The sequence below is a fragment of the Benincasa hispida genome, chromosome 3 (genome assembly GCF_009727055.1).
Source record: "Benincasa hispida cultivar B227 chromosome 3, ASM972705v1, whole genome shotgun sequence".
Lineage (NCBI taxonomy): Eukaryota > Viridiplantae > Streptophyta > Magnoliopsida > Cucurbitales > Cucurbitaceae > Benincasa > Benincasa hispida.
In genome coordinates, this window is record NC_052351.1 from 37440071 (window position 1) to 37512159 (window position 72089).

General features: G+C 36.0%; 2 protein-coding genes and 1 non-coding gene across 3 annotated transcripts in view; 2 read left to right on the forward strand and 1 right to left on the reverse strand.

Moving 5' to 3' along the window:
• Positions 1 to 3725, forward strand: part of LOC120072799 (exocyst complex component EXO70A1) — a 7779-nt gene extending 4054 nt beyond the window's left edge. Inside the window, exons 5-11 of the mRNA XM_039025306.1 lie at positions 39 to 177; positions 272 to 484; positions 1102 to 1307; positions 1805 to 2002; positions 2088 to 2187; positions 2993 to 3231; positions 3323 to 3725. Of these exons, the coding sequence (XP_038881234.1) occupies positions 39 to 177; positions 272 to 484; positions 1102 to 1307; positions 1805 to 2002; positions 2088 to 2187; positions 2993 to 3231; positions 3323 to 3440 (1213 nt within the window). The 3' untranslated portion in view covers positions 3441 to 3725. The remainder of the gene's footprint in view (positions 1 to 38; positions 178 to 271; positions 485 to 1101; positions 1308 to 1804; positions 2003 to 2087; positions 2188 to 2992; positions 3232 to 3322) is intronic.
• Positions 3726 to 15644: 11919 nt separating this feature from the next.
• On the forward strand, positions 15645 to 16713 carry LOC120072670 (NDR1/HIN1-like protein 1). Its single transcript, XM_039025106.1, has one exon. The coding sequence runs from the start codon at positions 15778 to 15780 to the stop codon at positions 16402 to 16404; it is 627 nt and encodes a 208-aa protein (XP_038881034.1). The 5' UTR covers positions 15645 to 15777; the 3' UTR covers positions 16405 to 16713.
• An 8196-nt stretch (positions 16714 to 24909) lies between these two features.
• LOC120074785 lies at positions 24910 to 25013 on the reverse strand. The gene has a single exon (XR_005481067.1). It is a non-coding gene; the product is annotated as a small nucleolar RNA R71 (small nucleolar RNA).
• Positions 25014 to 72089: the final 47076 nt, after the last annotated feature.

Here is a 72089-nt window from a genome sequence, read left to right on the forward strand (position 1 = left end):
TATGGATCGATGGAATAAATTATTTCTTTTTATATCAGGGATACTCGCTCTTCAGTTTTAGAACAGAGTCTTAGGAAATTAGGTGTTGAGAGGCTTACCAAGGATGATGTCCAGAAAATGCAGTGGGAGGCTCTTGAAGCTAAGATTGGTAACTGGATACATTACATGCGCATTGCTGTAAGGATGTGTCATATTTGGTTGTGGTTATTTAATCATTCTATTCTCAGTCCTATTTTGATTGTTTTCCCAACTTTTTACCCTGTTGAAAAAGGTCAAATTGCTGTTTGCTGGGGAAAGGAAAATCTGTGATCAAATTTTTGACGGTGCAGACTCTCTCCAGGACCAATGCTTCGCTGATGTGACTTCAAACAGTGTGTCAGTGCTACTAAGTTTTGGAGAGGCAATTGCCAGAAGCAAGAGATCTCCAGAAAAATTGTTTGTTCTTTTAGACATGTATGAAATAATGCGAGAACTGCAGTCTGAGGTTCTTCTTCTTCTTTGGTAGTTTATCTTAGGTGTTCAAATAACAAGACTGCAAAGCAACAAGTCCCCATCTATTTATTCAAGTCCTCTTTCCCTCTTTATATTTACATTTTACATTTTCCCTCTCATTTGGTTTGTTTACTTCAGATTTTATATATATGTATAAAATAGTTAGGAGTAAAACTGTAGAATGCTAGGAATACTAGGGTCCAATCTTTATCTTTATTTGTGGGAAACTTTAAAGTGATCCAAGCATCTTCTGTTAGTTAATGATGTGCATGATGATTTATTTTACTCCTTTTTTTGTATGTCTACTACACTTTTACCCGAGTGTAAAACTGCCGATTCACTTTTGAGCATATAATCCGTCTTTTTTGATGGTTGAGATTGCTGTATTACATATTTTTATGGGTTTGTAACATTAAGTTAAAATGAACTATTGGAATCTGAATGTACCCGACTTATTAAATACTGTATTTGCTACAGTAAATTGATGTCAGATTCTTATGCTTTTGTTTGTGAGAAGACCAAAAAAATATTTCCAACAGTGCAACTTGCAAACACTAATATGTGCCCTTTTACCTTTCATTTTTCTTTTTGATGGGGTGCTAAGAGCAGATTGAAACACTTTTTGGAAGTAAAGCATGCGTTGAAATGCGGGATTCTGCATTGAGCTTAACAACACGCCTTGCCGAGACAGCTCAAGAGACCTTTGTTGATTTTGAAGAAGCCGTAGAAAAAGATGCCACAAAAACTGCTGTTCTTGATGGGACTGTTCATCCCTTGACTAGTTATGTGATAAATTACGTCAAGTTTTTGTTTGAGTAAGTTATACTTTCTGTGGCTTCCACATCAACATTTCTTGTCATATTCCTTCCCCCCCCCCCCCCAAAAAAAAAAAAAAAAAAACTACGGCCCACATCCCTGACATACCATGTAACAACACCTGCATTATACGTCCTCCAATTTTCTTGAAGTGCATGCCCTTTCTCAATCATCTTTACAATTGATGTTATTACCTCAAACTATTGCCTATTTTTCTGCTCTGAAACATTTTGTTTTAGTTCGTAGATGATCTCCAAAAGAACTTCTCTGGCTCTCTTTTTCTCTTTTTTTTTCACCCTCCTTGTTGTTGGGTCCTTTGAACATAAGAAATGAGTTTTGATACATGTTATAATTTATAAATCCTTCATTATGGCTGATTGGCCCTTTTCATATGATCTCCTGGCAATTACGTGTCTGTTGTTTTACTTGTTTTTATATCCTATTCATACCCTATAGCTACAAACTACGTTTCTCATAAACAACATAAAATGTACAGCTACCAATCTACTCTGAAGCAGCTATTCCAAGATTTTGACGCTAGTGATCCAGATGCTCAGATAGCAGTGGTAACCACAAGAATCATGCAGGCCCTTCAGACTAATCTTGATGGGAAATCTAAGCAATATAGGGATCCTGCACTAACTCAATTATTTCTGATGAACAATATTCACTATATAGTGAGATCCGTCCGGAGGTTCGTGGTATATTTGGCTTGTACATCAAAAGATTAAGATTTATCTTATTATTATTGGTAATGGTTTGTTCTATTAAGTTCTCAGATCGGAGGCAAAGGATTTGTTGGGTGATGACTGGGTGCAGATACATCGAAGGATTGTGCAGCAGCATGCAAATCAATACAAGCGGATTTCTTGGGCCAAGGTTTGGTTCACTCAATTCTTTCAAAGGGAACTCAAACTCAATCTCTTGATTATTGAATCTATTTCCGCACTTAAATTGCTGCCCCAAAGTTCCAATAGTCAAACAGAAATTTATGTTCTATGGTGTATTGAACATAACCGTTATACTCTGTTGCCTAAATATGTTAAACTTGTTCTTTTAGTTATTGTACTGTAAATCTGTTTGTGAAATTAATTTTAGTTTCAATCTTTTACTTTTGGTTTTCTCTTCTAATGCTGACAATAGATCAGTCTAAGGGCTAAAGTTAGAGAAAGTCCTATCCATATTGGAACTGTCTGTGAAGTGTATGATATGATCTTTTTTATGTCAAGGATGACATCAAGAACTTGCAACCAAGTTGGTGATAAAGTTGGTTTATTTTCCTTGTTCAAGGACTTAATGGCTATTCTGTCATACCTTTTTAGTGATCCATGCATCAGGCTCTTGATGTCTCTTTGTAATCGAAACAAATTTGCTTCACTCGGCCAATGTTTCTCTATATTCTTCATTTTTCTTTGGAATGCCATCTGGAGAGCCAGCACATTAATATGATGTCTCTTATTTACATTAGGATGGGCCAAATAACGTTCATGACTCACATTTGTCATTGTACAATATCTCATTTAATAAGGTCCAGAGGGAACCTTAAAATGCCAATTATGAAACTTTTTCTAGGGACTGTGAAGATCATGGATAACATATTAGCTTTTTCTCGGTATTTTCTATATAAGTTCCAAGAAAACCAAGAACTGGTTAGCATACTAAGATTTTTGTTTCTTGTTTGCAGATTTTGCAGTGCCTTACAGTTCAGGCCTCAGGTAGTGGTGGTGCTTCGGGAGATGGTAGCAGTGGACTTTCAAGAGCTATGGTGAAAGATAGGTTTAAGACTTTTAACATCCAATTTGAAGAACTTCATCAACGGCAATCTCAGTGGACAGTTCCTGACAGTGAGTTGCGGGAGTCGTTGAGGTTGGCAGTTGCTGAAGTTTTATTGCCTGCCTACCGATCCTTCATCAAGCGTTTCGGGCATGTTTCTCATTACTTCACTTTAAAATAATCAAACTTTAATGTATAAAATTGTGTATATTTATGTGTAAACTACATACATGTGCAACAGGCCTATGATTGAGAATGGGAAAAATCCTCAAAAATATATCAGATATTCACCCGAGGATCTCGAGCGCATGCTAAATGAATTTTTCGAGGGCAAGACATTCAGTGAGCAAAAGCGCTAGTAGCTTCTCAAAATGCTCTGTAAATGGACAAAGTTAGAGCAGGTACTCCCCCCTCCCCGTTCTTTTCTTCTCTACAAATTGTATCATTTGATTCTGTCTTCCATTTGCGGATATTTTCCACATTTACATGCTCTTAGCGCAGTTGCTAGCAGTATGATAAGTCCTTCCTATTGCAGGCAGCCAGATTTTTTCTTAATGGTCTTGTTGTGTATATGTCAATTTACTCTCTCGATCCTGCCTCTTAACTTATAGTAGTACATAGGAAACTATTCAAAGTTGTGTTTATTAATTGTATCTCTAGATTTTTTCAGAACCGTAATAATTCATGTCAATGTAGAAGAAAAATTCTAATCGCTTGAGCTTAGCCACACTTTCTTCATATGTCTTAAGGTTGCTTGGACTACAGGGCAAAAAAGTTAACCAAAATTTATAATATGGCTGAAGGAAATGAAAGACTTGTATCATCAAACTAAATAGGATGTAATGCATCTCCCTCTCTATACTTTCAATGGTTCCTAGCCAATATACTTGGTGATTCCGAATCCTTAATTGCAGTGGTTAGTATATGATGCTCTCCTTTACACCTCTGTAAAAACAAACTTTTGAAATTTCCACCAAAGCCTTTCTTCACCGTACTCTTCCTTCATTAAGGACTTCTGAGTTCTGAGCAAACTTTTAACATCTATTAGGTGAAAAAGAACTTCCCTCTTTAGTTCCTAAGAGTAAGGATTAGGAGAAGCCTATGCGTGATTTAGATCTTTTTTCCCCCAGTTCATCTTCATTTTCTTCATCAAAGATTAAAATATGATAGCCAAAAACCATTAAAATCACATGATCTGGAGGCCAAGGCTTGCCTACCGTGGTCAATCCGTTGAGGAATGTTCCTCATTTAGTATAATTTAGCACAATTTATCCCAGAAGTTCCTAAGGTTGGAGAAATTTGACGGTTTGGAAAATTAAAGAAGACGCCATGGATTAAGTAAAGTAGAACACCATTTCCTTAGAAACCTCTTATGTTATTGAAGTTGCCTCTTAGTTTTAATGGAAAATCTTCATTAGTATCAATATTTTAAAAAGTGAATAGGGGTAAGGGGTGGGATTGTGAACTCGTGGGCTACAGTGTAAGGAGTTAATAAAACATAAAATTGACGTTTTTCTAGTTGGGGAGCCACGAACTCTTTTAGCCAAATAAGGAGTGGTGTTCACAACTCTAAACTCCACTCTCCCAATTCTTTAGTCCTTAGGCCGAAAATTTCTCCATGTGGGCCTAGACATATTCAAGCCCCCAGGTGCAGCCTTTATGCCTCGCTTGAAGCGCACTCAAGACACGCACCTGAATGAATGCTTGTGGTGTGCATACCCAAGTTTTTGCTTTCTTTTTCCAATTTTTCTAATTTTCAAGGGAGAAGTGCATGAACTTTCTTATCGTCTGAAATAAAACCTCTATTTTGTTAAACTTGTTATCACATCATACTATTTCTTTTTCATAAATTTAGAATATACTCATAAATAAAAGTTTACATTCTTTTTAGTCGTGGAGGGCTACTGAGCTTTAAAAAGCACTGGTCAATATCTTTGTCTTTGTGGGTACATCTACATGATCTGAATTTGTAAACACTTGTAAGGTGGAACAAGCAAAAGCAAATTTAACCTTTTGGCCTTGAAGCTTTTTGGTAAATATAGTGATGACTAATGTCATCTTCTTCGATCCAAAATATTACGATAATTACAAAAGGGAAGAGGAAGACTACTGAATATAAGCCAAATTATGATATTTGATGGTCAAAGTTTTTCCCATAATAGTACACATGTTTTTTTTTTCTATTAGAGCTGAATTTTTCTAGTTTTATATCTTTTGAGGATTAATTTAGGCATAACTTTAATATCCTTTCTAGGTTTTAAATGCAAATTTCATTATCCTTATTTGCAACATAATAAGAAAAAAGGAAAAATAAAAACAAATGTTAAGAAAATGAAGATGGAGCCCATAATTGTTCATCATGTACGATTATTATATATAATTAAGAGAATTTTATTATATAATTTTTTATGAGATTAAGATATTAAGCAGTATTCAATAATTACTAAAAGTTGTGATTTTCGTTTGAGATACGGTGAAGAGAATAGCTTTTCAATATATATTATATATATATATTTTTAAATAACTTTTTATCAAATACAACTTTTGAATGTTTTCATAAACCAAATTATTGTTTTATGCAACAACATGATGACTCTTTAAAAAAAAACTACCTTTTTAGTCATCGAATTTTGAAGCATGAATGTACTTGATTTTTGAGTCTTGAAAGTACAACTAAATCATCTGGTTTTTTTATTTTCAAAATATTGGAATCTTTTAAGTCCATTTACAAATTTAGGACTAAAAAAAGTATACATTAAAAATTGAGGGACAAAATGTACATATTCATAAAAATTTTAAAACTTAAAAAATATGTTTTAAAATGTTAGGGACCAAACTTCATCATCGTATTCTTTAAAAGTCAAGATTAAAAGGGTGGTTTTTGCTATCTTTTAATTTCTTTTTGCCATTTTCTTTCTTGGAATTATCCTATTTGATAATTTCCAAACCTTTTTTCTCCTGTGTTGGCCTACCTTCCCTAAGCGCGTGACATACAAGGCAAATGTTTTTCAATGGTCCGTGCTTTACACGCATCCTATACCACCTCAAAAGAACACAACGGCTTTGTCACTTCACAACTCAATTGGACAATTTGTATGAAATTTGTGGTTAATTTAAAAGCATAAGGAAAATATTATTATTTAAAATATTTTGATTAGGTATGTTCGAGAATTGAAAATCATGCCAACCATTTTAATAGTACTTCTATTATTATTAATTATCTATAATATCTCTTTGGATTTTTACTTAATTTTAATTTTGAACTTCTAAGATAATTCTATTTTAGTGCGTAAATTTTTACTGAGTTTATTTTAATATTAGAAAATTATATTTATTCTATTCTGACTCATATTTTTGTATCTCTACTTTTGTTCTTGAAATTTATTTTTTTTAGTAATTGAATTTTAAATGCTTGATATTTTAATTCTGGCCGCTATTTTGCTTTTAACAAATGGATAATATGGATTTGAGATGCGTTCTATTATGACTTGCGTCAGTGTCCCATAGGTTACTCAAAAGGTATATGTAGAAATTTTTTCCACTTTTTAATTTTTTTTAGATTTCTTGTTTTCCCTTCTCTCCTTAAATTCAAGAGTCTGTATATATCTATTGCTTATTTTCTGTGAAGTTTATACACAAATAAAAATATTTTTCTATTTTTTTTTTAAAATATTACATTTTTGTGTGTGTATATACATATATAGTGCACTAATATTTATGTATTAAGAAAACTTTCCTTGATAAAGGGGAGGAAAGAGGGAAAGTATATGAGGAATATTGTGTAAATCAAGGAAGATAGTGTGTAGGGTTATTTAGGGAAAAGGGAAAATGAATTAAACCACAAATTCAAAACTCCCTAAGCCCTACAAATTCCTATCTTCAATCCCACTATATATATATATATATATATATATATATATTTGAGATAAATCCCAATAATTCTACTGGTCCATTTCCACATGCTACCTTTTCCCACTTATCAAAACATATCTTTTTTCCACCTCAATTCTTGCTTTTTCAAACCATACAATATTTTAATGAATTACATCTCCAATTGTCCTATTAAATCTCATGGAATCACAAGTACTTCCTAGAATGTGCTTTGGGAAAATAATATCTTTTTCGAGAAACACAAAAAGATAAATTAAGATTAAAAAAAAATTACCAGTGTACTCATATTCATGCATCCAAATAAATTTTTTTTATTAATGTACTTATTACTTTCTAATTTTAATTTGATACATCATTAAATAATATATTGATTTATTTCATTGGTCTCACATTATTCTTAAATATTTCTATCATGACGAATGATGAATAGATATAGTATGCAAAAATTCTCTATACTATGATAATACTAGAATCTTTCCGGTGCATCATATATAAAAAATGTTAAAAGAAGTAAGAAAATTTTGGTATGTGGTCGATTATGATTGAAAAATTCGGTGGGATGCACAAATATGGCTATAGCCTAAGATGCACTGAAGTGTATATACGTATGTATATATATAATATTCAATATTAAAATTCAAGTTAAATTATAGTTGTAGTCCCTAAATTTTGAGATTTGTGTTTATTTGATCCCTCAATTTTTTATTTTACAATAGGTTTCTCAAAAGAGTTTTTAAAAATTGATTGCTCTATGAAATATAAATTTTAATTTTATGTCAAATGGAACTTTAAATTTTTTATTTTGTTTCTAGTAATATGCCAATTTTTTTTTTAAAAAAAACTAAATTTGTAAATTTGCAAGTTCAAAAATAAAATAGATGCAAACCAAATTTGTAATTTTGAAAAGTTCAAAGTACATACCTAAATTTGTAATTTCAACCTTAAAATTCTATATATATAAGATTTTGATCTATCAATTTGTGTTGTTATTTGTTGGTTTCTTTTTCATTTTCTCTTTGGTGGGTCTGTTTTTGACTTTTTGTTGAGTGATAGTTAAGTGATGTTTAAGAGCGTTTAAGGCATAAATTTGTTTTTGTCTAATGTATTATATATCTCATCTTCTTTTCAATATTTTCTTCACATTTTATGAGTAGTTTAGTTTTTCTTCTTGAAAATGTATTAAGCTTTTTGAACAAGTTTTTTTTTGGGTCATGTTAAAAGATAATAATGTGAAATTTCAAAAGAGAATACTCAGAGAGTTTAGGGTCTAGGAGAGTAATTTTATATAATCATAAAGATGAGTTAAAAGAAAAAGACTTTTGAAATTTCTTTTTAAGTTAAATTACAAAGTTAATTGAGAAAATTAGAATTTAATATCTATAATGAGTAATTTTCAAAAATAGAAAAATAAGGAAAAATATTTACACAAATAATGAAATTTAATTATAGTTGTGATAGTTATTATTATCAATGTCTATCACAAATAAATGCTGATAAATTTCTGTTAGCATCTTTCAATGATAGAAATTGTTACGAGTCTATCACTTATACACATTAATAGAAGTCTATAAGTGTTTATCAGTAATAGAAACGGATAGAAGTCAATCATTGATACTATCCGTGATAAAAACTGATACAAGTCTATCATTGATAGAGGTTGATAGAAGTCTATTTGTGTCTACCAGTGTTTTTTTTTTTTTTTGTTATTTTTGTAAATAATTTGGCATTTTTCCTATATGTGAAAATTTCTCCAAAAAATTGTAAAAGTTAGAACTTTGTTTGTGATTTGATATAATCTCATAAATAGTTATTGCGGTTTGATATTTTTACATAGATTTTATCAAAACATAAAAACTAAATTCTACCTTCCTTCAAATCATGCGAACTAAATTTATAATTTAACATTTTTTTTATTTTAAGTTTTTAAGCTTGGTATGTTTTAGTGAATATTTTTGTTTGATTTGATTTTCTCCTTCTTTTTTTTTGCCCCACATACCCCAATAGCAAAGGAAGCAAAGTTTTTGGTCAACATCTAACATCTTCCCCAACAAAAAATCCAAAACGACACCTATATATATATGTAATATTCCAAAACTATTTTTTGTAAAAAAATAATCAATCAATCATAAAGCATCTTTGCCAAATAAAAATCATCAATAAATTGTGAATAGAAAACCCTAGAAGAAAACAATATAGTATATTACAAATGAGTACATTTATTACATATTGTTATTTAAACAATTAACAATTAACAATTATACCTACATGAAAATGATGCAATAAGAGAGCCCATATATATGTCTTATACCTTTCTTCTTATCTAACAAAACTTGGATGTATTCCATTAAACCAATATTCTATTGATAATATTAGTAGATCCACTAGTCCCTTGTTGCTACCCTAATTTACTTAGGCGTTTGTATCATATTATTATTATTTGTCATATACTAACTATTCGAAAAGTGTGTAAAAGATTGAGACGCCCTCACTTTTGAAAAATAAAAAAATATGTACAAAAACAACCTTTTTTCTTTATTATATAAAATTAAATATGAAAATTGAGATGGCCTAAAATTTCTCTCAAAGGTAATATTTTCAAAGATATATATAGATATAAATATATACAATGTATTTATTTTAAATTACGTTCAAAAAACAGGACCTATTTTAAAGAAAAATGTAGCCTTTCAAATTTCAATGGATTTCTATATAAGAAAAGGAAATATGGTCATTTAGGTTAAACTAATATTTGTATTTGGTCGCATTAAGCTACAACATGACAATGACGAGTTAATTATGATAGTTATAAAAAAAATAGTTCAAAATGATATAATTATATCCATAAAGAAAGTGATATGATCGAAAAGAATTTATTTTATGATGACTTGTTATATCATCAAAATTGACAAATAAATTCTAGATGATTCACTTTTTCTTATTAAATATCAATGTATTGAGTTTCAAAATCGTTATCAAAAAGTTTTTAAATAATTTTTATATATAATCAGAATTCAATTCTAATAATCTTTTCTATTAGACTAACTCTTTACATGTGCGTAAATATAAAGTATAGTTTAATTGATTAAGACATCAACGATATTTTATTTTAAGTTGTATATATGAATCTCCGTTGTTACTTATTTCTTTTTATAAAAATATAAATACATACGAAAGTTAACCAATTATATTTTATATTATCTTTTAGGACATAAGAAAGGAGTTGATTAAAAATTAAAGGCGTACATGGGTTGAGTTGGGTTGGATTGGGTTGAAGGTGCTTTTCTGGACTAATTTGAAAATTCGGGTTAGTTGGATTAGCAATACAAAAATTCAAATAAAGTCTCTAACCCAACCCTTAAAATTCGGGTTTGATTAGGTTGTGTTGTCGGATTATAACTTGTTTTTTCTTTTTAATTAAAAATATGTAAATTTATGTACAACACATGACTAATAATTAAAATCTTATAAAATTCAAATGCTAAAGACCAAATGTCTAAGATATTTAATGCAAACTTCAAATAAAGATAAATATCATAATAATTTTAAAAGAAAAATATTTAAAATTCATAAATTAATCAATACAAAGTAGTCAAATTTTAAACAAAGAAAAATATATATATAGTATATTATATTTATATAAGTAAAATTCGTGTTGGATTAGGTCAACCCAAATTTTTTTTAACCCAATCCAACCTAAAATAAAACTAACACAACTCAACCTTTATATTTTGATTTAATAATTCATATTGTTTAGATTGTCGAACTATTTGAACACCCTATTTAAAACATTTTACGAGTCCATTATATATATATATATATATATATATATGCAAAGAGGAAAAGTAGAATTGAACGGCCATAAAAGTGGATGGAGTGAATGTCTTTTTATGTGTGGAAAGCATAAAAGCTTTTCATTGAAAGAAGAAAATGAAAGCGCAATGGTTTAGTAATATGTAACACAACAAAGAAAAAAAAAGGAGTTTTCATGACACAATTAAAAATATTCAAAATTACTAAATTACCCTTTTTTGGGCTTAGTTTTGATTTCATCCTTTTTAATTTAAAATTTAACTGAATTTTATCACTTAGGCTTAGTTTCATTTTGGTTCCTATTGTAATTTACTTCTTATGATTTGGTTGAATATAAAATTTATATTATTCTTATAGTCATTGTATGAATAACCTAAATTTTTGGTCTGAAACGAGATTTAATCCACTTTTTGTATTTAAAGATCTTTTTATCTTTTACTTACGTTATATTTAAGTGAAATTACCGTCACGGTCCGTCGGTACGTAGATTCCTTTTGCTCTATCACTCTCAATCTCCTCTCTCTCTCACTATCTGCAAACAAACTCATCTCTCACTCTTGATCTCCTCTCTTTCTCTTGAGTGAAAACCCACATATTCACGAACCCATTTCTAAAACCCCTCTTGCAACTGAAAAAAAAAAAAAAACAGTGAAAAAAATCTCAGAAAAAATCAAGAAAAGGAAGTAGACAAAAAAGAACAGAAAAGAAAAGAGAAGAGTATTTTGGTACTTTTGGCTAATGATAACCTAAGGGGAAAAAAAATCTTAAGTTTAAAAAAGAGATAAAAAAAAAAAAAAAGAAAAAAAGAAAGAAGAAAGGCATAATCCATCTTGAGTTTTTTTTTTCCTTTAACAATTACCTCATAGTCGTCAAAGTCGGGGACTATAGATTTATTATTAGATTAGATAATGATATCAACACTATGTCAATTCTATATATATAAAGAGAGAGTTTCTCTATATCTATATTAAATTCGCTAATGGTAAAAATGAAATAGTTTCAAATTATTAGAGGTAACATTAAATTTTAAAAATCATGAAATTAGAAGTATGATGAAAATATGAAAAATTAAAGGCTAAAAGAAAAAAGAGAGATTAAAACTAGAAGTTACCTCACAAGTCTTCCTATATTTATGTGGTTGGCTTTTGGCAGCTTGTGGCGGTTTGAATATTCTCTAATAATTACTCTATTGGAAAAGGAAATGCCATTTTGGAATTAGTTTGGAACCTTCCTTTGCACGTTAACCCCACAACCACTTTTTTCCCTTCTAAAAAAAAAAATAAAAAATAAAAAATAAATCTATGGTTGACCTTAACCCTAATTTTTTATACAAATTTACCATGAGTTAGAAGTTCTCTAAATTTACCGATGTAAAAAATATCCTATAGTTTTCTATCAATTAATACATGTTTTTTCTTTCTCTACTTCATTATAATCTCTTTTTCGTGAAATATTTATGAATTTTTAAAATTATATAAATCTTGATATCAATCATCATAAAAATATTAGTATTTGTGTACTATTGATATATTGATATATTTTTAAGCCTCACCGATTGAATAGATAAACAATTGGTTTGTCGATACTCAATCATAAATCGAGATCTTAATATGAAAATGATATTTAGTTATGTTTTGATTCAATTCAATATAGAGACTATCTAATTAATTGTTGTCTACTATACATTAAAGTATAAAGACGTCTATTTAAACTCAAGTGTTTTTATTGTAAGATTTTTAATATTATTATTAGCTAAATGACTTTTACACGTGCATTCTTCTCCATTTAATATTATTAAGTTTTTTTTTTATCCAAACATAAATAGATTTTTTTTAGTACAACAAATATAGGATATATTAGAATTTAAATCTTCGACCTTAAAGGATGAAAATATATAAAAAATATTGTTAAATTTTGTTTATATTTGCCCATTTTAATGTTTTTATTGTATAAAGTATTCCTCCACTAATTAATATATTTTCTTAAAATCATGATCGAACTCTCATCTCAACTTAAGAAATCTCCTAAATACAAATCCTCTCTCATTAGACAACCAAATAACTCACTATTTTATTTGTTTATTTGTTTTTTTTTTTTTTTTGGGAAAAATCTTTAATCCAACTTTATGTAGGGCTCATTTATTTCTTAACACAAACAACGCTCCAAAATAAAAATGTATGATAATGGATGAGTAAAACTTTTAGGATTAATAATTAAGTATATAATAATATTTTCAAAAAATTGTAAATATAACATCTTGGTATACTCCTGTTGGAGATAGACTCTATCGTTGATGGACTCCTACCAATGATATAGTTTACCATTGATAGACTCTGATAGCTTGATCTAAATTTTGTTATATCTACAAATTTATTTATATTGTGTTATATCAATTAATATTTGGAATCTGATTACTATATCTGCCATAATTATATTACCCCTAAGGATTATTCTTTAAAATAATAATAAATGATTAACAACCAAATATACATGATTGGAAATAATTATTTTTGTAATAATTATTTGCATTGTAAACCAAAAAATAGAGGTAGCTCATGAATCTAATAGGATTTTTTTTTTTCTAATTGATGATACATATCCTCTAAAGAGGCAACAAATCATGAAAGACTTTTGGAATTGGAATAGGAATAACAAAGGCTTCCCCTTTCCTTATCTGTTTTTTAGTTGTTAACACTATTTTCTATTTATGATTAGTTTCTTTTTTATGTTATACATCTATATTTGTTATCAATATTCAAGATTACTTAAGTTGAAAATAAAAAAGAGAATTTTTAAAATTAGAAAAATAAAGGAAATTATTTATACAAAATAGTAAAATTTTAATTTTTTTTATAGAGGTCGTCTATCAATGATAAACTAATAAAAGTCTATCACTATAAATGTTGAAAGAAGTCTATCAATGCTATAAGTGTTTTTCTTTTTACTATTTCTGTAAATAGTTCGACATTTTTTATGTCTAAAAATTTTACTAGAAAAACTTATCTTTCAAAAATTGTTTATTTATTTTTCTAGAATTTAACTATAAATTTAGATATTTAAAAATGGTGCAAAAATAAGCCTAATTTTCAAGTCGGACTAAAAAGATACACAAAAAGTAGCTAAAATAAAAGACCAAAAAGTAAGAATTTTAGTGTGAAAAAGGAAAAAAAAAAAAGTGAGTCATCGCACACCCACAAAATTAAAGCACCAAAAACTTCAATAATTAAAAAGGTTGGAGAAGGCTTTTGTTGACACTTCTCCCCTTCCCATCTCAACTTTCCTCTTGCTTTCTTGTTTTCCCAATTTAATTATTACTAAGTGATCGTAAATAAATTATCTAACTTTATTTTCTAACTACTACTACCACCACCTTCTTATTCCTTTTCAATTATTATTTATTTGGTTGCCTTTCGCTTTTAATTTTATGTACTTTTACCATTATTGTCTTATTCTTTATATATATATATATATATACACACACATACATATACATATATACATTTATATTCACAATATCTATGAGACATAAAATAAGCAATAAATTAAAATTTTAATAAATACGAATTTCGTAAAATTTTGAGACCTGAAAATTTCTATCAATATAGATACTACACTTTACTGGATGTTTTTTTTTTTAATTATTAAATTAGATTAATAAAAATTGAACGTGATAGAGTTAACGAAATGAACTCTTCGAGTTTGATTGTTCTAAAATATTTTTTCTTAATTTATAGAAAATAAATGTTTATATTCTACTTTGGTTTATCTGTTTTTTTAGTTAACTTTTTATTTTCTCGTTTTTTTGGTACTTTCAAAACATCATTTTAGATATCGTAAATTCAATTTCTATTGTTTCAATATGTACTTTAATTTTAAAAATGATAATTTTACTCTAAACTAATACAAAACAAAATAATATGCTTTTTTTTAACAAAGGGAAAATTAATATGCTTTCTTATTAGTTAACATCATTATAATAATTACCAGAAGACATGAAAATGAAATATGGATAAAAAACAATAATAAATACTCTAACTATTCGAGGGCCATGTTTAGGTTGGGAATATCATGCATAATTTTCTATATATATGAAAATTGGAAAATGTTAAGATTTTTTTTAGACGTGACAATTTTGAATATCTAATCTTTATAGGTTAAGATATAAAGTATCATTCTAGTTTCTGTACTTAGAATGATTTAATTTTAGTTTTTATACATTCAAATTATCGAATTATAGTCTCTATAGTTACAATAAATCTTAAATTTAGTTTATACTATTAGTTTATTGTTTATTTTTTTATTTTTTTTTATTATCTATGGTGTTTACTATTAATTTTGAAAATATATTCACATATATTGTATTTTCTAATAAAAAAAATATTATTGGTCACGAGACAACCTGAGTTTTAATTTGGATTAAAAATTAATTTTAGTGATTGAATTTAAGATCTATCAAAAAGTATTGAGATAAAAATAGTATTTTAACTTAAATAATATAACTAATAACTAGTCGATCGACATACAACATCGACAATAACTATAAGTTAAAAAAGTATTTTTTAAAAATTAAAAAATATGGACTAAAAAAACATGTTGAATGATAAAGAAAACGAGTGATGTATAGTGCATATATATTCATTTTTATTAAAAAAATAATGTGAAAGTAAAAAAAAATGTATTTTAAATAATATTAAATGTGTTTTTAAAAAAATATTAAATAAGACTATTTTCAAACATAGTAAAATGAGGTAAACAAACATTTTATTATATTTTAAAATATTTCGAATAGTTTTGTAATTTAAAATAATTATTCTTGTTACATATTTATATATAAAATTTATTATGAACCATAGAAATTAGAGTTCATGATCCATAAATAACACTCCAAATCATCAATCTCTACTACTGATCCTGAGAGAGATAGTGGAAAGAACATCAACGGCTTCAAAACCCACCTTCTTCTCTCTCATCTGATCCACCGGCACCGTCGACGACATGTCAAAGGAATGCGTTCACCATAGCAAGAAACGGCCAAAGCTAATCCGGCGAATCTACGCCGGAATCCTTATTTTCCTCTTCCTCGTCCTCCTCACAATCCTCCTAATTTGGGCCATTCTTCAGCCTACAAAGCCCAAATTCATCATCCAAGACGCCACCGTCTTCCTCTTCAATGTCACCGCCGCTAACTTCATCTCCTCCAGTATCCAAGTCACCGTATCCTCCCGGAACCCTAACGACAAGATCGGAGTCTATTACGACCGCCTCGACGTCTACGCCGTTTACCGGAACCAACAGATCACTCTTCGTACAGTCATTCAACCTACCTACCAAGGCCACAACGATCTCAATATCTGGTCTCCATTCCTCGTCGGTAACGACGTTCCGATCTCTCCGTACAACGGCGCCGCTCTGAATCAGGATCAGGCCGTTGGTACCGTCCAGTTGTCGATCAAACTTGACGGTCGCGTCCGATTCAAGGTCGGTACCTTCATCTCCGGCCGCTACCATCTCAATGTAGACTGTCCGGCGGCAATCATGTTCGGAAATCCTACCGCCGGTATTATCGTCGGTAATAACGCCGTTAAATATCAGTTGGTGCGGCCGTGCAGCGTCAGTGTATAAGCTCCGTTATTGCCGTCAGAATTCTTGCTCTCCGTTCTCTCTCTTAACGCCGTTAGTTTCGATTTTTCTCCGTCTTTTTTTTTTTATTTTTTTTTTTTAAAATTTAGACGATACGTTGGGATAAAGAGTCTATGAATTGTAAATTTTTCCAAAGAATAAAAAGTGAAAATAATATAGTAATTAAAATTATTAATGTGAATTTGTATAAAAGAGAGCAAAAATTTAAAGGTCGGTGGCAAATTGTGTAATTTTGTGTTAAAAGTTGTATTTAATATTTATAATGGAAAAATTTTAATATAATGTTTTAAAGATTGTGTATATCTTCTGCTCATTTCCATTTTGCGTGACCTTCGGACGTTGCCGTGTCATTTTCGTTGCCTTACTCAACTTGTTTCGCTTCATTTTTTAGCCCCCCCTTTCCAATTTTACCCCTCTTTTTTTAATTATTATTATTATTAGAAGATTTTTTTTTTTTAAAAAAAACTATTTGCACAATATAATAAAAGTTTAATCTTCTTTGATAGATGTTGATAGAGACTGATAAAAGTCTATCTATGATAAAAAGTCTATTATTGATACTATGTGATAATGCTGAAAGAAGTTTATTAGCATTTTTTTTTTGCTATTTTTATAAACAGTAATATTTTTTCTATATGTATAAATTTTCCTTATTATTATTATTACCATGTTTTATTTTTTTAATTAAATATTTATTTAAAAACTTACGAAATGACTAAAATGGTTTTCTTTTTAACATGGAAGTTTATTATTCAAATTATCGTGTAGAATATAGTTTAAAGTATGCTATTATTATGCTTTGATGATTTAAGTTGGTACCAAGTGGTTATTATTAAACAAACTAAAAAATTATTGCTCAAATAAAATGATATTGCTTACTACAGATTGAAATAATGCTTATAAGAGTGTGTTTACCTAAGGACTTAGGAAGTAGGAATATTAAAAAGAGTTTGTGAACTTCACTTCTTGTTTAGCCTAAGGAGTTGATGAGTCTCACTGTTGAAAAATATCAATTTTATATCTTATCAACTCCTTCCACTATAGGTCTCGATTGTTTACAACTTCCTAAATTTTGTAACGACTTATTCCTTACTATTCCACTATCTGTCTCAAACACTTCCTTTGATTTTACAATCAACATTAAAAGAAAATTAAAATTTGATCCTATTATAAATTTTATCCGATAAACTTTTGGTTATCCTCCCCTTATAATATATAATCATAAAAAAAATATATATTTGAGTTGATTATGTGACATCTGCAAATTAAGATTTATTTAACTTTTGTTTCGATAGATAAGTAGTTCGGATATTTTTATTCGTTTTTTCTTCTTTAATCTATTTGAATAAAAAATTGGAGTGAGTGATATAGGACATTACTTTTTATATATTTACACCAACTTAAAAACAATTATATAATATTTTAAAAATTATATATATATATTAGGTACAAGTTTTTTTTTTACCTCTTCTTGTTCTTTTTTTTTTTTTTTTAAAAAAATAAAATGTGAATGAATGATATAATTTCAATAAAACATTATCCAAAGAAAATGAAAATTATTTATGAGAAGCCATTAAAAATTCCATAAGAAAGATGAAAAAATCCTTTTGGAAGTTTGTGCAAAACCCCATCCAAATCCAACCCAAATACAAAGTACCACACTTCTTTTCTTCTTCTTTGTTTTTCCTTTTATTTTTCTGAAAGAAAAAAGAAAAAAGAAAAAAGAAAAAAGAAAAAAAGAAAAAAAGAAAAAAAGAAAAAAAGAAAGAAAAAAAAGACCAAAAAAAGTTTTTGGTGGGGGTGGGTTGATATTGGATGCACATGGTAATAGGGCAAATATTGCAAATTGGAAAATGGTGGTCCTTTTCCAATCTCACAATCAATAACAACTCTCTTACCTAACAATAATTGCATAAACAAAAACACTTTTTTTTCCCTTTATATTTGTCTCCACTTAATCATCTCCATCTTTATTTTTCAAGAAAAATTATATGTATGAATGAACTAATTGAGTCCACCCAAAACTTCCACATGCCCTCCTCACCTACCTTACCTTCCATTTGAGTTTTTGGAATTTTCCACCTTCTCAAACTTATAAATATTATTATTATTCCTTTATTTTGCTACCATTTTTGTTTTATATTATGCCCACTAACCTAAGCTAACATGTGGTTTCTTTCCAAGTTCTAAGTCTAACCAACTAAAATTATCTTTTAATCAATTAATTAATATTGAAATAATGATGCGATATGTTTATACACTATATAAGTCTCGATTGAGTTGGCATGACATGATAAATAATTAACAAGTATGCATTGCACTTCTTTTTAAGTAGATATATGTCTTATGTTAATGTAATTTTTTTTAAAGATCCATCATTGCCTGATAGATTGTAACATTTTGTTATATTTGAAAATATTTTCAATCATCTTAAATTTAAAACAACTTCCTTATATATATATATAAAAGTTGAAATGTGAAAATTTTGTCCTTTAATCTTTATTAAGTTTTTAGTAACTTGTTATTTTATGTTTAATAGACTCTTATGTATATTAATTTTATTGGTTTTAACTCAATTTACTCTTGTATTATGACACGTACATTAAATCGACTAAGCCAACGACACTAACCTACTTGACATAAAATTAAAGTCCAACGATAATCTATTATTTTTTATGAATATAAAAATTAAATAGACGCAATTTTTAAAATTCAATAACTTGTATGTTATATAGATAACTAGTTTAGAGAAGCAACTTATAAACTAACATAATATTTAAATTATAAGATTAATTTTTTTTTTTCAAAAAATTGAACCTAAGAATATGGTAGAAGATTAGTTTGGCTAAGAATGTGAGAAATAGGAATTTTGTAAAATAAAAGTATAAAAATTTGATTTCTAACAGATGAGAGATGGATTATTTTATTTTATTGTAATTATTTTTGGCAATGATTGGAAAGCAACAAAGGCTGGGGCTTTCTGTATTCAGTCAGAGGAATGTACCACACAAAGCCACTCTTTTCCATTTATAATTTTTTTGTTCTCTTTTTCCTCTTTATCCCAACAAAATTAGGAGTGCCCAATTTTTTATGTTGTTTTTCTTTATCTAGACATTAAATTAAATTACTTTTAAGTGTTCAAGATTAAATTATTCTCATGCTTTAACCCTGATTTTATTTTACTCTCTCTTGATAGAGTTTCAGCATGGTTATAAAAATTAATATTTTCCTTGCATATTTGAACTTTAGGAACTAAAACAAGGGATTAGATTATTTGGTAGTAGTAAAAAACAAGGCATGATAGTTCTCTACAACAGTATTTATCAATTTCAGAATGATAATTAAACACAATCAATCAGTCGTTATTTTCAAAATTTTTCTATACTAACATAATTTTTTCACCAGATTTTTCGTAGTACAATATATTTTTTTAAGTACAACAATTACAGAGTGGAGGATTGAACTTCCAACCTGTAGGAATGGAGGTTATTGCCAATACCACTAAATCGACCTTGTTGGGATTTATGTCTTATACTTGAAGTTTGTAAATTTATAAACAAATTTTCTATATAAATAAAATGTTATTTATCTTTAATAAATAATTATTATTTATTTAATCGCATAACTCAAATCCAATAAACTAAAATCCTAGTTTATTTTCATGTAACTTGAACAATATGTGACTGACATATAAGTGAATCGTGTTCAAGTAATAACTTAAAAGGTCTATAGTATATGGATATGTAATTGTTAACAAGCGATTTGATTCAAATTGTTCATGTGGAGACATGTGAACGAGGGTGTTCTATATAATGAGATTGTATTAGACCAGACTACAAAATATATTGTCTCTCGTTATAACACCATTAACTACAGAGATTGATATTTCAAATGATTACCATGAAACTTAATTTGAATCCTGAATGAGTTATGAACTCCTGGTCACGAGTGTTATCCTTTGATTTGTATGAGTGAGAGTGACCCTAGTTGCCGACTCGATAAGCCTACCATCTTGGGATGATACCAAGTTAGGAGCTGGGAACAAAGCATCGCAAGATAAAATTCACTCATTCTCTCCTCTAGGGTAAGTAGACAGGTTATTCCCTTAAATGCTGACTATGAGACTTGAACAATGAGGTCTCACCCTCTCATTAATCCGAGAGGAATTTTGTCTATGGTTGGACTATAAACAAATTGTTCATTAGAGAATCAGTGGTACTTAAAAAGCAAGAAGTAACTATAAGGGTATAACGGTAATTTGATCCAATTGTAGTTATGAATAACCTGTGAAGGATTAACTTACAGGAAATGGATAAAAATCAATGGATACATAAATATTCTACAGTTCATAAGAGGGTAGCTATGCTTCTATAGTGGAGCGCCCCATAGTTAATAAATATTGATTAATTTAATTAAAGAGTTTAGGTCCATAAGGTCCATAAGGTCCATTTGCTAGCTCATAATGGGATAAACAAGGATTAAGGTGTTGTAAATTTGAAGTGTTCAAATTATTATTTAAGGAAATTTATTATATATGGTACAATTTAATATAATATATTTATTAGATACATTATAATATATAGTTTATTTAAATTAGATTCAAATTTAAGACTATATAATATGATAGATAATATTTGAGGTTCAAATATTAAATAATATGAATTGGTTCATATTAAACCTATATATAAGTAAATTTAATGTGAATGAGAATCATATTAGACTATAGGTTATGAGAGAGAAGAATATTTAAATATGATTCAAATATTAAATTAATTAAATATTTGATAGTTAATTAAAGATTAAATAAATGTTAATTTGGTTAATTATTTAAATTAAGTTAGATTTAATTTAAACTCTAAATTAGGGGAGTGGTTAGTGGGGACGGGGGGATTTAACTCCCCTCACGTTTATTCAGAACCCTAAAAGACTAAGAGATACAAAATAACTCTACTTGACTCTCACATAAAAAAAAAAAAAAAAAAAAACAGAGAAGAGTTCTCTGGTTTTGGCCTTCCTCTTCTCCAAGAACACTAAAACTCCAACAAGCTTCCTTGTTCCAAAGAGAATAGCAGAGAAGTTCAATAGTCGTGTCTTGCTCGTGGTTTGATCGTGCAATAGATCTAAAAGATTGGGAAAAGGTCTTTGAGAATTGGTTCTACAAAGTTTGTAATTCATCTTCCCTAATTAATTATTGTATAAAACATGTTTTAGCCTAATTCTTTATGATTCTGTTATGTAATTTTTCTGTAATAAAATTGGGGCATAAATTGCTTCCGCATTGGGATTCAATCCCTTCAAACCTCACTTTGACTCAATACTTATTTACTCTTTGGATAGTAAAACACACACACACACACACACACACCTATTACATATTAGTGAAAATAATATATTGGAAGTACCTACTGCAAGATAAATAATGTTATGAGCAATGTCACAACTGTTGGGTTTTATGTTCTAAAACTCGCAGTTTGTAAAATGATAAACATTTTCTATAATCAATATACTTATTATCAATTTCATAAATTGTATGAAAGTCTAAATCCAATAAACTAAGACCCATGACTATTGTATGAGTATTTGAACTTTATGTGGAGACATAAAAGTGGATCAGTTTCGAGTAAATAGTCAAAATGATCTATGGTACATGAATGAGGTTGGGTACCTTATTCTAGTAACATCGTTGGATGTGGCCTACTCTGTAGTTGTTACAAAGAGTTGTAAAGTGCTACATATGATGTGATCCTAATTCGTACATGTTATGACATAAGAAGTCGGACATCCTATGCAATGAGTTTGCATAAGACCAAAACCAAGAAATAAGTCACTCTTACTTTATAACGCTGTTTATTGTTTAAGACTGACTATTTCACCTAGATGACCTAGGTAACTTGATCTTAATCCTGAGCTAATTATGAACTCCTGTTTATTCACGATTGCCCTTAGATTTGCATAGGTGAGGGTTGGCTCAACAACGCCGGCTCAATAAGACTCCCATTTCAGGGGTAAGACCGGATAGATAGCTGGGGACATAGGGTGCAAGACAAAGTTCACGCCTACCCGATTTAGGGATAAGAGAAAGGTTGTTCTCTCAAGTACTGAATCCAGGTCTTGAACAAGGGGTCCCACCTTCTCACTGGGCTGAGAGAGTTTGGTTTAGTGATTGGATCACAAACCAGTTGTTCATTAGAGGATCAGTAGGGACTTGAGGTATAAGACGTAATCTCGGGAGTAAAACAAATATTTGACCTAGCCACTATTCCGAACAACCTGTAAAGGGTCGGCTCGCTGATTGTGGTTAAATCACGTGGACATAATATATCTACAGTAAGGGGAGTGCAATTATGGGCTTTAGTGGAGTGACCCATTAGTTAACGAATGAGAATTAATCCGATCTAATGAGTTTAGCCAATTAATCTCGAATCATTGGAGCCTATGATCTGTAGGTCTGCGAGGTCCCCCTACTAGCTCGTAACGGACTAGATCTAGAATAGCGTGATAAGTTAATTTGAAACGTTCAAATTAGAATTAAGGGAATTAGTAATTATATGAGATATAATTCTACGTGTTTAATTTGAGAATTAAACGAAATAGGAGAATTTATATATTTAAATATGATTTAAATATATAAAGATAGATTTGTATAAAAATTAATTTAATATTTGATATTAAATTAATTAAGTTTTATTTAAAATTAATTTATGAAATTAATTTTATTTTTCAGTTTTAAAATCAAAATGAATTTTAAAATAAAATTTTGATTTTGAAGATAAAATTGAAAAAGAGAAAAAACACAAAAATGGAAAAAGTTTGTTTTCCATTATCCACCTTCTAAGTAGCTCAAACAAATAGCATCTTCTTTGCCTTGTCTTCTCCAAGCATGAGCTGCAACTCATGCAACTCTCTCCTTTGCATGTTGATCTGCAATATAATGAAGAGATTGGAGTGAAATTTGGGCATGCAATCTATAGAAAATTTTAGAGAAAATTCGGTTTGATATTCGCATTGAGAAGTGCCAAATATAAGTCTAACGCATAAATGAAGATAAAAAAATCATCTCATTCACATCATATTCTTGTTACATCTAACTTAGATCAACGCATATCACTTGCATTAAACTCCATTTTTCACACGACCCCTTATCCTCTACTTAACCCTTTTGTATCTTCTTGCACACACACACAGCAGCTTAGTGTAAATAACTCATTTCTACATTTACTTAGGATATTTCTACAATAGTTATAACGTAAGATCCGTGTTAGCTTTAATCTGAATCCCTGAGTTCGACCCTGGACTTACCAAGAACCTAAGTTGGATTTATACTTGGATCTGAGTCAGGAAAACTTGAACGTCTATAGAGGAGTGTCATGCGTCATGTTGTACATCATTAATGCATTAACGCGTCACTAACGCATCATAAACGCATCAACGCATCATTCACATTTACACTTATTTTTCCAATTACTTTATACAATACACTCCTAAGCTCAAATCATGAAATCAATGAAAAAGTTTTTGACGTCGTTGCCGGGGATTCAGCAACAAAACTAACCAGAAATTTTGCTTGTATCTTTTGTAGGAAAACTACAGCTGAGGGAGTATTACGAGCTAAGCCGAAGCTTGTAAATGTTTATGAGCAGGGAAAGCACCCCTGAACTTGTATACAGCCCCGAAGTTGAAAGGACCTTCCGATGAAGAAATCAATCTAATCGTCGCTGTAGGTTAAGGCAGCAACTACCTAGACAACAGACCAGGCAACAACAAATGGCGAACGAACAAGTTTTTGGCGCCGTTGCCGGGGATTCAGCAACAAAACAAACCAGAAATTTTGCTTGTATCTTTTGTAGGAAAACTACAACTGAGGGAGTATTACGAGCTAAGCTGAAGCTTTAAACGTTTATGAGCAGGGAAAGCACTCCTGAACTTGTATACGACCCCAAAGTTGAAAGGACCTTCCGACGAAGAAATCGATCTAATCATCGTTGTAGGTTAAGGCAACAACTACTCAGACAACAAACCAGGCAACAAAAAATGGCGGACGAACAAGTGAATCATAACTTGACTCAACAGCTAGCCCACGCTGCGTAAAATCCTATCATAATGGAAAACAGTAGTACGCGTCCTATGAGGGAGTATGCGTCTCCTGTGTTGTATAATTTCTCACCGGGGATCATATATCCAACGCTAGATGGGACAAGATTTGAGATGAAATTTGTGATGTTACAAATGCTCCAAACAGCTGGACAATTTGGGGGTGCTCGGGGAGAAGACCCTCACGCCTACATGAAACGTTTCCCGGAGACGTGCAACTCATTTGTGATTCCTGGAATCACTCCAGAAGCTATCAGGCTATCTTTATTCCCATATTCTCTGCGTGACGACACGAAGCAATGGGTAAGTTCTTTGGAGCCTGGAGAGATCACGACCTGGGAAAAGTTGGTGGAGAAATTCATGCAGAAATACTTCCCACCCACCATAAATGCAAGAAGGCAGAGAGAGATCATGAACTTCGAGCAGGAAGAATTTGAAACCTTGAGTGCCGCATGGGAGCACTTTAAAGGATTAGTCAAGAATTGCCCCAATCACGGATTACCGTTAACCATTCAGATGGAGACCTTCTATGGCGGATTAAACAGAGCGTCTCAAATGGCAGTCAACGCAGCTGCAGCTGGCGGCATTATGGATAAATCTTATAATGAAGCTAAGGAAATACTAGACCGCATAGCCAAGCATAATATGGAATAGGTGGATGACACTTACGATGCAAAAACAGAAAGGAAGAGGCGATCTCAGAATGTGAATTCTATTGACTTTAACGCAATAGCCACACTCTCTATATAAGTGGCTACTATGACAAACCTTTTGCAGAATATGTCACTGGGGAACACATCAAACTCACAAAAGGTAAATGAGGTAGAAACATTCATACTGCCCATGGTTAGCTGTGTGGGCTGTGGAGATCCCTATTCCTACTCTGATTACCCACAAAACCCGCAATCGGTATGCTTTATTAAAAATAACTCATTGTCAAACACCTATAATCCTGGATGGAGAAACCATCCAAATTTCTCTTGGGCAGGTAATCAACAGGAGCCACACCACCTAGAGGTAAACCAGCAGCAAAGGCAAGGACCGCCGCCTGGATTCCAGCCAACGCAGCAGCCACACCAACAATCCTTTAATAGAGGAGGTCATGTGTCGAGTTCAACATCTCCGCTTGAAAACCTCTTAAAGGAGTATATTTCCTAGAACGACGCATTGCTAAAAAGCTAGGCGTCTTCCATCAGAAATCTGAAGATACAGGTGGGGCAGATTGCTAGTGAGTTGAAGAATCGGCAACTAGGAGTCTTGCCCAGTAACATGGAAACCCCAGGGAATAACAATGGAAAAGAGTAATGTCATGCGGTGACATTGCGAAGTGGCAAAGCTTTTGAAGAAAGAACTATGAACCCAAGAACCAACAATCCTTCAAAAGAACTCAACACACGCTCAACGACATTAGAAGATCGAGAAGAAAGGATGCCTAAATCCACAAGCCATTCGAAGCCAAGCAAGTCTAACGCGAGAGAACCCGCAGTTCAGTTGAAAGCACCATTTCCTAGACACTTGATGAAGAAGAATGATGAACAGCAATTTAAGCGTTTTCTTGAACTCTTGAGACAATTGCACATCAATATTCCACTTGTAGAAGCCTTGGAACAAATGCCAAAATACGTCAAATTTTTTAAGGATATTTTGACAAAGAAAAGAAGAATCAGCAAGATGAAAATAATTGCCCTAACGCAGAAGTGCAATGCGTTAGTTAGCAACAGAATACCCAAGAAACAGAAAGACCCGGGAAGCTTCGTAGTCCCGTGCTCAATTGGAGGGTTGGACGTAGGACATGCGTTGTGTGATCTGGGAGCAAGCATTAACCTCATGCCACTCTCAATATTCAAGAAATTAGGAATTGGTGAAGCACAACCCACTTCTGTAACACTTCAACTCACTGATAGAACGATCACGTACCCTGAAGAAAAGATTGAAGATGTTCTGGTAAAAGTTGACAACTTCATACTCCCAGCGGATTTCATCATCCTAGACTATGAAGCAGATAGGGATGTACCAATCATTCTTGGACGACCCTTTCTAGCCACTGGGAAAGTATTAATGGACGTGCACAAGGGAGAATTGACCATACGCGTAGACAATTAGGAAGTGAAGTTTAATGTGTTAAACGCATTAAAGTTCCCAGATGTCAATCAAACAAAATAGAGTTGCCTGAAGAAGAAGCAACCTAAGTTTGTGAGGTCCTCGCGTTGGAAGAAAACATGAAAGAACTCGAGCCACCAAGTCTGAGTGAGTGGCAGATGAAACCAACGCGCCCATCATTGGAAGAACCACCAGAACTAGAATTGAAACCATTACCTAATCACCTTTAATATGCTTTTCTTGGAACAAAAAAACCTTACAAGTAATTATTTCAGCAAATCTTTCCGAGCCTAACGAACATTTTTTTTTGCAGATGTTGCAAAAGCACATGCGTGCAATAGAATGGATGCTGGCTGACATCCGTGGCATCAACCCATCTTACTGCATGCATAAATTCAGGCTAGAAGAAGGGAAGACTGGATCAATTGAGCCTCAACAAAGGTTGAATCCCATAATGAAGGAAGTAGTCAAGAAAGAAATCTTAAAGTGATTGGACGCAGGAGTAATCTACCCTATATCCGATAGCAGCTGGGTAAGCCCAGTTCAATGCGTCCCTAAGAAAGGAGGAACAACAGTGATAATCAATAGTAACAATGAGCTCATCCTTTCAAGGACTGTCATGGGTTGGTGCATATGCATGGACTATAGGAAACTCAACGCGGCAACCAAGAAGGACCACTTCTCTCTTCCCTTCATTGACCAAATGCTTGACAGACTGGCTGGAAAAGAATTTTATTGTTTCCTTGATGGATACTCTGGCTATAATCAGATTTTAATCAACCCAGAAGATTAGGAAAAGACGACATTCACTTGCCCTTTTGGAACGTTCGCGTTCAGACGCATGCCCTTTGGACTATGCAATGCACTTAGAATATTCCAAAGGTGCATGATGGTAATATTCTCTGACTTCTTGGAAAAGACCGTTGAAGTTTTTATGGACGATTTTTCAGTTTTTGGAGACTCATTTCAATCATGCTTAGATAACTTGGAGGCCATCCTCGCTCGATGTGAGGAAATAAATCTTGTGTTGAATTGAGAAAAATGTCATTTTATGGTGACTTAAGGCATTGTTTTGGGCCACAAGGTATCTAAAGCCGGGATGAAAGTTGATGAAGCCAAGGTAGATGTTATAGCTAAAATTTCTCCACCATCAAATGTAAAAGCTCTACGAAGTTTTTTAGGACACGTTGGCTTCTACTAAAGGTTCGTAAAAGGCTTTTCTCAAATTGCGCGACCTCTGAGTGCATTATTAGACGCGAACCGACCCTATGAATTCAATGACGACTGCTACGACGCATTTGAAACACTGAAGTATACGTTGACTACAGCTCCGGTACTAATAACACTGGATTGGATGCAACGTTTCATTCTAATGTGCGATGCAAGTGATGTTGCAGTAGAGACCATGTTGAGGCAGAAAAAAGGGAATTTGATAGACCCCATCTCTTATGCGTCCAAGATACAAAACGACTCTCAGGAACACTACACAACCATAGAGAAAGAAATGTTGGCTGTAGTGTTTGGCATCGAAAAGTTCAGATCTTATTTAGTTGGTGCATCAGCAACCATCTATACAGACCGCTCAGACATTAAGTTCCTGATGAGTAAGAAGGACGCGAAACCAAGATTAATTAGACGGATACTGCTATTGTAGGAATTCGACATCGATATTCAGGACAGAAAGGGGACTGAGAATCAGGTGACTGACCACTTGTCCAGATTAGAGAATCAAGAAATACAAGACCACGAAAATGAAATCAAAGATGCATTTCCTGATGAATGCTTATTTAAAGTTGAAGGCAGGGAACCTTGGTATGTAGACATAGTTAATTACTTAACTACCAAGCAATTCCCCGAACACTTCAACTCTCAGCAAAAGAAATGGTTGGTACACGACAACAAATTCTATTTTTGGGATGAATCGTTTCTTTACAAACAAGGTCTCGACTCCATCATGCGTCGATTCCAGAGGGAGAGACACAACGCGTTCTGGCTGAGTGTCATGACTCTCCTTACGGAGGGCATTTCGGAAGGCAAAGAATCGCTGCAAAGGTTCTTCAAAGCGGATACTTCTGGCCTACCCTCTTCAAAGACGCAAGGGAGTATGCTTGGAATTTCAACCCTTGTCAACGCACCGAAAATATCTCATCAAGGGACACAATGCCTCTGAACAATATTCTTGAAGTTGAATTATTTGACGTCTGACGCATCGATTTTATGGGACTTTTCCCCTTGTCCTGCGGTCAACAATATATCCTGCTGGCAGTAGATTACGTATCAAAATAGGTGGAAGCAGTAGCTTGTGCCAGAAATGATGCGTCTACTGTTTCTAAGTTTCTTACCAAGAACATTTTCACATGCTTTGGAACACCAAGAGCCTTGGTAAGTGACGAAGGTACGCATTTCATTAACCACATCATTTCAAAATTTCTTGCCAAATATAATATCAGGCACAAGATCGCTACCGCATACCACCTGCAAACCAACGGTCAAGCTGAGGTATCGAATCGGGAAATAAAATCAATACTAGAAAAAGTTGTCAATGCATGCAGAAAGACTGGGCACAGAGGTTGGATGAAGCACTCTGGGCCTACAGGACTGTCTACAAGACTCCCATAGGTATGTCTCCATAATTCTTAATATTCGGAAAAGCTTGTCACTTATCCCTGGAGTTGGAGCACAAAGCGTTCTGGACAGTAAAGAAGCTGAATTTAAACTTAGACGCCGCGGGCGATCGGCGCAAACTTCAGCTCAATGAGCTTGAGGAATGGCGGTTGAACGCATACGAGAACAACAAGCTCTACAAGGAGAAGACCAAACATTGGCACGACCAACACATTAGTAAGAAAGAGTTTTTTGTTGGCCAAAAAGTTTTATTATTCAATTCACGATTGCATTTGGTCCTAGGAAAATTAAAGTCAAGGTGGTCAGGACCATTCATTATCAAAACAATCTTTCCCCACAGAGCAGTAGAGTTGACGCGGGAGGATGGCACAAATACATTCAAGGTAAATGGCAAAGAGTGAAGCCCTACTTTGAAGATGGTGTAGAACGAAAAATGTCATCCCTCGTATTACGCGAAGCCAACTGAGGCTTGCGTCGAAGCATCCCTGCGTTCACATCGACACATATTCCAGGGATGCTTCTTCTACCTTCATTTCTTTTGCATTATGTATTTTATGACTGTGTTTATGTTTACTCTGATTGTTTGCTTGTTTTTGCGTCACATTTTAAGTTGATTGATGATTGTTACTGCTTTTTTATTTAAGAGATTTATTTAATTTAAATAAAAAAATTGTATACAATCGGAAGAAGCTTAGGATGGGAATAAAACTGACGTGTTAGACTTAAGCCAACTCATGGCTTAAACCGAAAGAACGCATCTCGAAAACACAAAGCACTCGATATCCTAGAAACCCTAGGCACATCCTTTCATCCATTTAATAAATGAGGATGTCAGGCACCACCTAACGTCACCACACCCTCTCCCCCAGACCTATAAAACGCAAACCTTCGAAATCTCTTCTTCTTCCACCTCCTTCAATCCTACTTCGAAAAAAAAAACATATCTCCCGAAGCTTTACCGCCTCTTCGATCAAGTTCACTACTTTGGTCAGCCTTCAGCAACAATGTCTTCAACATTTGACAGCCAAAACCAATCAATGAGCTACGAAGGCATGTCGCCGGTAAGTTCCTTTTCATCTTCTTCTGCTTCAATGTCGCCCCCTCCAAACCCTCGCCGAACCTCAAAACCTCCCTTTCTGACCAAGCCTTCGCACGACGGGCCTTCCTCCATATCTCAGCGACCATCTCGGTCGAAACCCATTGAAACCACCACAAATTCGAAAACCTCTAAAACCCACAAAAAACCCAAAACTCCCACCAAACTAAGGCGACAACGCCTTTCTTCCTCTGCAGCTGTCGAAAAACCCTACACACAACCCACCCACCACCGTTTATTTCAAATATTACGCTGGTGGGTGTGACGCATGACCCTATTCCCGCAAATTTCCACATCGCACCATCGCCCACAGTGCGTCCATTTCCCCTATTATCCATCCAACACTTAGCCACCATTTACCCCATTGAAGCAGAAGAAGCTAACCAACCCTTCAGCCGCCTTCACCAATTATCAATCATCTCCCGGGTCGCCGCATACCCCATCCGGCACCCCACCAATCACTCCCCCCAAGCCTAGTTTTAATAGTCTTGCATTAGAGTAAAACAACGCGGAACTTGCAGAATTGGCTCGAAGAGACGAGCAAGAAGTTTTTGGAGTGATTTTGGCAAGTTTGAATCAGGGCCAAGTCGAAGAGGAAAAAGTGATACGTCCTGACCCAACCGATGTATCACTTGTAATTGATGAAGTGGAGCGTTATGCGATGATGCTTGAAACAGAGTTGGAAGAAGAAGAAGAGAGAGAAAGGGAAGTTGGACCGAACGAGTCGCAACCTCGCCAATCTGACGCGGATGAAGGGCCATCGAAAGAAAAGAGAGTGATGAGAAAAAGGAAATTAATTTTGGAGGATGAAGAAGAGCAGTTCGCATCTAGTCCTGAGGATGCGACGCATGAAAGCTACTCAAGGTTTAGAATGTTGGAAAAGGAATTGGAGCAATACCAGCCTGCACGATAGGGGCGAAGGAAGTCAGCCCTCCGAAAAGAGTTGGAGAATGAATTAAGGGAGCTGGCATGGGAAGCCAAAGCACACGAGGTGGGCAAACACAAGGTAACTGACGCGTTACCTAAAAAGACCAAAGGAAGGATGCACTAGTTTAGTGACATCCTTGCCAAGAAGGGCTTCTTCCCTGAACGCAACCCATTACCACCATATATAACCAAAACTGTGGACGTAATGGGCTGGGGTCAACTATGCATTGGGCATACGAGGATTTGGCCCAACCTTGTCCGTCAATTTTATAGCAGTGAGTTTGATATGGAGAAAAATACGGCGTTCGTTGATGGTGTTTTGGTGAGCTTCGTAGCCGACAAAATTAATGAAGCGTTCGATATTGCAAGTAACCGGACGCAGAGGGAAATCGCATCTTGGAACATCCAACTCCAAGCCAGATAGAAGATGCGTTAAGAATAGTGGTCAAACCTAGAAGCACTTGGCAAACATCAAGAAATGGAGTAATGATCTTAGTTTCCAGGAATCTAAAACTTGATGCAAACTTATGGTATTACTTGATTAAGAAAAGTATCATGCCTATAACGCATGATGAAACATTATCAAGAGAACGCGTCCTAGACACTTACTGCATCATGCAGCGTATTTCTTTAGACGTAGGTTGGATAATAAGGGACCAAATCAAAGCCATTAAAGCAAAACCAGGAGGACAAATTTATTTCCCTTAGCTGATCTGTGAGCTGTATGAATACGGGGACATCCCTCTAGGGGATGATTGTGAGGAAAACGATGGTTTGATGGATATCAAGGTAATCAGGTGTTTGCTTCGTGGTTCGCCGCACCAATATGCCCTGCCTCCCAAGGACGCGGTAGCCAGACCTCGTCCCTCCCAACGCGCCCCTAAAAGAAGACGCGTCCGGGTGATTGAACACAGTGATGAAGCTTTGGAAAATCAAGATGACGAAGCGAAGCATGCGTCTATTGATGAAGAAGCACGACCAGATGTAAACATCCCTCTTTCAAACTTACCTTTGGCCTCGCAAGAAGGGATTATTGATCTAAACCAGCACAAGACTACCAATTTAGATCAAGAAATCCCTAGTCCCCTTCCTTCTCCCTTACCAGCTCTAATTCCAACTTTTGTACCTCATCCAATTATTTTTAAACTAACTGGGTTAGGGTCAAACAACGCAGGAAATCTTGAAGACACAGTTGAAAGAGCCGAAGAGCCAACACCACCTCAACCACACATTGATCTTGACGAGTTGAAAACTTTCATTAGTGATCAACTCAGACCACTAGCCACGTCCATTGAAACTCTTCAGCAACAAAATAGGGTTCTAAGGGATTACATGCGGTAGCAATCAAGAAGAATGTAGGACCAATTCGTCTATACAACGCAGTATATTAATCAGGTTCTGGTTGGAATGTTTGCCTTGCCACCACTACCTGCTCACCTAAGGAACCCTCTTCACTTCATGGATGAAGACCTTGTAGAAGAATGCAGGGATGACGCGCCAGCACAATAAATTTAAGGGTGTTGGCTACTTTGTTTTATTTATTAATCTTTTGTATTTGTTTGTTATGTTTGTTTATTCCATTATTGAGTTATCCAATGAAATGAATGAAATTTCTATCATTTTTCATCCTTGCGTTTGTCCTTAGCATACCTTTTTTGTTCTTTAGCTATGTTTCTCGTCTTGTGCGATGTTTTACCTCAATGATATTGGTAATATGAAATTTATAAGTACAGAGTAGGCGAAATCAACAAAGCTTGAACTTTTCTAAAAATTCTACATGTTTTCTTTCTAACGCATGCAAGGTTTAAATCAAAACTCCTTTCGAAACTCTCAAAGCCTTTTCAAAATTTTGTTTCTCTTTTAGCAATGAGGATTTAGCTAATCTCCAAAATTTGGGGGTGAGAGAAATCCGAGTTAAGACGCATTAATCGAGTACATCAAAAAGAAAGGAAACAAAATAGAAAGATCTTAAACGCAAACTCCTCTGTCATTACTCTAAAAGAAAACCTCAAATTTGCATGAGTTAAAAATTGGAATAGGCACTTAACCATAGTTGGATGCTCTCATGACATCCGTGGGAGCAAGCCAAAATGAAGTTAAGTCTTCTAGACCAATGCGTTCCAAAACTCCACTATCTAGTTTAAAGAAGCTGTATCTTGAAATGCATGGATGCTAGATATGAGTTTAGTTGTGAAGGGCTCTCACCTGTAGTTAGATGCTCGCATGACACCCATGGGGGCAAGCCAAAACAAAAGTGGGATACCTGGAACAACGCATGGGTAACCGAAAATTTATACTTTTTCTTTTAACCGGCATCTATTTTTAGATCTTTTAGCTCATTGCATAATTCTAAAATTTTGAGATCATAAAGCTGTGCTGTGGTGCCGAGAAGAACAAGAGGGAAGAGAACCACCACCATCGCCGATCAAGAAACGGAGAAAACTGAGCTCAAGAGAGACTTTTCTTCCAATTCTTCCACAAGTGGTTATACACGAACCAGAATTGAGCCAAAGAGGACAAGAGATTGTACTCTGCGGCTTGACTCCTTTCATTTCATCTTACTTATCATTTTCATCTTCTCATTTGATTAAGTATTTTTTTTTTGTAAGGACAATCAATTTCTTTATAAATTCACATATTTGATCTATCATACTTTGCCACTTTTTATTTCTTGTTATGTCGGATGCATCTATAACTTTATGCAAAATTCCATTTTGAAATGCTGAAAAGTAGCTTTGGCTTAAATTATTCGAGAGAATAAGTAAGCCAGCATCAAGTTAGAAACGCTAGTACATCTAGAGATAGACGCACTAGTGTTTTGTTGCATCTTGTGATTGACGCATACATCCTAGAGATAGGTATTTTATGATATTCGCATTGAGAAGTGCAGAGTATAAGTCTAATGCATAAAAAAAGATAAACAAATCATCTCATTCACATCATATTCTTGTTCGTGTACATCTAACTTAGATCGACGCATATCACTTGCATCAAACTCCATTTTTCACACGACCCCTTATCCTCTACTTTACCCTTTTGTATCTTCTTGCACACACATACAACAACTTAGTGTAAATAACTCATATTTGTGTATAGCATGATCGCATATCTTGTACACAATCTTGGGATATGTTAGCTAAATCCCTTCTCAACCCCTTCATCGCATACTTATTGTAACTCTACGCTTTTATCACTCCGTGTTCAACTCCGTCGCATAGAAAAATAATCAAAACACCATCTACTTTTTTTCACCATCGCAATAGAATCAAAGTCTGTCACATATCTATTTAGTAGTCCCTGTGTTCGGCCCTGGACTTACCGGAACCTAAGAAGGCTTATACTTGGGCTTTGTTAGGAAAACTTGTATGATCATCGCATCTGCACATCATCGCATACACACATCACCGCATCATAAATAAACGCATCAGCGTTATATAACGAGACTATAAAAATTTGTGGTCCGATCTTATACAAACTCCTTAGGACGCATGCGATGTGTATGAGAAACAACAGATAGAACTTATTTTTCAGTTTCTACTTTTTCTTATGCGATCTAATCTGACTCTTTCAAGCCTAGATTCTATCTTTAGACTATTCATTAAAGTACGTCCAAATGATGAATGATGCATACATAAGATAAGATGATCGCATAAAATGCATAGCTTAGGTCATGCTAGCTAAGTACTTCTCAACCTATTCAGAAATTTAGCTACTCATGCATGGTATGAAGAGATTGAACATAAGTAGAGATGAAGTTTCCATTTTCTGCAAATAAAGTATTGAGTACAAAATAGTAAATGGATTTGAGAAATAACAAGCCCGGTAAGCAATGTCTTGCTTCCCATGGCCTTTTACACTGCTCTTTATTACTTCAACTTTGTTCTAGTTGCGGATATTTGCTTTCGCAAGGGTTGACCTTCTCTCCTTTATATTGCATTCCGACAGTCTCTCGATCTGTCCGGGAGCAATTTCTCTCAACTTTGCCTCGTCTCCTTGCTCTCTCCGTCCTCTATGTATATATGTCGATCCCCTTTCTCTCTGGTGGCATTCAGTATTATATATTTCAAGGTGAAGCAACTTTTCTTACTAATGATTGCAATGATGGGCGACATTAATTTCCCTACTCTGTTGCGCCGTTTAAAAGTCACCGAAAGTTCAATGTACTTGCTACATTATGGTTTTTAACGGCTTGTCAACTGAATTCAAAATCGACCGTTATCAGCTTTACGTCCCATCATGATTTATTATGTTGTCGCCTTGATGCGAGGTCTTTATGCGATCACTTTTTGAGAAACTTCTCACGATCGCACGACTTACTATCATAACTTTAAGTGCACCGTCGCAGTGTGCCTTTGGATCGCAATTTCATATGCGCCATCGCATTGTACCAGCACAAAATAGGTAAATTAACCACTTTTATACGATGAGCATTAACGATCGCAATTTCTTTCAGTTTGGTGCTTTCAGACATGATATTGCCTATTTTACCATCACTTTCTCTCATTGTTTTACTAATTTGAGCTATAATAACTTGTATTTCAACCAGTTATCAAAAGCCGTTCATGACAGAGACTTCACTTCACTAGGATGACCATAGGTAACATGACCTCAATCCTCAGGGAGTTGGGATCTCCTGTCTTTGAGGGCGGTTCTTTGATTTGCATCGGTGTGAGTGGCCAGATTGCCGACTCAAACCTACCACTTTGAGGATTCGTCTGATTTGAGAGATGGGAACTCAGTTACACAAGAAGGAATTTACTCCTTCCCTGAAGCAGAGGTAAGTAGATAGATTGCTCCCTTAAGGGCTGATTTCGGGGCTTGAACGATGTGGCGCCTCACACCTTCTTATGGTCTGAGAGGTGTCCATACATAGTAGGACTATGTCGTATTGTTCATTAGAAGGATCAATGGTACTTAAGGAGTTAGATGTAACTACAGGGGCAAAACGATAAATTGGCCCAACTGTACTTACGAGCATTTATGAAAGGTTATCGTATTGTTGATTGGTTATATTCGATGGACACAAAAATTTATCTGTGGTGAGAAGAGTGCAACTGTAGGTCTTTAGTGGAATGCCTGACAGTCAACAGATGGTGGATCTCGTGACTAAAAGGTTTAGATAGCTATTCATGTACCATTAGAGCTTTGAGCGATAGGTCCATAAGATCCCCTTGGTAGCTCAGTGGATTCAAGTTGAAAATCAGTTTTTGGATCAGTTTGAAATGTTCAGATTGACAAGAGGGAGTTCAATTATATATGATATGATTGAACTGGTTAATTATATATGATATGATTAACATTATGTATGAGATACATTATTTGGAGAAAAAATGATATAAATATGATTTATATCTAGTGGAGGAGAAAAGGACTATGGTTAATGTATTGCATATGATGTGATATTAAACCATAGGTTAATGAATATATTATGATTATATTTATTATTTATTTTTGGACAATTATAGGATAATTTTGCCAGCATTTTCTCCGTAACCGTGTGATACTGGGAGGTTGGATTCAGTTTTCGTAACTGGAGAATAAAATGAAAATCGTTTTTATTTTGCATAGAGATCGGTCATTTGTTCATGTATTGTGTATACAGCCTATCGCATAGCAAATCGAGAGCCTACACGATAGCTCAACATTTCTACACGATCGCTCAACATTCTACACGATCATATACACACGCGCTTCTTTCTAAACGATCGTATAAGATTTTTTAAATGATTATCTAGCTCTTTCCTAAACGATCGTGTGCCCGAGCATTTACTAAACGATCGTCTATACAATCGCAGCCTATTTACTAAACGATCGTGTACTGCTTCCTAAACGATCAAGCATCGTCTATACAATAGACTTCGGCCTTCTCCCACTTGCTTGGTCGTGGTATACGATCTTCCTTTCCTTATTCCCTCTGCCAAATCCAATAGAGCCCACACCTCCTAAATTCTCACACTGAGAATATCGAGGGTTCTAAGTGGTGGTGTCCTCCCCGTTGTTGTGTTCATGTTGAGGCCGTTAGTGGGTAGACGATCGGGTTTTGGTGGGCGATTACGTGGACGTGCTTAGCGAGAGCGAAAGAAGAAGTTCATGTAGAGAACGAGTTCTTTAGTGAAGAGAGTTCTTCAACTGGTACGTATTTCGTTCTCTTATTATTTGTTGTTCAAAACATGTCAGTAATTTGTTGTATATTGCATAACTATTCTCTGTGATTGTAAATGGGATAATTCTGTCACAATGAGTTTGAAACGATCCGCTTTCGCTCAGAGGTACTCTTGTATAAGAGTTCCTTCAATTGGTATCAGAGTCAGGTTCTGATATTTCAAATTCATTGATGAAAAGAATAGCATTTACTTTCTCGGTGGGTAAAAGCATGTCTGCTCTCTGTTTAAGCCTTAAATAGTTTGTGGATGTGAGATTCATGGAATTTCTTGGATGAAGCCTCTGGTTGTTTAAATTCTTTTACATTTTAAAGTTAATTGTAAGGCCCCTTGCGTTTTAGGCATATTAACTTGTTATCGAGTCTGTATTTTCAAATTTGTTTGAGTCTATGAGTTGTTCGTGAAGAAGCTTCAAGGCATGGGTTGCTATTTTTCGAGGATGAAGACGACCAACCATTCATCGGGTCGTGTAAATGATGGGGTAGACGATCGTAGAGTATCAGATACTCGGGAGCTGGTTAACGTGCGCACACTAGACAATCATGTAGCTCAACAACTTCATCACTTAGTTACTGACTACACGATCGCGGAGTAAATCGTTTACTTAATCTCTTGTTAAGTGGTCGTCTAGACGATCGAGCTTCGTAGCTACGTTGTTGTCTAATGATCATTTAGAACTCGCGTGTTTTTGTCTTATGCGCTAAACAATCGGGTACTTCATGCTTAATCGCATAGTTATTGGTACTCGATCGTAGCTAAACGATCGTCTACCTGGCCACGTTTACTAAACGATGGGAACTTCGGCCGGTGGTTCAAGACCCGGTTCGCCTGTGAACCTGTTTGCTCGATGGAAAATGTAATAAATTGAATTTTATTTCTAGTTTTGAGGTGGTTCATCCCGGTCCATTAATCTTTATGAATGTACATAGGATGTATGTTAGTTTATATGTCATATGGTATGCCATATAGAAAAAATCCCACCTTAGGTTATGCATTGATCATACATCATCTCTTTATTATAAGTGTTATGATTTTGAGAAGTATGATTTCAATTACATAAGAGCATGCTCATGCATTATATAATATAAGAGTTATATTTATGCATGCATCATCTTTATATTATCAGTGTTATAGTAGGGTGTATGGAAAGCATGTGTGCTTGGTTCGTTACTTGTATATAAAAGTTATGTATAGTAATGAACAAACATTGCATGAAGCATGACACATAGGTTAAATTTATAAGAGTTATAAATACCTAGTTGTGTGGCAATGTGGTTTTAGTTGTTTCTTTTATAAAGGTTATAAGGAAATTAGAACTAAAATCTATAAGGAAGACATGCAGGCCAACTTAGGATTAAATCATGGTTTTAAAAGTATTTTAAAATTTGGTGGAGATAGACCTAAGATCACGGTTATAAAATGATTAGCAACCTTAGGCTTTAAACTTAATAAGATTAAATTGACTAATAAAAGGTTAAAGTGTAGCATATATATCTATAAGGGACCTTTTGTCTAAGGCGGGTTCTATCTAGGCTGGGGTATTTACAGTGACGGAAATGGAACACCCCTACCTCGTAACCTACCTGGAAAGGTGAATTAGATAGGTTTGATGCATGTATGCAAAATTTGAGGATGGTCTATTAAAGAGTTTAATGTGACTACTTGAACTTGTTTAATTTCAAAGAAAAAAGTTGTTTTTGAGCGGATTAAACTAACTTAGATTAAAATCAATAGCTGGATGGTCTAAGCTAATGAACCCCTAGGTAGAATTTTCAGTGGAGGTACTTGGGGTATCTAATGCCTCATTTAAACCTCTCGCGTTTCTCCCTTTATTGTCCACACTGTGAGATCTATCCTCGGCCTCGTGACAACTTGAAAGTGTCCCCCTAAAGGATGGTGTTTGGGTAGGTCAATATCAAGGTGGATGGATAGGATGTTCATAGTAAGTGGGAGTGTGATGTGCGATAGCATATCCTACGGTCTCTCTCATTAGGTTGAATAAAGTTTCTGTGCATTGCCTCGAGGCACCCTGGGAGTGTCCCCGTATAGGATGGAAATTTTGTACGTTTCTTTATTTGATCTCCTGTATAGGATAAGGTTACTCCTAATCTGCTTTTTCCCTATGATGGGCGCATTAGGGCGGGACTCTGGGCCGAAACGATGGGTTACACTTACGTGAAATTGTTAAAGATTAACAGTTCTGGACGAACAAATGGTGACTGTTAGGTGCAGGTTCTAAGAGTTGGTTTTTGTCTAATGGTTGAGAGTGTCTCATCCCAGTGAAGAGAAATCTTGATCACCCATGACGTTTTGTCCGGCCGTCATTGGGGTATCTTGTTGAAATAGAAGTCATTATACTTAGTAAAGTTGGAAAATCTCTGCGGGGACCCGCCCAATCGGGTGGGGAATCCCTGCTTTGACCGGGGATGGGGTCAAACTGGGGAATTTTTTGAGGACGAGACAGGGATGGGGACGATATCCCCGCCCCATCCCTGAACCCCGTTCCCGAACCCCGTTCCCGACCCCGATTTGATATATTATATTTTTATAAATATATATTTATAATATATAAATTTTTATTTATATATGTTTATAATGTATAGTATTGGATTGGAGCCAAATATTAAATATCCATTTTCTAACTCTAATCCCAAGAAGCCAAGCCCAAACTTAAAAAAGTTAAAAAACAAATGCCCTAAATTGAATATGGTAGAGGAATCCCCGGGAAACGGGAATGGGGTCCCGGGGACCCTGTTCCCCCACAGGGAATCCCTGTCCCTAATCCCTACCTCAAATGGCGGGAACGAGGGGAGGGATGAGGGTGAATTTCCCCACGGGTTGGGTGACGGGGGACACCCCCCAACCCTTCCCCAGCCCCGTTGCCAACCCTATCACTTAAAGGTACTTGGTAAGTAATTATCTAAAAATAAAATTGGTGTTAAAAATGTGGTTAACAAAATACTTATAAAAAGTTTTGTTCATTTTTCTGCAACGGGTTTAAAATGGCTACAGTCACAATTTTTTACTTAGCGCCGAAAAAAACTAACTAATGAGAACTACGCTAGTTGAACATATGATCGCGACTATACTTATCATTGAGGATCTTATGTTCGTCCTTACGGAGGGGCATCCTCCTATTTTACCTCTTATCGCTGCTCGAAATGTTTGAGAGGCTTATGGGCGCTGGACACAAACGAACGAGAAGGCCCAAGCCTATATCTTGGGCAGTCTTAACGATGTGTTGGCCAAGAAGCGTGAGCCCATGGTCTCAGCGCGTGGGATCATAGAGTCCCTGCAGGGGATGTTCGGACAACCATCTGGACAACTCAAATATGAAGCTCTTAAACACATCTTCAACTCCAAAATGGAGGAAGGCACCTCTGTTCGTGAACACGTGCTTAACATGATGGTCCACTTCAATGTGGCAGAGATGAATGGGTCTAGGATCGATGGGGGCAGTTAGGTTAGCATTATCCTACATTCATTGCTGGAAAGCTTTCTACACTTTGTCAGCAATGCGATTCTGAACAAAGTGGACTATACCCTTATAACTCTCCTCAACGAGTTGCAGACATATCAATCCTTACTGAAATGTAAGGAGAAGAGAGGAGGTGAGGCAAATGTTTCCTTGTCTTCAAAGACGTTCCATCGAGGTTCGACCTCAAGGATGAAGTCTGCACTTTCTACTTCTAACATTGGAAAGAGGAAGAAGAAGAAGGGTAGGAAGGGGAAGGGGAAGGCGCCTGCTAACCCACCACCTGTCGCTCAGTGGAATAAGCATCCGGTGCCGGTTGACAAAGGAAAGTGTTTCCACTACAACTAGGACAGACATTGGAAAAGGATTTGTCCTCACTTGCTTAAGGAGAAGAAGACGGCTAAGCCTAAGGCCAAGGCTAAGTCAAAATAAGGTAAATGTGATTTACTAGTTTTGGAAACTTGCTTAGTGGAGAATGATGATTCTACCTGGATTATTGATTCGGGCGCCAGTAATCATGTTTGTTCTTTATTTCAGGGGATTAGATCCTGGCGGCAGCTGGAGTCTGGTGAGATGACGATGCGAGTAGGCATTAGACACGTCGTCTCAACTGTGGAAGTGGGAGGGATTTAGTTGACTTTACAGAACAAATTTCTTATTTTACAAGATGTATTTATAGTTCCTGAGTTGAAAAGGAACTTAATTTCTGTAAAGTGCTTAGTACAGTGTAAATATACTCTTAATTTTAATGTGGATAAAGTTTTTATTCATAAAGATGGAATTTAGATTTGTATAGCAAAACTGGAAAATAACTTGTATGTGCTAAGGCTGCTAGCATTAGGTTCCCTCCATAACATAGAGATGTTTAAAACCGTCGTAACTCAAAATAAACGACAACGAGTTTCTCCAAAAGAAAATGCCAAACTTTTGCACCTTCAATTAGGGCACATTAATCTCAATAGAATTGAGAGGTTGGTGAAGAATAGCCTTTTAAGCAAGTTAAAGAAAAAGTCTTTACCAGTGTGTGAATCTTGCCTTGAGGGTAAAATTACTAAAAGACCTTTTACTGGAAAAGGTTATCGAGCCAAAGAACCTCTTAAGTTAGTGCATTCTGATCTCTGTGGTCCTATGAATGTGCGAGCCAGAGGAGGCTATGAGAATTTTATCAGTTTTACGAATGATTACTCTAGGTATGGATATGTTTATTTGATGCAACGGAAGTATGAATCTTTTGAAAAGTTCAGGGAGTTCAAGGCTGAAGTTGAAAATGCATTGGATAGACGGATTAAGACACTTTGATTGGATCAAGGTGGAGAGTTTTTGGATTCGGGGTTCTAAGACAATTTGATAGAACATGGAATTGTTTCCTAACTCTCAACACCAGGTACACCTCAGTAGAATGGTGTAGCGGAATGGAGAAACAAAACCTTGTTGGACATGTTTCGTTCGATGATGAGTTACGCTTCCTTACCATACTTGTTTTGGGGTTTTGCAGTGGAGACTGCATTGTATATGCTTAATTTTATTCCTTCCAAGAGTGTTATGAGAACACCTTTGAAGTTGTGGAACAGGCGTAAAGCTAGTACACAATGTGCTTGAGGCTAATCCAAAGAAATTGGAACCACGGTCGAGGTTGTGCCTCTTTGTAGGCTACCTCAAAGGTACACGAGGGGGGTTACTTTTATGATCTATTAGAAAACAGAATGTTTGTTTCTACGAATGCTACATTTTTGGAAGAGGATCATATTAGGGAGCACGATCGACGTTGTAAAGTCGTGTTACATGAGCTTTCCAACAAAACTACTGAAACTTCAATAAGAGTTGTTGAAGGGTCTGCTTCATTAGCAAGAGTTGTTGATGATAGTTCATCTGGTAGGTCGATTCCACCTCAAGAGTTAAGGGAACCTTGACGCAGCGGGAGGGTTGCGAGCCCACCCGTTCGCTATTTAGGTTTCACGAAAATCCTGGCTATGGTAGTTGATTGCGATGTTGAGGATCCGTTATCTTATCAGAAGGCAATGGAGGATGTTGACGGGGATGAATGGGTCAAACCCATGGATCTGAAAATGAAGTTGATGTACTTCAACTTAGTATGGGATCTTGTAGATCAGCCTTATGGGGAAAAACCTATAGGTTGTAAATGGATCTACAAGAGGAAACTGGGTGCTGATGGGAAGGTGCAAACCTTCAAGACTCAACTTGTAGCATAGAGTTATACCCAGGTGGAGGGAGTCGACTATGAGGAGACTTTCTCGCCTGTTGCCATGTTGAAGTCGATCCACATCCTTCTGTCCATTGCTGCTTATTATGATTATGAGATTTGGCAAATGGACGTCAAGACGGCCTTTCTGAATGGCAATCTTGAGGAGACCATTTATATGGTGCAACATGAGGGATTCCTTACCCATGGTCAAAAGCAAAAAGTTTGCAATCTGAATCGGTCCATATATGGGTTGAAATAGGCGTCTCAATCTTGGAGCATTCGGTTTGATATTGCGATCAAATCGTATGGCTTTGACCAAAACATTGACGAGCCTTATGTATACAAAAAGATCGTCAACGGTTCAATAGTTTTCCTAGTGTTATATGTAGACGATATTCTACTCACTGGGAATGATGTAGGTCTACTGACTGTAGTTAAAAACTGACTAGCGACCCAATTCAAAATGAAATTTTTGGGAGAGGCTCTGTTTGTTCTAGGTATACAGATCTTTCGGGATTGTAAGAAAAAAGTATCTTCGGAGAAGATCCTCAAGTCTAACCCTGGCTAGGGTCACATAACTGCAGTTAAGAAGATCCTCAAGTATTTTTGGAGAACGAGGGACTACATTCTCATGTATGGAACAAGAAATTTGATCCTCACTGGATACACGGATTCTGACTTTCAGACTAATAAGGACTCTTGGTAGTCCACTTCAGGGTTAGTTTTTACACTTAACGGAGGAGATGTATAGTGGCGAAGCACTAAGTAGGGGTGCATCGCCGACTCCACGATGGAGGTCGAGTACGTAGCGACTTGTGAAGCTTTAAAGAGATTGTGCATCTAGGGGACGTGATTGTCACGAAGATAGCTTCGGAACATAACATTGCTGATTCTTTTACGAAGGCTCTCATGACTACAGTGTTTAAGGGTCACCTTCAGAGCATGGGTCTACGGGACCGCCCGCCGTTGGACTAGGGCAAGTGGGAGATATTTTTGTACTGGGCCTTAGTTCCCTATTTTATTGTTTTGTACTAGTTTTATGTACGCCCCACTCGTTTTAGGACAAGTGACAGATTCATGGAGATGATGCCCTAAACTCTCGTGTTCTGTAGTTTGTAAACACAGTTTTGAACAAACGTTTGTGATGTATAATATATGATAATTTCTTCACTTCTTGTCTATGAACATTAGATTTTTTATTTGCTTTACCACAAACCAATAAATTAAAATCTCTGGTCGTTATTTGTAACTTAAGCATGTATGTGGAGACAAATAAGTGGATCATGTCTTAAATGATAACCAAAATGGTTTGTAGTATATGGATATAGGAGGGAAACCTTATCCTGGTAATGCTATGGATGCAGCCCGCTTTGTAGAATAGTTACAAGTGTTGTGACTTGCTACAGATGGTCTGATCCTGATCATTCATGTGGGGACATGCGAGCGGGGATGTCCAATACAAAGATTTGTATAAGATCTAACTACGAAGTGTTAACGTCTCGTTATATTACGGCGTTCATGATAGAGACTTCACTTCACTAGAATGACCATAGGTAACATGACCTCAATCCTGAGTGAGTTGGGAACTCTTGCCTTTGAGGGCAGTCCTTTGATTTACATGGGTTCGAGTGGCCAGATCGCCGACTCAAACCTACCACTTTCGGGATTGGTCTAATTTGCGAGGTGGGAACTCAGATACACAATAAGGAATTCACTCCTTCCCAGAAGCAGGGGTAATTAGATAGATTGCTCCTTTAAGGGTTGATCCCGAGGCTTAAAGGATGTGATACCATACACCTTCTCATGGCCCGAGAGGTGTCCATATACATGTCATCTTAGGCCTTTTATTTAGAATTATGAGGGCTGTTAAGCAGAATATGTGACAATTATGTTAGGAATTCATGAGAAAATGAGCTTGCGGTGTTCAACATTGGGAATCTTGGCTAAACCATTATTATGTGTTATTATGCATTCAATGTTCTATTTTTTAGCTAACACAGGAAGTGGACGCAAACGTGGAAGCCGAACCACCGCATAGACGACCGCATGCAGAGAAACTCTCCATCGCAAAGGCGAACACGTTCGATCAACGCATGGGTGTTGCGGTAATCAGTCACACGTCCATCGCATGAGAGTTGCACTCGTCAAGTGATTACGGTCATCGTGTAGAAGTTGCGGTATTAAGCGAATGCAGTCACTACATGATTGCGGCTACACGATAACGCATGATAAAGGGATCAACACAAGGTATGTGGAATGAATGCATCAACGCATCTCTTGGGAAAATAAAAAAGATGATATTGACATCTCACCTACCACTCCGTTAGTAGCAGAGATTTAGAAAGGACTAAACGTGCAGCGAATGTCAGTATCAGAGCAGTCCATTAATGCTGTCGGCGATCCAAGCTCTATATAAAGAAGCCGATGAGCAGAATTTCAACTTATCCAAGGTTTTCGCCTGAGGTTTGCCTTAGGGCAGATTCTTGTGATCCAGATAAACGCGTAAGAAGAAAGCTTGAGAGTTCTTCATCTCCTTCCTCCATTCCGAGTGACAACCAGATTCTTCGACCGGAGCTAGATCTCGGGAGAGTCAGCTCCACCGCCCATCCATGGCACCACCGGCAGCCTTGACACACATCTGCTAAAAGCAAGTCATTGCTTCCAGCCGATCATTTAATTTTCCCTTCTTTTCTTATGTTGTATTGTATTACATTTTTTGATTAAGGAATTAATACATAATGTGTTCAATGCATTTCTGTGTTTCCTTCGATTCCATCTCCATTTTCTTTACTTAGTATCCTTAGCTTTCATTGTATCATTTAGTGAGATTGCTAGAGTATCGCATACTTAGTCATGTTGATTAGAGATATGAAACATGTAGCAAACTATTGAGAGGTGAGCGTTGTGTGAGTGTGTGAGAAAACCTTATTTGCTTGGTGTGAAGCTGTAGCAATGCTTGTCTATAGGCTAACGCAATGCTTGTCTATGAGTAAAGTCAGCAACAACCACCAACAACCAAGTGGTTGGTCACATTAAGCAATATAAGTTATTGTTCACTAGAGATAGGAATAATCTTGCGTCAGCCAAGTTTGTGTGGTTACCTTGTCTTATGTATGCGCCCATCACACCTTTAGAGCTGCTCGAGAAAGAGTCTAAAGAAAGAACATAAGACTCGAGAGAGCTAGGTTAGAATCGATGCTCGAGAGGGTTAGATTAGGTTTGCAGAAGCAAGAATGGAGACTTAGGAATAAGCTCCGTTTGTTATTACAAAGCGTATGCACCCTACGGAGAAAACAATGGCTACGTCAAGGAAGTAGGATATGGTGGCTGTATGCGGTCATCTCGACACGATGCATACACCCCGCATACGTCCTAGATTTAGGCTTTTAGTATGTGTAGCATGATCGTATGGCTTGCGTTGACTAAGGTTGCCCTTACGGTCACTCTTAAGGGTTGCAATGAAGACATCTCCACATTTTATCTATTTCTCCATCCATGTACTTCCTGTCAATAGTTGTCGTGTCTCTATCTCTCATTCATATTCTCATTGCGGTGTCTGTTAGATAAGAGTAGGAGTAGTGTTAGCTTAGAAACCTCCCCATCATTCTTTGATTCAACTGCTGTATGCACATTACCATATATGCCTAGCTAAAAGTCTCTGAGTTTGACCTCAGATCACCCGAGAAACTTTCGTTCGCGTTATAATTGGCATGAGTGCAAGAAAACTTGTGCCAGGAATGCATGGTCATCGGATATATTTGTTAATGCATAGTCATTCCAACGCATGACCATCAACACATGATAATCAACGCATACCCTAAAAACATGCATTGCATAGTGCGTTTAACCGGATTTTAGTTGTCGAGTATTTGACATCTAATTTCCCATCATCAAGTTTTTGGCACCGTTGTCGAGACTTGGCAGCTAATTGTTTGTTGAGTTTTGTGTCTCTGCAGGCAACCTTTTTATCTTGGGAGTATTGCAGCTTGTGGTTGCAAATAATATTAAAGTGTAGGCGATGCGTCGAAAGCCATTATTGACCCCAAGGTAGAAGGGCAATCAGTTGCAAGAGCTGAAGGTAATTCTAAGCACATGGTAGCCAACATACGCCCAACAATTGCCGGAAGTTCCAATGGTCAAGGCAACTTGGCCCAAGAAATTGAGAATAATCTCTTGCATGGAAGACTCCCTGCGGTGACAACACTCCTATTTTTTTTAGGGACGTCTTCTAGTCTATATTTACCTTGCTTTGTTAGTTTAGATTATTTTTATTTTTACTGTTATTTTGGATATATGGCTGCTTCCTTGGTTGTGGTGTGTTTGCTCTTTGTAGGTGCTACAATAACTCTCCTTGGTGCATAGTACAACGAAAAATTCCTTTCATCCTTCAATGCATGGCTTCGATCGTGTGGATTCCAACGCATGATCGCATGCGTTATTCCTCCTAAGGTTCTTTTCTTGTTATCTTGTATGCCCTATCGTTTTGAAATTCTTTCTTTCTTGATTGCGTTGCTTTGCGGTGTTTCTATGATGGTACGTATAATTCACCGCATCTTCTAATTAATCATCGCAAGGTGTTCCTTACTTTTATTGGCTTTTTCAAATTTTGAAACTCTTAAGTTTTATTTTATGCAAACCTTTGTTCAAACATTTATTACCACATTCTTGTGAGTTTGTTTTTAGCTTTGCGGTGAGAATGCTGCCAACCTCTGAGTTTGGGGGTGGCAGCGATCTCGGAGAATTGCATTCATTGCATTGCGATCATTTGCAATAAAAAAAGAAAAAAAAAAGAATTTTGAGAATAAAGATTCCGCTGTCAATGCAATGGGGAAACCCATGCTGATCAGAGTTAAGTTGTGAAAGGCACTTACCGGTAGTTGGATGTTGGCATGACACACGTAGGGGCAAGTCAAAACAAAGGTAAGTCGTCAGGATCGACGCATAAGCGCAACTCCTCTATCCGGCGCAAGCCAAATCAAGCAAGACAAGAGTTGAGTTGAATGTTGAATGCAACTGAAGTTGGATGCCCCCATGACACACGTGGGGGTAAGCCAAAACGAAAAGCGTAGCCAGGTTCAACGCTGCATTCTAATAAGTCGTCACAAATTTTTGAAGTGTTTTGAATGAACGAATTCTCAAAAGCTAAACACAAAGTTGCGGTGAATGAATAAAAAGTTTTTGAGCAAAGGCTTGCCGGATCTAAACTTAGAAAAGATCTTTTTGAAGAAGCAGCCAAAGTGGAGGAGAGCATTGCGGCGGTGGTTGGAAGTATGAGTAAATTATATTCTGAAAAGCTGGTCATCGCAAGGGAAAGCAAGAAGGTGAGTTAGAATTTCTTGAATATAACGCATGCTTGAGGACAAGCATGATTCTAAGTTTGGGGGTGTGATGACATGCAGAAAAGGCCTTTTATTTAGAATTATGAGGGCTGTTAAGCAGAATATACGGCAATTATGTTAGGAATTCATGAGAAAATGAGCTTGCGGCATTCAGCATTGAGAATCTCGGCTTACCCATTATTATGCGTTATTATGCGTTCAATGTTCTATTTTTGTAGCTAACACAGGAAGTAGACGTAAACGCAGAAGTCGGACCACCGCATAGACGACCGCATGTGGAGAAACTCTCCATCGCAAAGGCGAACGCGTTTGATGAACGCATGGGTTTGTGGTAATCAGCCGCATGCGTCCATCGCATGGGAGTTGCGCTCGTCAAGTGATTGCAGTCATCGTTTAGAAGTTGCGGTATTAAGTGAATGCGGTCACTACATGATTGCGGCTACACGATAACGCATGATAAAGGGATCAACTCAAGGTTGGTGGAATGAACGCATCAACGCATCTCTCGGGAAAATAAAAAAGATGATGTTGACATATCACCTACCACACCGTTAGCAGTAGAGATTTAGAAAGGACTAAACGTGCCGTGAATTTTAGAATTAGAGCAGTCCATTAATGCTGCCGGCGATCCAAGCTCTATATAAAGTAGCCGATGAGCAGAATTTCAATTTATCCATGGTTTTTGCCTGAGGTTCGCCTTAGGGCAGATTCTTGTGATCCAGACAAACACGTGAGAAGAAAGCTTGAGAGTTCTTCATCTCCTTCCTCCATTCCGAGTGACGAACCGGAGACTAGACTGGAGCTGGATCTCAGGAGAGTCAACTCGGCCGCCCATCCATGGCACCACTGGCAGCCTTGACACATATCCGCTGGAAGCAAGTCATTGCTTCCAGCCAGTCATATCATTTTCCCTTCTTTTCTTATATTTTATTGTGTTACATTTTGTGATTAAGGAATTAATACATTATGTGTTCAATGCATTTCTGTGTTTCCTTCAATTCCATCTCCATCTTTCTTTACTTAGTATCCTTAAGTTTCATTGCATCATTTAGTGAGATTGCTAGAGTACCGCTTACTTAGTCATGTGGATTAGAGATATGAAGCATGTAGCAAACCACTAAGAGGTGTGCGTTGTGTGAGAAAACCTTATTTTCTTGGTGTGAAGCTATAGTAACGCCTGTCTATAGGCTAACGCAATGCTTGTCTATTAGTAAAGTCAGCAACAACAACTGCCCGGGAGGGTAAATGGTTAGTCACATTAAGCAATGTAAGTTATTGTTCACTAGAGATAGGAATAATCTTGTGTCAGCCAAGTTTGTGTGGTTACCTTGTTTTATGTATGCACCCATCACATCTTTAGAGCTACTCGAGAGAGAGTCTAAAGAAATAACGTAAGACTCGAGAGAGCTAGGTTAGAATCGATGTTCGAGAAGGCTAGATTAGGTTTGCATAAGCAAGAATGGAAACTTAGGAATAAGCTCCGTTTGTTATTACGTAGCATATGCACCCTACGGAGAGGACATTGGCTACGTCCAAGAAGTAGGATATGGTGGCTGTATGCGGTCATCTCGACCCGATGCATACTGATAACGGGCAGAAATGCACGTTATCATAGTGCTAAGTTCTTAAACAATGTTGGCTTGCGTTGATAAAATATGTTAAATTGCATCCAAAAAGCATCAAATAATATTGCGGTCGCATGCGTTCATTGCACAGAAAAAGTTGATTTTTGTGTTTTTATGTAGAATATGCGTTGACGCAAGGCAAAAATTGTGATCATAGGAAATCATTGGTCGAGCACAACATTACCGCAAGACTTTATGGTGATTGTGTTCGCAAACATTTACTCAAGAAGGATTGTTGCAACTTGGTGGACGCAACTTGATGGGTGCATTTGGGTGAAAGGCATAATTAATCGCGATGGGATGGAAAGCTGATGACGGTTGAATCCAAATTAAGCTGATAGCCGCTAACGATAACAAGTACATTCAGCTTTTCGGTAATAAATATTCGGCGCATCAGTCAGGAAATTAAAGCCATCCCATCTGGGCAATCATGAGAGAGAAGCCGCCTCCACCCCGAAGCTCTATAAATACCAGACGCATCCTTCAGAAAAGGGGTTCAACTGTTTTACGAGTTCACAGTTTAGCCTTGTTCTTAGATTTTCTTTTACCTGAAGGCGGATGCGAGAGAAGAAGGTTGTGTCGACAGATCGTTCCGGTAAGCTTGGGAGAGTGCCGAAAGCTTCAAGGACAGAGAGGGTCGATGCCTATGGAAGCAGGAATATCTTTGGAATCGAATAGAGATTGACAATGTAAAAGCCTCGGTCAGCAAGGAATTGCTACCAGGCTCTCTACCTTTATCTTCCATTGTTATTTTATATTCAAACTCATTTATAAAAGTGGATATTCCTTCTCTATATCTGTTCACTCTCTGTTATTTACGCATGAGTAGCTAAATCTCTTGAAATGTATGCTTCATTCATCCATTAGAGATACTCGAGAGGGTAGTCTAAGGACAGGATCTAGGCTTGGGAAAGTCCGGTGAGAATCTAGGCTCGGGAGAGTCAGATTAGAACGTTTAATAAGGAGATAGAAGCTTAGGAATAAGCACTATTTGCTATTAACGCATCGCATGCATTCTAGAGATAGGATATGATTGTGTGCGGTCACTTTGCCTTTATGCATCTTGCATCATCGCATAGGACAAGAGTAGGGACTTAGGAATAGCTCTATGGAAACTTTTGCATTCAACATATGCGTCCTAGACTTAGGAGCATCACATTTGCATTGGAAAATGACTTGTTGTGCATGGTTGTAGCATGATCGCATAGTCTGATGCATTCCCAAGTAACGCTAGCTAAAGACCTTCTCAACCCGTTCATCCGCTTACTCAGTGCATCTATCACATAATCCGACTTTTCTCAAATCTGCCGCAATTATTTATTTTCCAATACCACAATCAATAACAAACCAACAATTAATTGAGTTACTGGTTACCGCAAAGTTTTCTAGAAATTACCATCGCAACCTGTTTTCACTAGTCCCTGAGTTCGACCCTAGACTTACCAGGAAACTCAGTGGAGTTTACACTTGGATTCCGCTGAGGAAACTTGAGTGCTCAATGCAATTTCACCTTCGTATTTCATCCACATTTCCACATCATCAAATAACCATCAAGTTTTTGGCGCCGTTGCCGGGGGCTTCAGCAAAATAGTGTGGTAACGGTAAGTTTTCTGATTTCTTTGCAGACTCTTAATCTCTGGTGAATTACGACCTGAAGATTGAGAGGAAATTCAGAAGAAGATTAAGAGACCGCCAATAACAACAGTCAGATAAAGAAGAGATAGCAGAGCAGCCTGAAAACGAAGCACCAAACGAAAACAACGTCATGACGAATCGAATTCTTCTGTCTAACGATCGCAATAGACCCATTAGGGACTATGCATCAACAAACCTCTATGATTTCTCTCCAAGAATCATGAGGCCTGCCCTTGATGGAAGTAGATTCGAAATGAAACCGGTGATGCTTTAGATGATCCAGACTGCAGGACAATTCGGAGGACGGCGTGGCGAGGACCCTCAGACCCACCTCTGAAGCTTTATTGAAATCTGTAATACTTTTGTGTTCCCGAACATCTCTGCCAAAGAAGTTTTACTAACTTTGTTCCCATTTTCTCTTTGTGATCAGGCAAGAAAATGGGCATATTCTCTCGAGCCAGGAGAGATCACTTCTTGGGAACAGGTCGTAGAGAAGTTCATGAAGAAATATTTTCCACCTATTGAGAATGCTAGACGAAGGAAACTCATAAAAAACTTTTGAACAAGACATGGACGAATCGCTCAACGATGCCTGGGCGAGGTTTAAGAGGTTGGTCCAGAACTGTCCACACAATGGTTTGCCAGACTTCCTTTAGATGGAAATCTTTTATCATGGTTCGAATGCCAGTTCGTATCGGCAGCCGCTGGTGGTCTGCTTGATAAAACGTATGACGAGGCTAAGAATATCTCGTATCACATCTCTAAGAACCACGAAGATTGGAGAAAGAGTGATTAGAGACTGAGAATCAAGGATAACGACGCAAGTAATGGTGCTATTACTTCATTACAGAATCAGATGACCGCAATGATGAACATAATTTAGGGAATTACAATCAGTAGCCCAACACTGCATAATGTGCAAATCAACGCAATTAGTCAAAACACCGCAAGGTGTGCGACTTGCAGTGATGGGCATACAATGGAAGAATGGCCATAGAATCCATAGTCTATTTACTTTGTGAAAAATAATCCCTTTTCGAATACCTACAACCTCGGGTGAAGAAACCACCCACATTTTACATGGAAGAATTAGCAGCAGAATTTCCAACCTGTGGCGGAGAAAGAAGGGCCACCTGGATTCTTCTCGCGCAGTAACGGTCAGACAAGCAATCAAGCCAGGTTGTGACATTACAAAGTGGAAAAACTGTGGAGGGAGAAAGAAAGGAGCCGAGCTGGATTGCTCCCAGTACAGTGGAACCTCAAATTGCGATGATGCAAGAAGAAGAAGGAGAAAAAGAAACAATAAAGCTAGAAGTTGCGTCGATCTCAAAGTCAACAGAGACGAGGACCGGGAGAGTGTTGTTACCACCTTTCCCACAGAGACTAAGAAAGAACAAAAATGAAGAGGTACAATACCAAAGATTTCTGAATATGTTAAAACAATTACATGCTAATATTCCATTTAGTGAAGCAATTGAGGAAATGCCTGCCTACGCAAAGTTTCTGAAGTATATGGTAACTAAGAAGAAGGGAGCTAGTAAGTTTGCCATGGTGGCTTTAACGCATAGTTTGAAACCAATCATTCCACCGAAGATGAGCGATCCTGGGAGCTTTACTATACCTTACTCTATAGGAGGACTGTACATCGGGCAAGCTTTGTGTGACCTTGGAGCCAGCATCAATTTGATGCCTCTGTCGATCTTGAAGCAACCAAATGTGAGGCAACTTGCGCCCACAACTCTGACTCTCCAACTGGCCGATCGATCTCTGGTGCATCCAGATGGAAAGGTGAAGGACGTGCTGATCACATTGACAACTTTATCCTACCAGCCGACTTCATCATCTTGGATTACGAGGTCGACAAAAATGTGCCCATCTTTCTAGGGCGACCATTTTTATCAACAGGTCGTGCCCAGATTGATGTGCATAAAGGAGAGATCACTTTGAGCATAAACGGACAGAGGCTCAAGTTCAACATAATTCGTGCCATGAAGTTTCCTGACGAAGAAGACCTGCATGACTCAGACAACAACCATAATTTTATAGAAGAAGAAAAGTTTGATGAAGAGAATGAAGAAGAGGATGCAAACACATCCGTTGCTGCCTATAATGCGATCACAACAAAAACAAGTAAGGAAGAAGAGATGATCGCAAACCGAGAAGAAGAACCAACAGAAAAAAAAGAAAGAGAAACAACGTAACCATCCCTATTAAAACCACCAACATTGGAATTAAAGACCCTGCCGACCCATTTAATGTACGCATTTTTGGTGCAGAATGAGAAGCTGCCAGTAATTATTTCCTCCAACTCAACGAGGACCAGGAGAATGCGTTGATGAGCATTCTAAGGAAACATGTGCGAGCAATTGGCTGGACGCTCGCCGACATTAGAGGAATTAGCCCAACGTATTGTATGCACCGCATTCGTCTCGAAGAAGACCATAAGGCAATGATCGAACAACAGCGTAGTCTCAACCCTGCGATGAAAGAGGTCGTTAAAAAGGAGATCATTAAATGGTTAGATGCGGGCATTATCTATCCTATAACAAATAGCATGTGGGTCAGCCCCGTGCAGTGTGTGCCAAAAAAGGGTGGCATGATGGTAATCCTGAATGAAAACAATGAACTAATACTGCAATGGACCGTCACTGGGTGGCGCATTTGCATGGACTATCGCAAGCTGAATGCGGCCACAAAGAAAGATCATTTCCCCCTACTATTCATTGATCAAATGCTAAACCATCTAGTTGGAAATGACTTTTACTGCTTTCTGGATGGTTATGCTGGGTACAACCAGATTATGATTGCTCCAGAAGACCAAGACAACACCACATTCACCTGCCAATATGGGACCTTTGCTTTTCGCCGCATGCCGTTCGGCCTCTGCAATGCGCCAAGCACGTTCCAAAGCTGCATGATGGCCATATTTTCATACTATCTTGAGGACTCTATTGAAATCTTTATGGACGACTTCTCTGTTTATGGGAACACCTATGAAGTTTGTCTAGCCAACTTGGAGAAGATACTGAAGAGATGCGAAGAGACGAATCTGGTGCTCAATTGGGAAAAATGCCATTTTATGGTTAAGAAGAGCATCGTGTTGGGGTAGAAGGTTTCCTGGGACGGGTTAGAGGTGGATAAAGCAAAAATCGAAGCAATTGAAAAAATTCCACCTCCAACAAGTGTGAAGGCTGTACGATGTTTCTTGGGGCACACTGGATTCTACAGACGCTTTGTCAGAGACTTTTTGAAAATAGTACGACCATTGAGTGCATTGTTAGAGGCTGATAGAAAATTTGATTTTGACGACAATTGCCTCAATGCATTCAGAGTTTTGAAGAATGCGTTGATTACTGCACCAGTGTTAATTGCACCTGATTGGACACTGCCTTTTGAAATAATGTGCGATATAAGCGAGTATGCGATGGGAGCAGCTTTGGCAGAAAAGAGAAAAACAATTTTATATCCCATCGCATATGCGAGTAAGACATTAAATCCTACTAAGACCAATTATACCTTCACAGAGAAAGAGCTTCTAGCGGTAATTTTTGCGTTGAAAAAATTTCGAGCATATCTGCTGGGGATGAAGGTACTCATCCATACTGATCACTCGGTAATAATGTACTTATTGACAAAGAAGGATGCAAAGTCGAGGTTGATCATATGGGTTCTCCTCCTTCAAGAATTTGATATAGAAATAATTGATCGAAAGGGGACGGAGAACCAAGTTGCGGATCACTTGTCCAGATTGGGAAATCCTGAGGTTGACCGCAATGAGTCAGAGGTGAGTGCGGTATTCCCAGATGAGCAGTTGTTCCACATTGAAGAATTCTCGTGGCATGTTGACATAGTCAACTATTTGGTTTGCGGACAATTTCCGAAAGATTATACCTACCACCAACAGAGGAAGCTCAAACATGAATGCCGATATTATTATTGAGATGAGCCGAATCTGTACAAAAGGGGGACAAACCAAATCTTGCGACTATGCATACCAAATGCTGCTCAACAACGCATTTATCGCAATGTCACGACTCACCATATGGTGGGCACTTTGGAGGATAGCACTCCGCAGCCAAGGTTTTACAGAGTGGATTCTTTTGGCCAACTTTGTTTAAAGATGCAGCTATCTACACCAGGAAGTGTGAGCGGTGCCAACGCACAGGTAAGATTTCATTGAAACATGCAATGCCGATGAACATCCTCTTGGAGCTTGAGTTCTATGACGTGTGGGGTATTGATTTCATGGGACCATTCCCTCCCTCGAATGGTAAACATTACATTTTATTAGCTATAGACTAAGTATCCAAGTGGGTAGAGGCAGTGGCGTGCGCCGCAAGCAATGCGGCGGTAGTCTCTCAATTCCTAAAGAAAAACATTTTCACTCGTTTTGGCACCCCACATGCCAAAATAAGTGATGAGGGGTCTCACTTTATCAATTATACTGGTAAGGAGCTGCTGTGCAAATACAACATTCTTCACAAAGTGGCCACCGCATACCATCCGCAGATGAATGGTCAAGCCGAGGTATCCAATCGAGAGATTAAGCTGATACTCGAGAAGGTAGTAAGGCCTTCACGAACAGATTGGGCAACAAAGCTCGACGACGCGTTGTGGGCGTACCTGACTACATTTAAAACACCTACTGGTATGTCACCATATGCATTGGTCTTTGGTAAGGCGTGTCATTAGCCTCTGGAGCTGGAATACAAGGCATTGTGGGCGGTGAAGAAATTAAACTTTGATATGAAGAAAGTAGGAGAAACGAGAAAACTTCAACTGATCGAGTTAGAAGAATGTAGGAGTAATGTATATGAGAATGCAAAAATTTACAAGGAGCGCACAAAGCACTGGCATGACAAACAAATATGCAGTAAGAACCTCCAAGTCAGGCAGAGGGTCTTATTATTCAACTCATGACTGCGACTTTTCCCTGGAAAATTAAAATCGCGCTGGTCCGGACCCTTCATCATTAAAGAGATATTCCAACATGGTGCGGTGGAGCTGATCACTGAGGATGGAAGCCGTACATTTAAGGTTAATGGACAGCGAGTTAAGGCATAATGCAGGGGTGGTTTTCAGCCAAAAAAGACCTCTGTGGATCTGAAAAACCCGAAATAGAGAAAAATGGGGCCCTTACGCTGGCAAGCAAGATCATCTGAGGCACAAGTCTTCTAGAGTATCCTTTGTTTGGTTCTTGAACTCTCATTTCTTCAACATCTTAATCATCAGTTACCTATCTGTATTTTACTTATTTACTTCTCTAAAAAGAAAAAGAAAAAAAAAAGAAAAAGAAAAGCGATCACGCTGAACGATTGTGGTAAAGAATTTTGTTTTGTTTAAAATTATTTGACCCTCTCACTGTTTTAGTGCAATGATCGAGGCACATGATTGCGGAGGTATTTCACGAAGAAGAACCTCATCTTATTCCATCACTGCAGTCCAAAGAAGATAGATCACCGCAAAGAAGGATGTATCAATACACAATGCGGGCGACAACGCAAATTTGGGGTTTGTATTCTTCCTTCACTTTATTTCAAATTTTGCGCGATCGCATTGCATTTTAATTTTAAAAGTTTTATCATTGCATCCTTTTTTATTACCGCAGTCATTTAATATTGATAAATTTAGTAAGTTACTGTATATTGTCTCTTTGCCAATTATGATTTCAATGATGAAAAATATGCTTCTATTTCTTTCATATATACTAGAGTCAACTTAACTTTAAGATAGTCACCTCATGAAATATTTCTAGAAGTTAGGGGTTTGCTAGCTTTCTTTCAAACTCTCTTTACGAAGATTTCTAAGAACATCACATGACTTATTTCAATCTTTTTGTAATGAGGACATTGTCGCATTTTAAATTTGGGGGTGATGTATTTATTTTCGACCTTGCTATTTAAAAAAAAGAAAAAGAAAAGAGGAAAATAACAACTCCACTGTAAACACAATGGGAAACCCATGTTGATAAGAGTTAAGTTGTGAAGGGCACTTACCTGTAGTTGGATGTTCGCATGACACACGTGGGGGCAGGCCAAAAGGAAAGTAAGTCTGCAGGATCAACGCATAAATAAATGACCAGAACTCTGCTGCCAAGTAGGTATGAGTTTAATCTGAGGAAGAGTGCATTGCTCGTAGTTGGATGTCCTCATGACACACGTAGGGGCAAGCGAAAATGAAGGCAAGGCACTTGGGGTCCGAAAAAAATAATAACGTCAAGAAATATGCAAGGATAAAATCATTTAACATCCCGGTAGAAAAGTTTTTTTAAAATCATGCAATGTTCCGGAATTTAGTAAAGTCTTTTTGAAGGTTAAATTTGCAATCTCTAGGTCTTAGAAATATTTTAAGAGGAGACTTGAATAAGACTTAAGAAAACTTTGGTATATAGGATGTAAACGAAGTATCCTTGAGAAATCTAGGAAAAGAACATTATGGTCGACTTGCTAAAGGAAATTTTTTGCTTATGCTTGAGGACAAGCATTGTTTAAATTTGGGGGTGTGATAACGGGAAGAAATGCACGTTATCATAGTGCTAAGTTCTTAAACAATACTGGCTTGCGTTGATAAAATAATTTAAATTGCGTTCAAAAAGCATCAAATTCATAATATTGTGGTCGCAGGCGTTCATCGCATAGAAACAATTTATTTTTGTGTTTTTATGCAGAATATGCGTTGATGCAAGGCAGAAATTGCGATCATAGGAAATCATTGGTCGAGCGCAGCATTACCGCAAAACTTTGTGGTGATTGTGTTCGCAAACATGTGCTCAAAAAGGATTGCCGCAAGTTGGTGGGCGCATCTGGGTGAAAGGCATAATTAATCGCGATGGGACAGAAAGCTGATGACGGTCGAATCCAAATTAAGCTGAGAGCCGCTAACGACAACAAGTTCATTCAACTTTTCGGTGACAAATATTTGGCGCATCAGTTAGGAAATTAAAGCCATCCCATCTGTGCAATCATAAGAGAAGAAGCTGCCTCCACCTCGAAGCTCTATAAATAACCAGAGGCATCCTTCAAAAAAGGGGTTTCAGTTGTTTTTACAAGTTCACAGTTCTATTCATAGTTTAGCCTTAATCTTAGATTTTCTTTACTTTAAGGCGGACACGAGAGAAGAAGGTTGCGTCGACAGATCGTTTCGGTAAGCTTGGGCGAGCGCCGGAAGCTTCAAGGATAGAGAGAGGGCTGACGCCTGCGGAAGCAGGAATATCTTTGGAACGGAATAGAGATTGACAGTGTAAAAGCCTCGGTCAGCAAGAAATTGCTACCAGGTTCTCTACCTTTATCTTCCATTGTTATTTTGTATTCAAACTCATTTATAAAAATGGAATTTCCTTATCTATATTGTTCACTCTCTGTTATTTACACATAAGTAGCTAAATCTTATGAATGGGTTGAGAATCATTTAGCTAGCACAACTGGGAATCTTCATTTATGCAATTATCTTGTATTATGTATGCTTCATTTGTTCATTAGAGATACTCGGGAGGGTAGTCTAAGGACAGGATCTAGGCTTGGAAAAGTCAAGTTAGAATCTAAGCTCGGGAGAGTCAAATTAGAAGCATAATTAGGAGATAGGAGTTTAGGAATAAGCACTATTTGGTATTAACACATCGCATGCATCTTAGAGATAGGATATGATTGTGTGCGGTCCCTTGCCTTTATGTATCTTGCATCATCGCAAAGGACAGAGTAAAAACTTAGAAATAAGCTCTATGGACACTTTTGCATTCAACACATGCGTCCTAGACTAGGAGCATCGCATTTGAATTGGAAAATGACTTGTTGTGCATGGTTGTAGCATGATCGCATAGTCTGACACATTCCCAAGTAACGCTAGCTAAAGACCTTCTCAACCTGTTCATTCGCATACTCAGTGCATCTATCACATAATCCACATTTTCTCAAATCCGCCGCATTTGTTTATTTTCTCATTAACGCAATCAACAATAAACCAACAATTAATTGAGTTACCGGTTATCGCAAAGTTTTTTAAAAATTACCATCGAAACCTGTTTTCACAAGTCCCTGAGTTATACTTAAGAAGTTAGATGTAACTATAGAGGCAAAACGGTAAATTGGCCCAGCTGTACTTACGAGCATCTGTGAAGGTTATCATACTGTTGATTGGTTATATCCGATGGACATAGAAATATATCTGTGGTGAGAAAAGTTCAGTTGTCGGTCTTTATTGGAATGCATGGCAATTAACGGATGGTGAATCTCGTGGCTAAAGAGTTTAGTCAGCTATTCACGTACGTTGGAGCTACGAGCCATCGGTGCATAAGGTCCCCTTGGTAGCTCAATGGATTCTAGTTGAGAATCAATTTTTGGGTCAGTATGAAGTGTTCAAATTGACAAAAGGAAGTTCGATTATATATGATATGATTGAACTGGTTAATTATATTTGATATGATTCACTTTATGTATGAGATACATTAATTTGGAGGAAAATGATATAAATATGATTTATATCTAGTGGAGGAGAAAATACTATGGTTATATGTGATATTAAACCACAGGTTAATGTATATAATATGATTATATTTATTATTTTTAATTGAACAATTATGGGCTAATTGTGCTGGCGTTTTCTCCATAATCGTATGATACTAGAAGGTTGCATTCAATTTTTTGTAACTGAAGAATAAATTGAAAATCATTTTCATTTTTGCGATAGATCACATAATTTGCTCACAAGTTTTATACAACCTATCTCATAGCAAACCGAGAGCCTACATGATAGCTCAAAGTTTCTACATGATCGTATACACGCGTGCCTCTTTCTAAATGATTGCATTGGAATTGCTAAACGATCGTCTAGCTTTCTCCTAAACGATCGGACGTCCGAGCGTTAGCTAAACGATCGTCTGCACGATCACAACCTATTTACTAAATGATTGTGTACCTTCTTCTAAACGGTTAAGCATTGTCTATATGATAGACCCGATATTACATGAGTACTTGGACACTAAGATCCATGGTTATTACATGAGTACTTGGACACTATGTGGAGACATAAAAATGGATCAAGTTTGAGTAGATAACCAAAACGGTCTATAGTATACGGATAAGAGTTGGTATCTTATTCTAAAGATACTATTGGATGTGGCCCACTTTGTATTGAGTACAAATGATGTAATCCTGAATCGTTCATGTGGAAACATGAGAATGGAGGCGTCTTATGCAAAGTGTTTGTGAAAAATTTGGAAGCATATATGATGCATGTCTTAGGCTATGCGTATGTTCTCATGCATTGGTGGTCATGCATTGGAATGTAAAGTATGTGTTAATCTTGTATGCAATGACCATGCGTTCCTATCACAAGTTTTCTTGCTCTCTTGCCAAGTATAACGAGATCGCAAGTTTCTCGAGTGATCCGAGGTCGAACTTAGGGACTTGTAACTTGTGTTTGTGAAGCAATGCATTTGAGGTGATGAATAAAAGTAAAAAGAAGAAGTTAATGGATTACACACTACTCCTACTTATAACTAATCAGATTGTGCAATGGAAGACTTGCGATGAGAATTCGTAGATATGCAACAACTATTAACGCATAGTAGTGTTCATTGTCTTAAGTCACTTGAGTAATTCCAGCTCGCCACACTAACGCATCACACACCTTTCAGTGGCCAGCCGCATGCCTATATCTCTATAGTGCATGGTTGGGTCGAGCATAAGACCGTGCCTATCTCTAGAAACAATGCATACTCAACTTTAGTGCATTTCATCTCTTACCTTCTCAGGCAGTTAGATGCGGCTAATTAGCTCGTAGACAAGAATTGCAACAACCCATAGACAGACATTGCTACAGCTTCACACCAAGCAAAAAGGATTAACTCACTATACTTGCACAACGCACACCTCTCAGTGGGTTACTACATGCGTCCTATCTCTAAGCTACACGATTGAGTATGCGATTGCCTTTGATAATTAAACGATGAAGGTAAACAATGATAAAAATAAAGAAGATGAAGAATATGGCGTTGAAGGAATTAAGATATGCATTGATTACAAAGGAATGTGTTCGTGCTTGCATTTCTTGAGGTGCCAACGCATTCCATCTACCTTACGAGCAGACTTCTATCGATCTGTGGACGCAACACCCCATGCGGCGAACTTAATCAACTCATGCGTTCAACCTTGCGGCGGTCGGGACCGACGCATGCGATCAACTCTTGTAGTATCTGCAAAAATGAACACTTTGACTCGAAATAACGCATGGTATAGGGTTAGAAAGGATTTTTGGTGCTGTTTGACGCAAGCTCACTTTTTCATATGAATTCTTAGTATTATCAATGCATATTCTTGCTTATTGGCCCTCATACTAAGTAAAAGGCTGCAAAAGCTTGCATTTCTACGAGCTATCACAAAGAGTTTGCATAAGACCAAACCAAGAAATAAAGCAACTCTTACTTTATAACGTTATTTACTGTTTAAGACTTACTATTTCAAAGTGATGACCTAGGTAACTTGACCTTAATCCTGAGCTAACTATGAACTTCTGCTTTTTCAGGATTATCCTTAGATTTGTATGGGTGAGGGTTGACTCAATACACCAGCTCAATAAGCCCTTCATTTCAAGGGTAAGCCCGGGTAGATAGCTGGGGACATAGGGTGCAATACGAGATTCACTTCTACCCTCTTTTAAGGATAGTAGAGAGTTTGTTACCTTAAGTACTGACTTCGAGTCTTAAACAAGGGGTCCCATCCTCTCATGGTTCGAGAGGGATTCGGTTTGGTGATTGTATCACAAACCAATTATTTATTAGAAGATCAGTGGGACTTAAGAAGCAAGATGTAATCTCGGGGATAAAACAGCTTTTGACCCAACCGTTATTACGAACAACCTATGAAGGGTTTAAGGAGTATTATAACACGCAACGGAAGAATTCAGAATCAATAAGCACTTAAACTACACTTAATTTGAGTTTTAAACATGCTACTCATGAGGTTTTCATAAGATGAACAAGACAATACCTTTGTAGTTCTCTTCACGATTTCAATAGAATTTCGACAAGTTTGAGCTAGATTCTTCATCTAGACCACCAACAAGATCTTCTCAACTATGCCCAAGAAGGAATGTGTGATGGAAACACTCTAAACAAGCTGAATTGAAGATGAACTTGAGAGGGTGTAATAGGGTTTCAGTTTGCAGCAACTTGGATAAAGAACTGAGAATCATATTTTAATTCCATGCATGAAGCTTCATTATATAGACTGATTTCATGCATTAGAAAAATTGTATGTAGGGCAGCTCCTACATAGAATTAATTGAAGAACTTATGGTAGAATTCAATTCAGGGTTATTTTTAAATATAGAAAAATAAATTAAAATATTTACAAAATATAGCAAAATTTTAGAATTATCAATGATAGACGCTGATAGACTTCTATCAGTGTCTATCAGAGATATTGATAGACAATGATAAAAGTCTATCAATGTCTATCATTGATAGTTCTAAAATTTTACTATATCTTGTAAATATTTTCAATAGTTTTATCATTTGAAATAATTTTCCTTCAATTAAATTGACTTATCTTTTAAATAAAATAATTTTATTTAAAATTTAGTTTTATATAATTAATTCAAAATTAATTAATTTAAATAAAACTAATTTAATTAATTTAATATCTTAATATTAGATCAATAAAACATCAATTCCACCAACATGATTCAAATTCATATAATCAATATTTAAATCATAATTTAAATATTAATTGATTTTCCAATCTCGTTTTAATTTAAATGTTTTTAATTGCATCATATACAATTAATTGAAAAACCCTAAAACCGAATTTGAACATTTCAAATTCTTAACCCTAAATTCAAAATTCATCCAATCTATACTCAATTTATTATTCTAATTTATGAGCTAGTAGAGGGACCTATTGGAACTACCGATCATGAGCTCCAGTGATTGTAATCAATTGGTTAAACTCTTTAAATTGAATTTAATTACTTTCGTTAACTATCAAGACACACCACTATAGCTCGATAGTTGCACTCTCTTCACTGTAGATGTATTTCTATCCATGTTAATCATAATTAGTAAGTCGATCCTTCACAGGTTGTTCGTATTTACAGCTGGGTCGAAATTACCATTTTACCCCTGTAAATACATCTTGTTCCTTAAGCTCCCATTGACCCTCTAATGAACAACTGATTCATAATACCATTTATGAATCATGTCCCTTTCTATCATGAGAAGGTGGGGTCTCGATTGTTCAAGATCTTGAATCAACACTTAAGAGAATAACCTATCTGCTAACCCTGAAACGAGTAGGAGTGAATTTCATCTCGCAGGGCTATGTCCCCAGCTATGTACCCGGTCTTATCCCCAAAATGGAAGGCTTATTGAGTAGGGTTGTTGAACTATTCTCACCATGGCAGTCAAATGACAATCCCGAATAAATAGGAGTTCATAGCTAGGTCAAGATTAAGATCGAGTTATCCTAGGTTACTTTAATATGAAATAGTCAGTTTTAATAGTATACAGTCGTTATAAAGAAAAGTGACTATTTCGTGGTTTAGTCTTTACGCAAACTCATTGCATAGGATACCCCCAGTCACATGTTCCTATATGAATGATCTGTGGATCACATCATTTGTATTACTATACAAAGTGGCTCGCATCCAATAGTATTACCGGGATGAGATACCCAATTTGATCCATATACTTATAAACCATTTAGGCTATATACTATTAACTTGATCTTGTTTATGTCATTATATAGAGTTAAAGTATTCATACTATAGCCATGGATATGTTTATTGGATTTTCATAATGAATGCAATATCAACAAATTTATCAAATAATATATTCAATAATATTTTATTGATAAATAGAATTTTTAACACGAAATTTACCAATTACGAGTTCTAGGACATTCCCAACAGGGTTGACTTAATAATTATGGTTATATCATGTGGACAAAAATATATCTACAATGATGGGAGTGCAACTACTGGGCTTTAGTGGAGTGACCCAATAGTTAAAGAATGTTGGTTAATTAAGTTAAAGAGTTTAACTGATTAATCTCGGATCATTGGAAACCATGATCTGTAGGTCCATTAGGTCCCCCTACTAGCTCACAAATGGATTAAGCCTTAGAATAGCGTGATGAGAGAATTTGAAACGTTCAAATTCGAATTAACGGAGTTTTTAATTATATATGATATAATTGAACGTTTAATTATCAAAGTAACTAAAATTGGAGAATTGAAAAAAATATTTAAATATGATTTAAACGTACCATGAATAGAAATTCATGATGGAAAAATTGGTGTTTAGTTAATTTAATATTTGATATTAAATTAATTAAATAAGAATTGATTTTATTCAAAATTAATTGTAAAATTAGTTTTATTTAAAATTAATGGTTTAATATTAATTATTGAATTATTATTATTATTATTCCAATTTTTAATATTGAAATTTGATTTCAAAGTTAAGTTGAATTTTGCATAAAATTTAATTAAAGATCGGAAATGCTCTTTAAGTGGGTTTTTCCCACTTTTAAACACTTACAATTCCATTTCTTCTTATATGTTTTGGTGTCAAGCATACATGCAATTTTATTTCATGCTAAATTAATGAATGCTGAAAATTACTTGGCTAAGATTAAGTGATAAAAGTTGGAAAAATTGAGATAAGGGGGTTTTCTCTTGCATTGCACCGAAACTACAAAATTTTATCTAAATTCTCTTGTATTTCCTTCTCATTTTGGGTTCCACCACCCAATTTAAGGTCCTAGAGAATAGTAGGAAAGATCAGGTGGTGGTCTACAAGCATTTGGAGTGAAGATTCAAGCTGGATTTGACGATTTAAGAGTTCTTCAAAGATATATCTTGAAAACCCTATTTTTAGTTTATGAATTTGCATGTTTCTATGCTAAAATTGATGGAATTAAAGTGTTAAAAATCCTAATTGCTTCCGCTAATTGCATGCTAATACCATCACATAACCGTAGTCTTCTCACTGCAGATATATTTTTGTGTCCACAGATATAGACCAATGATAGCAAATCATCGATGGAATTAAAGTGTTCGTATTACCTACTGGGTCAAATCATTGATTTACCCCTAGGTTACCTCTGTATCCTTAAGTACCAGTGCTCCTCTAATGAACAACCTGCTTATGGTCCAACAATTAAACATAAATCCCTTTCGGGCCAGTGAGAGGGTAGGACATTTTGTTCAAGTCCCGTAGACACAATCTAAGGGAACACTCATCTATTTATCCTAAAATCAAGAAGGAGTGAAATACATCTTGTATCATTATGTTTCCAACTCCGTACTTGATCTTATCCCTAAAATGATATGCTTATTTAGTCGAAAAACTAGCACTCTCACCCATATAAATCAAAGGACAATCCCTCATGAACAAGAGTTCATAATACACTTAGGATTAAGACTAAGTTGCCTAGGACATCCTATTGAAATCGAAACCTAACTAGTCAATGATGGGACATCTAGTGGTTACTATTTCGCATTCCGGTCTTACGCAAACTCATCACATAGGATACCCCCACTTGCATGTTACCTACATGAACGCATTGAATCATTGCATTTGTATCAAATACCAAGTAGACCATATCCATAGTGTCACCAGGATAAGGTACCTAGTCTTGTCCCTATACTATAGACCCTTTAGGTTGTATCTTGAAAATTGATCCTTGTATGTCTCCACATACAGTTCAAGACTCATAAGATAGCCTAGAATATTCGGTTATTGGTCTTAGGGTTATTAAGAAAAAGGAATGCAACACAATCAATAACATTTATTGAAGTAACATTGATAACTCTTTATTACTAACGATCAATTATTTACATTTAGTATTTATGAATTTTAGGGCATAAAATCCAACAAAAGAAACTCCATGCCTAAAAGGTAGCAAACCTATCTTGAAGTTTTGCATTGAATACTTGACAAGCATCTTGTCAATGTACGATGCCTAAGACAAGGCAAACGATTTTACTATGTCTACATATCTGAATGCCCAGAACAAACTTCACCTCTCCTAAATCTTTAATTTGGAATTGGGCCACTAGTCACCATTTTACATCAGTCAATAACCTACATAATTCCCAATGGGTAGGATATCGTCTTATACAACAATAAGAAAGCTACTGAACTGTTGATAATTTTCTTGTAAACACAAGGCTCATCAGCATTTTGATCAAAGCCATAAGATTTGATCATAGTATTAAACCTTATATTTCAAGATCAAGAAGCTTATTTTAGTCTATAAATGAACTGATTAAGCTTGCAAACCTTTTCTCTTGACCTTAGGTTATGAATCCCTCTAGTTGATGCATAAAGATGGTCTCCTCAAGATTGTCATTTAGAAAGATAGTCTGGACATCCATTTGCTAGATCTCATAGTTATAATATGCGACAATGGATAGAAGTATCTGGACAGACTTTAACATGACAACAGGTGAGAAAGTCTCCTCATAGTCAACTCCCTCCACCTGGGTATAACCCTTTGCCACTAGTCTAGCCTTAAAGGTTTTCACCTGACCATTTGCACCTCTTTTCCTCTTGTAGATCCATTTACAACCTATAGGTTTTACCCCCATCAAGTTGATCTACAAGATCCCAAACTGAATTGAAGTACATAAACTCTATTTTGAGATCCATGGCTTTGACTCATTCATCTTTCTCTACATTCTTCATTGCCTATTTGTAGGACAATGGATCTTCAACGTCGCCATCAAATATGACGGTTAGGATTTCTGTTAAACCCATATAACGAATAGGCAGGTTACCAACCCTCCCAATACATCAGGGTTCCCTCAACAGTTGAGGTGGATGTGACCTACTGGATGAACCAACATCAACAACTCTTGTTGATGTTACCTTGCTCTTCAACAATTCTTGTTGAAGGTTCAATAGTTTCGATGGAAAGCTCAATTAATAGTATCTTAATGTGCAGTTTGTACTCCCAAATGTTGTGCTCATCTAAAAAAGTAGATTTGTTGACAAAAACACTTTATTATCTTTAGGATCGTAGAAGTTACCACCTCTTGTTCCTTTAGGGTAACTTACAAATAGGCACAATTTCGAACAAGGTTCCAATTTCACAGGATCAGCCTCAAGTGCATATGTTGGCAAGCCCAAATCCAGAAATGGCGTAAACTACCTTTATGGCCATTCCATATTTCCAAAGGTCTTTTAGAAACACTCTTGAAAGGAACACAATTTAAAATATATGTTGTAGTCTTTACTGCATAACCTCATAATAAATTAGGTAATTCATCATAGATTGAACCATGTCCAACAAGGTAAGATTTCTCCTTTTTAATACATCATTCTACTGAGTTGTACCAGGTGCTAAGAGTTGGGATACAATTCCATGTTCTATCAAATAGTTTTGGAATTTTAAATCCATATACTCTCCACCTCGATCAAATCGAAGTGTTTTAATATTTTTACCTTATACTTGTTCAGTCTTATGTTGCATTAAGTAAACATACCCTTACCTCAAATAATCATCAGTGAAGATGATGAAATATTCAAACCCTTCTCTTGCCTTTGTAGGGATCGAATCTCGAGCGGAAGCGTTAGGATTTACTTGCATTTCGTTTTTCCATTTTAAATGAAACAAAATCAGCAAACTTAAATAAAAACGAAATAGGATAAACAATATACTTAGCATGCATAATAAAGGAGAAGCAAAAGGGAAGAATGGTTCCTACCTATGTAGACTCTCAAGCTCCTCGAAATTCCTCTTGTTCTTTACCAAACGTCTTCTCAATGATCACCGAAACTACCACAGAATAACCTTGTTATTCTTTAGGATTCCAAGAGTGGGATGAATGGTCTCCAACCCTTAATAGAGGAAGAGGTAGAGAGATTAAATAAAGAGTGTGGAGAGGAAATAATTTAGTGGCTAGGGTATGATTTTTTCCCAAAATCAAAAGCTTGCTTTAAATGGGCTAATAAGATAAATTTAATGGAGAATGGTTTACCCCTTCTCCAACTAATTCCCTTTTTATCCTTGATGCCAATTAATTAAATAAACCCTTATTTAATTAATTGGCACATTAATTAAATAACCATATATTAAATCTAATGTAATATATATAGTTAATTAATTAATATGTATAAACATCATATGTTTATATTCTTCCACTTCTCTATCATTTCTTAATCAATCAATTAACCAATAATTAATAAACTAAGTAACTATATTAAATCATATTTAATATAGCATTAATTAACATATAAATATCACATATCTATATGTATACATCTCTTTAGGAATCCAATTCATATAAATACAATATTTGGATCTCATTCAAATATATCGCTCTTACATAATTTGAATTATAGATCACATCTATAATTAGTTATATATTAATCACATTAATATACAATTTACTCTACTGATTTGAATAATTCAAATCATTCCTCATTAATATCCTTTAATGAGCTAACAAGGGGACCCGATGGACCTGCAGATCAAAAGCTCCAATGATGTGAGATTAATTGGTTAAATTCTTTAACAAAATTAATCAATATTCGTTAACTGTGGGTTCACTTTACTAAAAACCCATAACTGCACTCTTCTCATTATAGATATATTTTTGTGTCCACGGATATAGACCAATAGCAGTAAGTTAGTCTTTCACGAGTGTTCATAACACCAACTGGGTCAAATTACCATGTTACCCTTGGGTTACCTTTGTATCCTTAAGTACCAATGCTTCTCTAATGTTCAACCTGTTTATAGTCCAACCATTAAACAGAAATCCCTCTCTGGCCAATGAGAGGGTAAGGACCTTTGTTCAAGACCCGTAGACACCACTTAAAGGAACGTTCATCTACTTAACCTAAAGTCGAGAAGGATAGAATTCTATCTTGTATAATTATGTTTCTAGCTTCTTACTCAGTCTTGTCCCCAAAATAGTAATCTTATTGAGTTGGCGAACTGGCCACTCTCACCCATACAAATCAAAGGACAATCCCTCGTGAACAGAAGTTACCTAGGCCATTCTTTTGAGATAGAAACCTAACTAGTCAATGGTGTTACATCTAGTAGTTACTATTTCATGGTCCGATCTTATGCAAACTCATTGCATAGGATACCCCACTCGCATGTTACCTATATGAATGCGTTGGATCATCACGTTTGTAACAAATACAAAATAGGTCGTATCCATAGTGTTACTAGCATAAGATACCCAACCTTATCTTTATACTATAAACCCTTTAGGCTGTATCTTGAACCTTGATTCTTGTATGTCTCCACATAATGTTCAAGACTCATAAGATGACCTTGGATGTTAGTTTATTGGATTTAGGGTTATTAAGATAAAATAGAATACAACACAATTAATAACATTTATTGAAATAACATCGATAACTCTTTATTGATGACTGTCAATTATTTACATTTTATATCTACGAGTTTTAGGACATAAAACCCAACAAATTCCCACTTAAACCAAAACTCTAGTCAGTGGGATGTACATAATATCACTATCAAAAGCAACGGGAATGGTAAATAAATACAATAAACTAGAGCATCCGCATACCCATTACACATCTTTCACTTGCCCTAGATTATACAATGTACATGTCTCGCAGACCTAGATTCTCTAGATGACTCTCGATCATTTTAGCCGAGAGAGCCTTCATAAATGGATCAGCAATGTTGTGCTCCAAAGCGATCTTTGTGACGATCACATCTCCTCAATGCACAATCTATCATATCAAATGCTACTTTCTTCCAATATTTTTCCTCATTTATGGTTACAAGTTTCTTTAGAGTTGGTTATTTCCCCATTGTTGTCACAATATAAGGTGATGGACGAGTCTATGTTTGGAACCACTTCCAAATCACTTAGGAATTTTCTGAGCCAAACTGCTTATTTTGCTGCTTAACAAGCAGGTACATATTTTGCCTCCATAGTGGAGTCTGCAATGCATCCTTGCTTGATGCTATGCCATACTACAACTCCCCCGTTTAGGTAAACACTGATCTTGACGTGGATTTCCTAAAATCGTTGTCAATTTGGAAATCGAAGTCGGTATAACGTATGGATCAAATCCTTAGACCCATACACAAACTTGTAGTCCCTTGTTCTCCTAAGATACCTAAGGATATTCTTAATCATAGTCCAGTTTTCTAACCCTGCATTGAACTGGTACCTACTGACTATTTCCACTTCATAATAAATGTCTAGCCTAGTGTAGAGCATAACATACATTAAGTTGCCCTCAGTTAAGGCATAGGGAATACGTCTCATATCTTCAACTTCTTGAGGTGTCTTAGGATAATGTTCCTTAGATAAGTGAACCACGTGCCTGAAAGATAATAAACCCTTCTGTTAGTTTTGCATCGAATATCGAATCAACATTTTAGAGGTATAAGTTACATGAGATAGAGCCAACTTCTTTTTCTTATAATCCCTAATAATTTGGATCCCAAGTACATACTACGCCTTTCCCAAATATTTCATTTAGAATTGGGCTACGAGCCAATTCTTAATAATAGTAAGGTACCCTACATCATTCCCAATGAGTAAGATATCGTGCACATAAAGTACTAAGAAAGCTACTTTACCATTGATGATTTTCTTGTAGACACTAGTTTCATCAATGTTTTCATCAAAACCAAAATATTTGACTGCAATATCAAATCTAATGTTCCAAAATTTAGACGCCTGCTTCAACGCATAAATAGATCGATTCAACTTGCAAACTTTTTGCTCTCTTGACCTTAGGCTACGAACCTCTCGAGCTGAGACATAAAGATGTTCTCTTCAAGATTGTCATTTAGAAAAGCAGTCTTGACATCCATTTTCCATTTCTCAAAGTTATAATATGTGGCTATGGATAAGAGAATTCTTATAGACTTAAGGATAGCAGAGGGGAAAATGTTACCTCATAGTCAATCCTTTCCCTTTAGGTATGACCCTTTGCTACAAGTTTAGCTTTGAAGGTCTATACCTTTCAAGTTACATCTCTCTTTCTTTTATAAATCCATTTACACCCTATAGGTTTAACTTCTTCAGGTAGATCTACAAGCTCCCATACTGACTTGGTGTACATAGACTCCATTTTAAGGTCCATGGCTTTGACCCATTGGTCCTTGTCTACGTCTTCGTTGCCTGTTTATAGGACATTGGATCTTCAATGCCATCATTTGGTATGACAACCTGAATTTTAGTTAAACCCAAGTAACGGTCAAGTTATGATATAACCCTCCTACTGCATCGAGACACTCTTAATGATTGAGAAGAATGAGATTGACCTGAAGTGTTGGCTTCTTGATTAACTCTTGATGAAGAACCAGCTGCATCAACAACCCTTGTTGATTCTTTAGTAGCTTCATATTATTACTAATTTTTTCCGTGGTTTATGATCTCTCATG

What these genes read in the sequence shown, in the direction of transcription:
- LOC120072670 (XM_039025106.1), top strand. Translation starts at nt 15,778, where the DNA reads ATGTCAAAGGAATGCGTTCACCATAGCAAGAAACGGCCAAAGCTAATC.